This window comes from Hyperolius riggenbachi, chromosome 7, assembly GCF_040937935.1.
Source record: "Hyperolius riggenbachi isolate aHypRig1 chromosome 7, aHypRig1.pri, whole genome shotgun sequence".
Taxonomy (NCBI): domain Eukaryota; kingdom Metazoa; phylum Chordata; class Amphibia; order Anura; family Hyperoliidae; genus Hyperolius; species Hyperolius riggenbachi.
In genome coordinates this window covers 309,995,782-310,067,870 of record NC_090652.1, presented here as the reverse complement: position 1 = coordinate 310,067,870, position 72,089 = coordinate 309,995,782, and the positions used below count along the sequence as shown (strand labels likewise).

General features: G+C 43.3%; 3 protein-coding genes and 1 pseudogene across 3 annotated transcripts in view; all 4 read left to right on the top strand.

Annotated features, from left to right (window-relative positions):
- The window catches only part of LOC137526192 (olfactory receptor 10AG1-like), a 6,879-nt gene extending 5,975 nt beyond the window's left edge, over positions 1-904 (top strand). The window contains exon 3 of the mRNA XM_068247410.1: positions 786-904. Coding sequence (XP_068103511.1) covers positions 786-904 — 119 coding nt within the window. The remainder of the gene's footprint in view (positions 1-785) is intronic.
- A 52-nt stretch (positions 905-956) lies between these two features.
- On the top strand, positions 957-1,925 carry LOC137526191 (olfactory receptor 10AG1-like; annotated as a pseudogene).
- A 35,917-nt stretch (positions 1,926-37,842) lies between these two features.
- Positions 37,843-38,838, top strand: LOC137526190 (olfactory receptor 10AG1-like). Its single transcript, XM_068247409.1, has one exon. It carries the CDS (start codon positions 37,843-37,845, stop codon positions 38,836-38,838), a length of 996 nt encoding a protein of 331 aa, XP_068103510.1.
- Positions 38,839-70,584: 31,746 nt separating this feature from the next.
- LOC137526188 (olfactory receptor 10A7-like) lies at positions 70,585-71,589 on the top strand. Its single transcript, XM_068247408.1, has one exon. It carries the CDS (start codon positions 70,585-70,587, stop codon positions 71,587-71,589), a length of 1,005 nt encoding a protein of 334 aa, XP_068103509.1.
- Positions 71,590-72,089: the final 500 nt, after the last annotated feature.

Genomic DNA, 72,089 nt, shown 5'->3' with positions numbered 1-72,089 from the left:
CATTAATGAATGATACATGATTTATCACAATTAATTGGTCATCTGAGATGTGTGCATGTTTGTATTGTGGCATATTGGTTAGCTCTCAGTGAGTAGGGGTTATTCTCTTTCTTCTGTGCTGGATCCCCAGTTCAAATCCCAGCCAGAGCATGATCTGCACAGAGTTTGTATGTTTTCCCGTATCTATATGGGTTTCCTCCAGTCACTCCGGTTTCTTCACGCATCCCAAAATATACAGATAAGTTAATTGGCTTCCCCCTAAATTGGCCCAGGACGATGATACATAGACTAAACTGATACATAAATAGACATATGCCTATGGTTTCATGTTGGTAAAGTACCTGGTACCCAATTACCCAACTAGACCCTAACTCGGTCTGATAAATATATACAGTACATCAGTGGAAATCCTCTGAGATCTTTCTAACATGTTCCTCCAAAATACTGGATCTTATGCATCTTAAGCAAAAAATGACTAAAATGTAGGTTCAAAAAAGTAATATTAAACTTACATTCTTCAATTTCTTGCTTGGTGGGAACTTTAGAGTTCATTTGTTGATAAGGTTTGAAAATATCACCCTGGAGAAAACTGAAGAAAAATGTGAATAGGATAAAGGCCATTGACCTCTATGCTATTTTGACAAAACAATCATTGCTACAAAAAGTTTAAACACTTTTTCAAATATTTTGTTTAAGTAAAATCATCATATTCATTCCTTGCTATTGCTAATAAACTCATTCAACTTTCCTTTTGATGCCGGTTTAGGTATACCTTATATTTTTAGAAGGCAAAAACACAGACAAGAACAATGGAACTGCTTCATCAAATGTCAACGTCAAACAACAAAATTGCACAGAATACTCAAAGCACATGTGTAATAGCTCACCTAAGAGGAACTTATGATGAAATCTTCTAATAATTAGGTACATAAGTTAACAGTGAAAAATTCCTGGAAATGGAGAAAGTCAGTCAATCTAACATTACAGAATTTGTCCTATTGAATTTCTCAGATTTGCCCTCATCGCTGCAAGCAGCACTGTTTCTGTCCTTTCTTACAGCTTACATTCTAACGTTGGTTGGGAAAGGACTCATAGTGCTAACCATATCTATCTAACCAAATCTTAAAACCCCAATGTACTTGTTCCTCAAAAATGTATCCTTCCAGGAACTCTGTTTAACCACAGTCACTGTCCCCAAGGTACTGGAGAAGTTCTTGTACAAAGAAAGGTCTGTACCTTCCTTGGCTTGTGCCTCTCAGATGTTTAGGTTTTTCACCATTGGTTTATCAGAATGTTTCTTTTTTGGAGTTATGGCATTTGATCGGTACATGGCCATTTGCCACCCTTTCCGTTACACGTCAATTATAACTACAAAATTGTGTTATCAGCTAATTTTGAGTTCATGGATTAGTGGATGTTTAATATGTCTGGGCCAAACCATTTTCATCTTCAGTTTGCCTTATTGTGGCTGCAACCGTATCCCCCACTTTTTCTGTGATATCCCCCCCTTGCTCAAATTGGCTTGCACCAACATTTTTATGAACGAGCTTACCGTTTTTATTGTTAGCATACTTGGAACTATAATTCCATTCTTGCTTATTATCTACTCATATGTGCAGATCCTAACCTCCATTCTGGCCATACACTCATCAGAAGGGCGACATAAGGCTTTGTCAACATGTAGCTCACACCTGGTGTCAGTCATTCTCTTCTACAGTACTGCCCTGTTTACATACTTGCGGTTGGGTACTAATGGTACAGACCGGTATGATAGAATGATATCTCTCTTCTATTGTCTTGTTGTTCCTACCATTAATCCTCTTATCTACAGTTTGATGAACAAGGACATGAAGAATGCTCTTTGGAAAATAATTTCAGACATTTTCTATGCAATATTATCAGTTTCCAATTCAAAAAATAGTTAATCTGTATTTTAGAGTTACAGCTGCTTCACTAGACAAGGAAAGAAACCGAACATGTACATTGCGCTTTCCTAGCAGCAGGGTCAAAATGTTTCAGAGCTGCAGCCACTTGGGGTGCACTCTACTGGTGACCAGGATCATTAGTACTGTTTTACGTACAATATTGAGATGAGTTTCTAACCCTGGTCAAAGGCTCAAATCCCACAGCAACAGCAACAGCTGTATCAGTACGCTATTCAGCTGATGCTATGTAGTAATAAACACATAATGTATACCATACCTTAGTACCAACAATGAATACCTTAATGTTTCTATGTGAAAATATATGGAGTAAAGTTTAATAATGTTTCTCTTTTGCTGTCTTTACCTATGCACTTTTTGATGGTAAACATATAGTTACTGGAAGAAAAAAAACAAAACAAAACAAAACAAAAAAAAAGCAGGCATTTTGGGGGGATTAAAATGGCTGCAACTATGGCAGGTATAACCTGTGTTAGGTGCCATTTGTTATTCAGTTCTTTGTCCATTGTCATGGACATTAACGTTATAATAACCACTCTATGCCGTAAATACACACTACAGACAGTGCTGCTCAGCAAGATTTCGGATATCCGAGTTACCCAGATAATCTAAACTTTTTCCACTATCCGAACTTTGAATAGTAATTCGGGTATTTTTTAAAATCTGAATAGCACTATCCGAGCAGACTCGGATTTCCCATCTGAAATCCGAAATCCGGGCAGATAGTTAGTTCAGATATCCGAGCAGAAGCTAAAATCACCTTCAATGGCAAAAATGCCTTTCAAAGGCATTCAGGGAGAGAGAGAGAGAGAGAGAGAGAGAGAGAGAGATTTTTTGGGGGGATTGTAAGTCCCCACATCATCAATAAGTGTTTCCCTTTAAAAAAAAACTTCATGCTACATGCCTTATTTACCCTAAAAAAAAAACATTTTAAAAGCAATTTAAATCCCACTTCCAGTTTTCTACCCGGATATCCGAATCCAGGCGGATATCTGGGATACTGGGTTCGGATATCCGATTCAGATTCGGATTCCAAAATTTCAAACTCGGATATCCGATTCGGATCAGATATCTGGGTATCCGGATCCGAATTCAATCCAGATTTTGAAAAGGGTATCCGAGCAGCACTGACTACAGACACAGTCACACATCACATGGGCAAAATGCTACAGCGGTTCTGATAAAGAAACCCCAAAAAAAGAGAAATAGATGGCACTATTGAGTCAGTTATTCATCATCAGTAAAGTGCAATGTGCAATCATATGGTATTTGCGATCAACACAATACATATATATATATATATATATATATATATATATATATATATATATATATATATGATGTGAGATAAAATACTTCTCATCCTGGTGGCACTGGGCACAGGGATGCAATAGTTGATTCCGGGAAATGCACTGCCTGACAAACATTTCACAAAGGACATATCTTCCTCTGAGTGTTGATCACAAATACTATATGATTATACATTTCACTTAAAGTGGAATGAAACACTGCATTTCTTCTTTGCTCTAAAAGATTATTTACAGCATTTAATATACTAGCACAATTTTTTTTTTTTTAGTAAAACAGCATTCAAAGGGTTAAATCGCAGGACTGACTTTTTCTCCTGCAGAGAGGCAGCCACATCCAAACTGGTGATAACCTTATCTTGTGTTTACATTCTTCATTTGATACAATTAAGTAAACATTCTCTGACTGTGCAGAAACTTCTGCTAATGAGTCCTGAATACTTGTGCACAAAAGCAAATATCATAATTTTATGGGTTATAAAAAGTAGGAAAACACTTTTTTATTGAATATTTTGTCAGAGTTTAAAACTGCTTTAACTGGGGAATAAATAACTTAATAGTGAAAGCTGTTCTAGGTGTATATGCATGAAAATGGCCACTTTGCTTTGAGCACATTGAGCATTATGGAGACTACTACCAAGTAGAGCCTTAAAGAGACTCTGTAACAACAAAAACCTCCCCTGGGGGGTACTCACCTCGGGTGGGGGAAGCCTCCGGATCCTAATGAGGCTTCCCACGCCGTCCTCTGTCCCACGGGGGTCTTGCTGCAGCCCTCCGAACAGCCGGCGACAGACCCGACTGTAGCTTCAATATTTACCTTTGCTGGCTCCAGCGGGGGCGCTGTGGCTGCTTTCGGCATGGAAATAGACGGAAATACCCGATCTCCGTCGGATCCGCTCTACTGCGCAGGCGCCGGAAACTTGCGCCTGCGCAGTAGAGCAGACCCGACGGCGATCGGGTATTTCCGCCTACTTCGGAGCCGACAGCCGTCAGAGCGCCTGCGCAGGAGCCGAGAAGGTAAATATTGACGTCACCGCTGCACGGAGGGCTGCAGCGAGACCCCTGATGGATGGAGGACGGCGTGGGAAGCCTCATTAGGATCCGGAGGCTTCCCCCACCCGAGGTGAGTACCCCCCAGGGGACGTTTTGTCATTACAGTTCCTCTTTAACTTATTTCATTCCATCACTATTCATTTTATTTGTCTGTATGCTTGCCTATCCTCTAGTGCATCTTTGGACCCAGTAGACCCCTGTTCATAAACATGTGTAACATGTGTAGTCATCCTGCAGACATGGCTATTCAGTACCTGTACAAAGTATGTTCTCTGTGTAATCATATCTGGGATTTGTGGTTGTATGAAATCAGCTCTGAAACAGTTAAAGGAGTACTGTAGGGGCCTAGGGGAAAAACAGTTGAACTTACCCGGGGCTTCCAACGGTCACTTGCAGGCATCTTATGCCCCCGGAGCCACTCACCGATGTTCTGTTTCTTGCCTCCGGTTCACTTCTGAACCGGACTTTAAAGTCGGAAAATCATTGTGCCTGCGCGGCCGCGTCCTTGCTAGTGTTGGGCGAACAGTGTTCGCCACTGTTCGGGTTCTGCAGAACATCACCCTGTTCGGGTGATGTTCGAGTTCGGCCGAACACCTGGTGGTGTTCGGCCAAACTGTTCGGGGTTCGCCGAACTACTGAATGCATGGCCGAACAGGGCCCCTGTTCGGCCGAACAGGGCCCTGTTCGGCCGAATACTGCCCCCCATGGGGTCGCAGGCATAAGGGGGGAGCATGCCCCGATCGCGGGGGGGTCGGAAATTCCCCCCACCCCCTCCGCTAGCGCTCCCCCCTCTGCCCGCTTCCCCATACAAAAAGTTTGAAACAAGTTCAATAGTACCTGGGCTGGTGGCACTGGCTGGCAGTGGAGTGAGGAGGAGGAGGAGTCCGAGTAGCAGAGTGACGTTGAGGCCGGGCAGCGGGCGGTTCAGCGCTAGTACCCTTGTGGTACTTCCGCCCTTTCTCTGACCTCACGTCCTCTGCATACGAGGGTACGCATCACGCGTACCCTCGTATGCGTCATCACGCAGAGGACGTGAGGTCAGAGAAAGGGCGGAAGTACCACAAGGGTACTAGCGCTGAACCGCTCGCTGCCCGGCCTCAACGTCACTCTGCTACTCGGACTCCTCCTCCTCCTCACTCCACTGCCAGCCAGTGCCACCAGCCCAGGTACTATTGAACTTGTTTCAAACTTTTTGTATGGGGAAGCGGGCAGAGGGGGGAGCGCTAGCGGAGGGGGTGGGGGGAATTTCCGACCCCCCCCGCGACCGGGGCATGCTCCCCCCTTATGCCTGCGACCCCATGGGGCCCCCAAAATGGGCATGTTCGGGGGTCCCATTGACTCCCATTGAGTTCGGCGTTCGGGCCGAACATGCCGAACATCTGGCCCATGTTCGGCCTGTTCGGCCCGAACCCGAACATCCAGGTGTTCGCCCAACACTAGTCCTTGCTCCTGCAGATGTCACTGGGAGCATACTGTACAGGTCCAGTACTGTCTTCATCTGTGCAGTACCCTCCCGGTGGTGTCAGCGGGAGCAAGGACGCGGCTGCGCAGGCACAGTGGTTTTCCAACTTTAAAGTTGCAAATTCCACAAGTTAACCCGAGGCAGGGACCGCATCATTGGTGACTGGCTGTGCAGGCAAAGGATGTCTGCGAGGGACCGTTAGAAGCCCCAGGAAAGTTCAACTCTTTTTCCCTCTACCACCCCACAGTACTCCTTTAATTGCTAAGTATGTTTGCATAGTTTGCTGTTTGCAGTTTTCCCTTCTACATCTAGGTGTGGAATCCCTCTCACCAATAGGAGAGAAGGTTTTATACTGTAGAGATTTTGTAGCTTATGAGAGAAATTCTTAGCTTAGAGAACAGAGAATTTGCTAAAAACGGGAAGAGTGAGCCGGCGCTGAGAGATCTGAGGGATTACACAGTGTTCCACAGACAGAACTGAACTGTGTGGGGAGAGAAAGGGAAAAAAAGCCTGATGTAGATCTGCAAAGCTGAGAGGTCAGTGAGGTGGAAATCTTTCCTCCACAGTGTCCTGTGACTGCATCCTTTCTGAAGGAGTGTGACAGACTATTTAACATGGCTGCTTTATTCTGCCTCATCTGAAGGAACTGTAAGCAAGCTACTTTATTACCACAGTGACTGGCTGTTATTGAATCCAGTTTATTGGTATGTTTATCTGCCTGCATAGCAACTTCCTAAAGATTCACAGAGCCAGCTTTAAATAAGTGATTTCTGCTGAATTGTGACTTTCACATGTTTAGGCCTCCTAGGGTCTTATGTACAGTGACCAGATTTTTCTAGTTCCAACCTGGGACTGGGGGGGGGGGCGCACCATGCCAAAAAATGGGCGTGGGGGATCAGGGGGCATTTGTGGCGTGCGTATGGGTGGAGCATAACCGTAACCCCAAAGCAGCAAATACAGCCAACTATGACCATTAAATAATAAATGCAGCAACAGTTGCCCCAGACACCAGAAAATAAATGCAATGTGGGCAACATTTCACCAGAAAACAAACGCAATTTGGGCAACATTTCAGCAGAAAATAAACGCAATTTGGGCAACATTTCAGCAGAAAATAAACGCAATGTGGGCAACATTTCAGCAGAAAATAAACGCAATTTGGGCAACATTTCAGCAGAAAATAACACAATGTGGGCAACATTTCACCAGAAAATAACACAATGTGGGCAACATTTCAGCAGAAAATAACACAATTTGGGTGACATTTCAGCAGAAAATAATGCTGTGGGCAACATTCCAGCAGAAAATAGCACAGTGGGCAACATTCCAGCAGAAAATAGCACAATGTGGGCAAGAAAATAACGCAGCAGAAAATAACGCAGTGGGCAACATTTCAGCAGAAAATAATGCACTGGGCAACATTTCAGCAGAAAATAATGCAGTGGGCAACATTTCACCTGCAAAAAAAGGACTTTACTCACCTGACAGAAGTCTCCTCTCCCTGCCGGCCTCTGGCGCGCAGCTCTCCGGATGATCTTGCTCCTGCATATTTCCGCCCGAAGCCCTGTACTGGAGACAAATAGTCTCTAGTACAGGGCTTCAGGAGCCATCTTCCCGTAGCCCTGCTCTGCCTGCCAGAAGACTATGCAGTCTGGAGAGGGGCTGCGGGTTATGAACTAACTGGTGCGGCGTCTATTAGACGCCGTGGCCAGTTCATGCAATCATACGGTGGCCAGAGTCCTGAGGCCGGGACGTCCCGTGGCTAAAAGCGGGACGTTTCCCGGGACATAGTGCAGCCTGGGACAGGGGACCCCAAATTCGGGACCTGTCCCATGTAAAGCGGGACGCATGGTCACCATATCTTATGCAATGCAGTTCCAGTTAGAACTGGAGACAACAACTGTCATATTGGCCTAACAATCTGCTCTTGGGTGTCTAGGCCTATCAGAAGAGGATTATTCATATACCTAATAATCCATCTTGTGTCATCTTCCTGCTGCTGCTCTACTGATTGAAGCTCCTTGTGGATTACAAATATTGTTTTATATATGAGCTCCAACTGCTGGCCTACTACTTGGATTGGCCAATGTTGGGAAAATTAGCTAATGTTTATCTGAGTTTGCTTATAACAGACCATTTACACATCTGTCATTTAACCACAGCCTTTAGTCATTTTTCACCATATGCATCCGAGCAATTTTCACCTCCCATTCATTCGCCAATAACTTTATCTCTAATTATCAGAAAGAATTGATCTATATCTTGTTTATTCCACCACCAATTAGGCTTTCTTTGGGTGGTACATTTAGCTAAGAATTATTTTTTTCTAAATACATTTTAACAGAATTATTAAGAAAAAAAATGGAAAAAAAATCATGTCTCCGTTTTCAGCCATTATAGTTTTAAAATAATACATGCTGCCATAATTAAAACCTACATATTTTACTTGCCCATTTGTCCCGGTTACTACATGTGATGATTTGCTCAGCTGCCTGTGCAGGCAGGCAGCTTTTTGACCATTGTTTTGATTTGCATGCTGCAGGACTCTGGAAAGAAGAGTTTCTGTCAGTTTTGCAGCTTGTGCTTGCAGAGGAATTTGCATACGTTGTCATGCAAATTGCCTGGCCACATTCATTGGAGGCGTGTACTATAAGTACTATGTCTTTCCCACAATGCTTCGCTGGTCATAAGGATTTCGTCCTATGTAACACTCCTGGTGGGGTGTCAGCCTTACTCTCTGTTTGAAGATCAGCTTAGAGTAATTCCTGGAAACTGAGCTAGGCAGATTCCCTAAGTGCAGTTAGGATTGCTTTATCTGTTTTGCCTGTTCTGTCTGTCTTGTGTTTGGATCGCACAAGCCCTAGCGTTAGCGGCTGTGGATCCTTCTGATTGTGTCTGGAGTGTAGGTTGGAACAGCGGTTGTTTCTGCCTACCTCATCTGTTCTGTCTCCTGGAATCGCACTAGCCACTTTTCGCTAGCGCTGTGGATCCTTCTGTTCTGTCTCCTGGGATCGCGCTAGCCACTTTTCGCTAGCGCTGTGGATCCTTCTGTTCTGTCTCCTGGGATCGTGCTAGCCACTTTTCGCTAGCGCTGTGGATCCTTCTGTTCTGTCTCCTGGGATCGCGCTAGCCACTTTTCGCTAGTGATGTGGATCCTTCTGTTCTGTCTGTCTGAATCGCACTTGCCCTAGCGTTAGTGGCAGTGGATTCCTCTGGTCTGGATCTTGGACCTAACCTCGGCTGCGGTCGCTGCTGGTTACTCCTTCTGTTTGTCGTGTGCTTGGATCACACTGCTCTGACAGCAAGAGCAGTGGATCTTTCTGATACCTGGTTCGCACTGGCTCTGACGGTAAGAGCAGTGGTTCCTGTTTGATCGATTCTCGTTGTCTGTCTGTTTGCGTGCGCTTGCTGGTGCCTGCGGTAAGGCAACCGTGTAGCAAGCGCGTTTGTGTGGTGTCTGTCTTGTGTCGGTTAGTTAGGCGTGCTTGTCTCTATTGTGCTTATCACATGGAGACCGTGCATAACCGCGTGCACTGTTGCGAATGAGTGCGGTGTTCGCGGTTAGCTAGCGTTTGTTATTTTCCATATCTCCTCATTGTATTATTTGCTGTGCCTTTGCTAACCTCGTATTCTGTTCTGATCTGCCTTGTGTCACGTCTGGCGATCGCACCTCTGTGTGTGCGCGGTCGTGGGGTGGCGACTAGATTGGCGCACACACATACAATCTGTCCCTTTGCTCGTTCTCATTCACAATCGCCTCTCTTGCGATTGCGTTCTGCGCTTCGTACAATTCCTGTCTGGCATTTGTGGAGGTACAGAGGATTGGTTCCTCTGCACTCCCCAGCACCATCTGCCGACAGGAATTTTCCCTCTACGGGTGCATAGCACCTTTTGCTGGGTTCCTGCAGTTACACGCTTGTGGAGGATTTCCGCCGTGTCAGCGCACGCGTTGTGCGCTGATCACGGAGAAAGTTCCACAATCGTTACACTACACCATTTAAATTATGTCCCTATCACAATGTGTGGCACCAATGTTTTATTTGGAAATAAAGGTGCATTTTTTTAGTTTTGCGTCCATCTCTATTTACAAGCTTATAATTTTTAAAAAAATATTAGTTGTATACCCTCTTCACATGCATATTAAAAAGTTCAGACCCTTAGGTAACTATTTATGTTTTTTTTTTTTTTTTAATGTTTTATTTATTTATTTTTATTTTAGTTAAACATTTTATTTGGGTATCTTTTGGGTGTGGGAGGTAAACAATTAATTTTACATGTAATTTATTGTGTCTTTTTGTGATAAAAATGTATGTGCATGTAGTTTTACTATTTTCTATCCTGTGAGCAAGCACTAAGAACTATAAGGAGGACATGATGTATTTATTTTTTGTCAGAAAGACAGCAGCCTCTGATCAGAGGCTGTTGTTTTTCCTACCCGGGACTTAGACCAATGAATGGGAACCATGTTCCCTTTCATTGATCTCCGGGCTAATGGGTGCGGCACGGGGGTGCAGGCCCGATCTCGCGGGGGAGCATGCAGCACCACAGCAGCAGCCTTTTGGACGTGAAAGTCACGTCCAAAAGGTTAAAATGGTTAAAGTGCACTTAATGATTTCCAGTGATGTTTGGGATTTTTCTTTGGCCTAAACCCTTTCCATATATTTTAGAGGGGTCCATCTCTATTGCATTCCTTTGCAAGCAACTGTTGGTATTCCATTATTGCCATAACTGTGAGTTCAGATGTTATGACCTATCTGTTAGAATATATTGCTAGAAGTTAAATTGTTCATTTTATCTTTATTACTGGGTCTCTGGCTCCAATAAAATTGCTTAGCATTATTCTGCTGGTTCATGTGTATCACTGGAGGTTGTGGGTGTCACCAGAGTTGGAAAAGAGCAGGTCCCATCTAACACAGCTACACCTATGGATGTGCTACACTTGCACTGCTCGTAATGATTTCTACTTACCATATGCTTGTGCGCCTGCCATGCTGCATTAGAGTGAAGTCTGTAAATCCTTACTGCCCAATGCATCACAACATGCTGATCAAAGTCACAGCCAGACACATGTAATCTGCGTCATGAGATGAGGCCAATCACAGGACTCAACCAGACAGTCCAGTCACCATATCATAGGCAATAGTAAACAAAATTAAGTCTCACAATAAATACATTATAAGCTTAAAACATTAATGGTCTACAATGGTGGTAAGCTCAATAATAAAGAACTATTTTAACCATTTCAGCCTGCGGGTTGTTTTCACCTTATGGACGAGAAAAAATTTCACATTTCAGCACTCCTTTCATTCATTCCCCAATAACTATATTGCTATTTATCCCAACAAAATGATCTATACCAGTGATGGCTAACCTTTGCACTCCAGCTGTGACAAAACTAAAAATCCCATCATGCCTCTGCCTCCCTGAGTTATGCTTAGAGCTGTCAGAGTACTGCAGTGCTTCATGGGACTTGTAGTTTCACCACAGCTGGAATTACAAGGTTAGCCATCACTGCAGGGGCGTAACTAGGCGCCACCGGGCCCCCCTGCAGAATTTCAGAGCTCCCCCCCCCTCCCTGGGGCCCGCTCATGGCCGTTTTGTGGGGGCTGGAGGGGTGGCAGCCTGAGGGGAAAGCCTTGGCCACAGTTGGAGGGGAGAGGGGAAGTTCCCCCCCTCTCCCTCACCTCGGGGCTCTCCCCTCTGCGCTCCCCTCCAGCTAGTTAGAGTGTGAGCAGCGGGCAGCGGCGGGCAGATACATACCACCTTCCGTGCATTCCACCGCATACTCCTCGCTCTAGTGGCTGACGTCACTTCTGGAACTTCCGGAAGTGACGTCAGCCGCTAGAGCGAGGAGTATGCGGTGGAACGCATGGAAGGTATGTATCTGCCCGCCGCTGCCCGCTGCCCACACTGTAACTAGCTGGAGGGGAGCGCATAGGGGAGAGCCCCAAGGTGAGGGGGGGGGAACTTCCCCTCTCCCCGCTGACTGTGGCCAAGGCTTTCCCCTCATGCTGCCACCCCTCCAGCCCCCACAAAACAGCCCCGAGTGGGCCCCCCCGCAGTAGCAGGGGCTGCAGGGCCTATTGTTACGCCAGTGCATCACTGATGTATACCTTGTTTTTTTTCCACCATCAATTAGGCTTTCTTTTGGTGGTACTTTATGCTAAGTATTATTTTATTCTAAATGCATTCTAAATGGGAATAATAAGAAAAAAAAATATTTCTCAGTTTTCGGCCATTATAGTTTTAAAATAAAACATTCTGCTGTAGATAAGAGCCACAGACTTTATTTGCCTATTTGTCCCGGTTATTGCGATGTGATAACACCAAATTGAATGCCCCTTCTCCCCATTCACACCTGAGACTTTGTAACACTAATGAGTAACATACCTAATTGAGTACAATTTTGACATTGTTCACTTAGCGGTGCACTTGTTTTTGTTGCCAGCGGTTTAAATGTTAATGGCTCTGTGTTGAGTTATTTTGAAAAGACAGAAAATTTATACCAGCTTAGTGATGATCGTAATCAACAAATTACAATTTTGCTAAATTTCGATTACATTTTCTCAATTACGCTTATACGTAATTACGATTTGCAAATTCAATTGATTTTGTGTAGTCATTCGTAATTTTGCATAATTTCTTGCCGATTTTAGCAGTGAATAGCAAAGCCACCAAAATTGCTACATATGTTAAGGAGAATAGTGGGTACAAGTATAAAAAATTATTTTCCAAAAATACCTTGTAGTTTTTGAGAAAATCGATTTAAAAAATGCAAGTAAAAAATGGTTTTTAAACTTAGAAAAATGACAGTTTAAAAGGTATTTTTGAAAAAAAATCTTTTTGTGACTTATACCCACTATTCTGTTTAACATATGTAGCAATATTGGTAGCAATAACTAACAAAAATACTACTATTACATACGAAATTAATTACGGTTTTCTCAGAAATTTTGCATTCTGATTTTGATGCATAATTGCGAATTGCGATGCGAAATTTTGCATACGCGAAATTTTGCCCGCCAGTGAACCAGCTGTACACTCGCTACATTAAATTGTATCTAAGCTTCATATCTTAAAGCCTCATCTACACGTGTAGATGAGGCGGCGATCTGGTGGCTCGATTAGCCGCCGGATCGCCTCTTCCGCATTCCCCCGTGTGCCCGCCGCGTCCCCGCTCACCGCGCGTGCACCGGATTGGATTCCCTGCTCGTCCCCGCTGGCGCCGCTTATCTTCCGCTCGATTCCCTGCCATTGTCCCCTCGTGGGGAGTGAGCAGGGAATCGGTGGTGGGGAGATCCGTCCTGTCGGATCTTATCAATCAAGCCGCATCAGCGGCTCGATTGATAAGGAACATCGCCGCCGCATCTACGCGTGTAGATGCGGCTTTAGAGATGTCCCGAACTATACACCCGGCGAATAGTTTGCAGTGAACGATGCATGTTTGCATCTATTAATGAACATATGGCGTTGCCCCCTTATAAATTATAATGTATTGTCAGCTGACATATGGCAGCCATTCAGCTATCCCTCCCACCTAGACCACCCCCCCACCTATCAGAAAGCTAGCACAGCAGCCATTTTATACTCTGACTGTGGGTGCTGTGAAAGAGACTAGGTACAGAGCTGTAGTGCTATTAGGGAAAGTGTTAGTTAGGCCTGTGATCTGTGTGCCCAGTGGAGTTTCTTGCTGCTACAGTACCAATTCACCATTTACGTAATGTAGCCTACTAAAGGCTGTGTTTTGATCTTGTGATATTGCTGTTCAGTGTGCCCACACTGTGCACTGTAGCTGTTGCAGACAGGTGCAGTCAGTGCTTAGTGCTATAGTAGTTGACCCTTCTAAGGGCTGTTTTTCTTTTTCTTACTATTGTTATATTGCATTTCTGTGTGTCCAGTGCACTCATTAGATGTTGGAGACAGGTCTTTTGTTCCTAGTAGTGCACTGACTTGATAAATAAATTGCCCTTGTAAGAGTTTTTTTCTTTTTATTGCTATTGTTATATTGAAATTCTGGGTGTCCAGTGCACATATTGGAGACAGGACTGATGGTCCTAGCAGTGCACCAACCATAACCCAATAATCCTTCACCACCACTACTGGCATCTAGGATCCGCTACTGCACCCTGTATAAGGCCTCAGTGCAGAATTAATTTTTGTTTGGGCCACTTAACTGTCACTGAACTACCTCAGCCTGACCATAGTGGCTGGAAAACCGCGATCGACTGCACCTTCACAAATGTGCGCACAAGCACGGCAACCGCTACACACAACTACACAAATATTGCCACCAAGAGGACTTTTATTTATGTCCTGGAGGTGTCAACTAGCAAAAACAATGATTTACACACCTGAAGTTATTACTAAAGCTCTTTGCGGTTGTTTGCTGTGCGTTAAACGTGGTGTTTCCTCTGTCAGTGTGAACCGGGCCTAGTCCTTACACTACCTTATCATTGTGTATGCCCGCTGCTGGATGTTTTATAGCACTAAATTCCACAAATTTAGGAATGTACTATGATTTCTGCCCTTTAGAGATTAAAATATGTCTCTGCGTCAACTACGCAATTTGTGGTTGGACCTTTGCCATGGACCCCCCTCTGGCATGCCACGGTACAGGTGTTAGGCCCCTTGAAACAATTTTTCCATCATTTTTTTTTGGCCAGAAACAGTCCCTATAGGTTTTAAAGTTCACCTGCCTATTGAAGTCTATGGTGGTTCGCCCGATTTGCTTGCTCGTAAACTTTTGCGGAAAATTCCCATTCGTGTTCGGGAACCAACAATTTAATGTTTACTACATCACTACCTATTTTTTGTGTTGTCCCATAAAAAATATATTATAAAATATTTATGACAATGTGAAAGGTATACTCACTCTGGTGAGATACTGTACCAGAAAAACAACACATTCCTAAAAAAGCACCAGGTGACAGCTGAAAAGACATGTGGCTATCAAGATTCCCTCAGACTGGATATTGTGAAGAAGGCTTATAAAGTTCTTCTCACATAGGCTATCATTCATAAAAGTATGTTCGGTAAAAAAAATCTGGGCGGGAAAATACCACATTCAGTATTTTAGACTTCTGTGTGCTAATTCATAAAAATGTTTACAGTTGCGATAGAAGTTCGGTATTTTCCCAAACTAAGGCTAGCGGTAACATGTGAAGCTGACCGAGTTGATACATTTTCTCCTGCAGAGACAGCAATACAATAAAAGAGGGATCCAGATGTGGATTTTTTTAACTGCCTCTGTTTGCCCGGAATCTGTCTATTAGTCTTTCTAAACAATCTATTTAATTGCCACAACTTAGTAGAACTTCAAGAAATGTTACACATGTAGGCTTTGTGATGTAAAAAATATATGAAAACAGGTACCCAAGAGGTTAAAAAACACAGCCTGGGGTATTCTGGAAATCCTTTTTTGTTCTGCTTTCACCACTGCTGCCTGGGAGATCTGTCTCCATTAACTTTGCTGTTAACTGTACCCTTATCACCTCTTCAAAGCAAGCGGTATTCTTCGTCCCAATACCGCCTGCTCTAATCTTTATGAGTTTACATTTAGTGACATGTGTTGAAATAAACACCGCACAAGGTGGTAATTTACCTCACTGCTCGGTAATTTGAGCTTTTGATGCGGTAACTGCTTTTATGAATTGGCATTTTGCTAAGTGCTTGGTAAAGTCAGCTGTTTTCAGCATTACCACATGCGGGGATGCTTTATGAGTGATAGCCATAGTATTAAGTAGCAACTAGATTAGCTCATCAAGATGATAGCCTTGAAGATAAATGTTTAAGGGGATGTGGAGGAAGAGTGATACATGGACAACTTTAATCTTTGTTTGATGTTTTACCCATCCATAATGATTCTTGGTCTGCACTACTGCATCCTAAACTCCTCTTCTTGTCCAAGTCCCAAGGATGCTGGTCCATCCTTATATTAGTTCTCACCTAGCAAACTATTATTAAACATTTCAACACAGAAGGGTGTGTGCATCAAGCTCCAAGTGAAACCTAATATTTCTAGCCCAGCAAGTTTGGCCTAATTGGCTTAATCATTGCACATGCAAATTTGCATTTGCCTTCACTTGCCAGAATATGCATGGTTTTACAGCAAATTACACCACAAAATTTTGCCCTGCAGGGATTAGTTCATGCTACATTTAGCACTTATCCAGGGGCGCTGCGTGGAGGCCTCCCATGCTCCCAAGAAATGGGGAGCAGCATGAACAGAGCTCCAAGCCCTCTAACCGCTCAGATACCCTCTAGCTGCAGCCCGGGTGGGGGGGAGGGAGGAGACTGAGAAGTGCAGGTGACCCTCCCAAGCATGGCCAGTGCCAGGGAGATCCGCCTCTTAAAGGATAGGTACCTACCTTATTGCGCATTGCATCCATGAGTGTATTATCGAAGCCACAGTCTAATTTAAAAATGTGAAAACCAGTGTTAATTACTTTACGGTACATGAAAAAGCATGGGCAGTCTAGTACTTGGTAAATAAAATAGGTTTGACACATTCTGGGGACCCTGATTAAAATATATGGGAATACATTATGCCCTGCAAGAAATTCCAGAATGAAGGGCAGATAGACCCACTGCGCCACATGGGCCCAATTCTGGTCTATTATAATTAAGACAAGATTAACACCTGGACATTAGCATCTCGGGCCATATGCAATTATCTTTTTCTCCAGTTTTCTTCTTGTTGATATTTTCAAACTTGTTAATAAAATGTCTTTTAAATCACCAGCAAGCAAGAACATACTCAAAATAATTGTTATAGTTCCATTCCACCTACTTTTTGGAGCTTTGTATCTGTATGAAATGCATCTCCTAGGAGAAAGGTCAGAAGAAAAAGGGAATTGCATATGGACCCTTATCCTGTGTTCCTTCCTTTGCTCTCTCCCTAAGTCAAATTCTTCATTTTTTTCCTAACTGCCCCTTTTTCTTTTTCTCCCCTTTTTTTTCTCCAGAAGGTCCAAGTTGAACATGTTTGATTATTCATGACAAACCACTCATAAAAAGATTGAAACGGAAAAAGAAACAAAAATACCAATTTGAAGGAGTTTTTGGAAAAATGTAAATAGAACTTTACTCCAGCTGGATTTCTAAGGATATCATAAAAACATTTACTGGATATAAGCAGCCTTTTCTTAGAGTGGGCCTGATCTCTTGCACATGACAGAAGGAACATAAAGAAATGCACCCTGTATGTATTTAGAGAGTTTAGCCAGTCTAATCCCCCTTCATCTGTGTCTAATCACAAAATTGTAATTTCATCTCTCCCCTGTTTCACCTGATTGCCATGGCAGATAGGGCAAAAAAGCCCTTTTGAAAGCACATGATGTTAACAATATGTCTGCTTCCATAAAAGCAGGAAGTAGAAACAGTGCTGATTTATTGTAGGATCTAAAAGGCAAAAGAACAAGGGAGCGCTTCTATGGTGCATTAACTCTTTATTCTCTATTATCACGCATAAAACAATTGCACTTACAATGAATGTGCAAGTATTGCACATGTAGGGGGCCGCCAGCGAGTCACTCCCACTTCCTGAGCCTGGCCAGGGCTTCCAGGATCTGTGCACGATGTAAGGCAAGTGGACTGGGGACAACCGCCAGCTCCTAATCCTATCGGCAAGCCGTCTTATCGTCACAACGCGTTTCGGTGCTTGGCCGGACCGGAAGAAGGTGTGGCTAAGCGCCAAAATGCGTTGCACATTCATTGTGAGTGCAATTGTTTTATGCGTGATAATAGAGAATAAAGAGTTAATGCACCATAGGAGCGCACCCTTGTTCTTTTGTCTCCATATGCTAGATCTCTGGCACCACCCAGCAGAGGGAGCAGCACCGTGGGCATAATATTCATCTAAAAGGGCCGTACTTAGCCACAGCTAGCGCCGGATTAACACTTTTCTTTTATTGTAGGATCTGTATAATCTGTAACAAATAATTTTTTTAAAAGGTTATTATTATGCTGTTGTGTATCTTTTAGAGCAGAGAGGAAGTTCTGAGTTCAGAACTTGGTACTTATCCGTTAGCCGAGCGCATCCAGCAGGTGGCGACAAAACTCCACGAGAGTTACATCTTTCCCTACTATCCATGGCGGCCTGGAGGGGGGAATAGTAATTAGCGCCACCTGCCGGATGCGCCCGGCTAACGGATAAGTACCCAGAACTTTAAGTAGATGTTTCTCTCAAAAGATTGTCTCAACAATTGGCATTGCTTGACTTATTTTCTTTGGCAACTGCTTGAGATTAGACAATACAAGTCCACATTTAGTTTGAAAACAATACTGTTCCACTCATTATTATATAACAAATGTATTAACTTATTTTTTTATATTCATTTTATTTTCAGTTTGAAGTCAATTGAAGACATAAAAATTAAGTGGGGTTACCCAGAAGAGCTTTGAAGTCTCCAGAGAAATAAACCTTAGAGTAAAGACAAGACTATAAAAGCATGGAACATCGTAACACAGGTGCTGCTTGACACAGTCAGCCAGGTGAGCTGCTGCAGGTGTGTTTATGTTTGATGCTGATACGGGGCAGAGAGGGAAGCAGCCACAAGACATGGCATAAAGTGGTCTGGAAATATGTTTACATGTAGGAAAACAAATGATGTTGTTTGATCTCCAAACTATGTATCTAATACAATTTGAATACTACAGCTACTGTAATATACCATAATGTACCGTCACATAAAAGCTAATGTAAAAGGGTTTTTTTTTTGTTTTATATTATTATTTATTCTTTTTTTTACTTTCTCAAGAATTTATTAAAGTTGTTATTCTTAAATGTCAAATGACTAACTGCTTTGGTTATACTCTGTCTTTAATACTTTGAATTATCCTGTAAATGGCTGGTAGAAATAATAGAACTAAAACATTTGAAATTCTATCAGCTTTGATTGTTAGCAGAGATTTGTAACATGACCAGCCCAGTACTTTTCAACACTTCCAGCAAAGCTCGTGAGCAATAGTGTATGCCAATTGAGATTATATTACACATCCTTTATTCATTCAAGTTAAAAAGATTTTTAATCTTTCTGCAAGTAAAAAGCAGCATGAATATTGTGAATAGGAGGCAGAACACATTTTCCCTTGCTGTTTTTTTATTATTATCCAGTGGAAAGGTTTCCCTTCCTTTTGTATTTCTGGGACCTCCGTGTAATATTATTATTATTATTATTATTATTATTATTATTATTATTATTATTATTATTATTATTATTATTATTATGTATTCGTTTATAAAGCACCAACTTAGTCTGACATTCTGCTTAGATTACAAAACAGATAATAGTGGGGGTGTTGATCTTAAATACATAGGTACATGGAAACTTACCAACATTTCTTACAAGCTTTGCTGTAAGTCTTGAATATAGTATTGCTGTACTTTTATAGCTACTACACTAGCAATTAAATACAGTACAATACATACAATTTCATTTTTGAAACTAAAGTACTACATTGATCTTGTTCAGAGTCAGCAGTATTGTTAGTCCAGATAGTTCATGTTCTTTCTTTCTTTCTTTCTTTCTTTCTTTCTTTCTTTCTTTCTTTCTTTCTTTCTTTCTTTCTTTCTTTCTTTCTTTCTTTCTTTCTTTCTTTCTTTCTTTCTTTCTTTCTTTCTTTCTTTCTTACCTAAGGAGAGAGAAGGCTCTGGGTCCTAATGAGCCTTCAATTCTCCTCTCCTGGTGCCCGTTCCAGCGCAGGTTCCCCTATGGCAGCATTTGACCAATTCGGTCAAATTCTGCTCTCTCTGCTGCTAAAGGGAGGCTTTGGAAGTCTTTGGAAGCCTGAGTGCTCCCAAAGACGGGCCGCTCCAGACTGCGCACGTGCGAGGGCCCTTTATCACGTAATTGTGCATGCGTAGTATGGAGCCGCCTGTCTTCAGGAGGACTCGGCCCCCTAAGACTTCTAAAGTCCCCCGTGGCGGGGGATTTGAACAGAGGAGCTGCCACTGTGACGAGGGCACCGGGAGAGGAGAGGGAAGGCTCACACAGAGCCTTCCCTCTCCTTAGGTAAGTATCTGGCTTTTTTATTTTTAATCGTGTACCATTGACTTTAAGTATTTGAATATTTATCTTTTAAGTGCTGTAATATGTATATAAGTACTACATAAAATACAATATTATTGTAGCTTCAATTCATGCGTATCTCTGTGATAACCACATCACCCCTCTGTTCATTCTCTGTAATCAGATTATTATTTATTAATGAAATGCTTATACAAACACTGGTTTATACAAATGCATCTTCTCAATAATCCATGTACTACACCATTCATATTTCGGTGTTCATCTGTTTTGTACTGTGATCGGGTTTTAACTAAAGACAAAAAATACTAATATCAAAACGTTGCCTATACCATTTTTTGTTAGTGTAAATATTCAGAAACATATTTATTACAATACCACTAGTGGTTAATAATGTTAATGACTAACTGCTGATCATTTTCTTTTCTATCCAGTTATGAATCATGCCAAAAGAAGAAATTTAGACTTGAAACACTTGCCAGAATCATATTAAGATTTAATCATTAAAGATATTGCCTAAAGCAGGTTTTGTCACTTTGTTAAATATTATGGCGTTGGATCTTTTTTTACAACTAACATTGGACTACTCTAAACTTAGCACATTTAAAGGGGTATCACAGTTTTTACCTTTATCACACTAGTGTAATTCATATTTTTAGGCTGACTTTATTTTTAAACATTAATCATTCCTGCAACATGTTTTTCTACTAATGGTCACGTGGACCACGCTATGTGTGGAGCGTCTAGCATGCTTCCCTCCGCCCTTAATCGATTGCTGCCTTTGATTGCTTATCACAGATCCTGCTCTGGGATATTGTAAGGAAGCGGGGAAGAGCCGCCGCCATGAGCCAGCGGTCGGCGGCTCTTCCCGCATACAGTGGCCGCACACACGGGGAGGCAGCCGCCTCCTCCCAGCGTGAGGCGGCTGTCCCCGTGGAGAGGCAAGCGGAACGCGGAGAAGCCGCGTTAGACGCGGCGGCTGATGCACGCTTCCCCGCTGCGGAGATGCCGCAGAGCGGGGCTGAGACTCGTAGTCCCTCAGTATTCAGAGTGACGCGCGCGCGCGCACTCAAGGGAGATTTATGACAGGTTGAGGGGAGTCAGCTGACCAGGCTGGTCAGCTGACCCGGATTCTGCACCTCATTGGCCCATCACTGAGGGAGGTGCTGGGGGAACATTTGAGTATATATACTGCCGGCTGTTCACTTCTCTGGTGTCTGGCGTTGCGTTCACATACGTGGGAGCACCCAGATCCGTTAGTCAGATCCGTTAGTGTGCCGGGACCAGCTGGAGCTGTAATCCTACACTAAGCTAGATTCTGTTGATAGCTTAAAGTACTAGTTTGATTGTGATTATCTGTTATGACCTTTGCCTGCCTCGACTATCCTTCTGAACTCTGACCTTGTACCTCGTTATATCTGATACTCCGTTGCTGAACCCTGCCTGTACCCAGACTCCGCCTCTGCCTCTTGATTTTGTACCCCGATATTTCTGATACCTGTTGCCGAACCCTGCCTGTACCTAGACTCCGCCTCTGCCTACTGTATCTGTACTTTATCTGTCCGTGTGTTTACGACCTGGCTTGTCCGACCTTGAGAACCGACCTCACGATTGGAGGCGATTCCTCGTCCAGTTAGTGACACTTACGTCTGAGTGTCACTTTCGGACTTTCCTTCCCACAGTCAGCCTGACTCCTCCCGTCTTGGAGAGCCCAGGCCTGTGGAAGGAATCTGTGCAGTTCTCCTTGCTGCACTGAGGCTTGTCCTCTGTATTACTGTTGCACCAATCACATCACTCTACTCAGGTGACCAGAGGTTAGCTACTATATTGGATTATCGGTGATACTGCAGATCACATATAATCCGGTATACGTCTGCATTTCCTGTGATACTGCAGATCACCGGTAATCAGACCTCTCTGTGCTTCACCGAGCGTTATAGAACGCCAGACCACAAAACAGATGGAATCACGCGCTGATCCTCTGACTGTGCTTGCCACTTCGGTGGATAACATTCATCAAGCACTGGGCCAGCACAAAGCCTTAATCGATGCCTTATCAGGCTCTGTGAAAACCCTTCAGACGTCAGTGGATTCAGTACGTTCCCCTCCTAGTGATGACATACGCATGCCTGTGCCTGATAAGTTTTCCGGCCACAAGTCTGACTTCCGGAATTTCAGGAGTAGAGTGTTGTCGTATTTTGAATTGAGACCCCGATCCTCGGGGACTGAGACCCAACGGGTCATCTTTATTAAAACCTTGTTGACTGGGGACTCCCAGTCCTGGGCATATAACCTGCGTCCTACCGATACCGCTCTGACCTCGGTAGACGAGTTCTTTAAGGCCATGGCCATAATCTACGACGACCCTGACCTTGCTGCGACCTCTGAGAGCGGAAGCTCAAACTTTTGCGGCAAGGCAGAGGTTCGGTCGAGGATTATGCGGCGGAGTTCCGCAGGTGGTCAGTCACTTCTAGGTTTGACAACTTTGCCTTAATGGATTACTTCTTGTCTGGGTTGTCGGAGGAGGTCTCTGACTTAATGTTAACCGTGCCTGAGCCCAAGACGGTTGATGAGGCCATATCATCGGCCATTCGAGTGGATCGCAGGTTGCGCCACCAGAGGCAGGCTAGGGGCAGTCACCGTGTCAGGGTGACATCGTACGCGGCACCATCCGCTACACCCCTAGTGACACCGTCTCCGCCTATCACACCCTCCCCGGCCTTGCCGCCGCCCGAACCAATGCAGATTGGGCGGTCAAGGCTGACCCAGGTGGAACGAAGGCGGCGAATGACAGAACAGCTGTGCCTGTATTGTGCAGCAGCAGGGCATAGAGTGCGAAACTGCCCTAACAAGTCGGGAAACGAGTTTGCCTAGGAGTAGTGGGGGGTGACACCCTGGGCACGCAAATTGCACCCCTTAAAGAGAAGAAATTACTTCTCCCTTGTACGGTTACATGGGAGAATAAATCTGTATCCACTGAAGCCTTTATTGACTCTGGCTCAGCGGCCAATTTTATGAACTTCGAATTTGCTCAGGAGTTGGGCCTCCCACTCACTCCTGTGAGACCCCCCATTCAGGTTACGGCAGTGGACGATTCCCCTCTGCAACGGAATCGTCCCCTGTCACAGACTCCGATGGTGAGACTTACCATAGGGGTTCTGCATGGGGAAGAATTAAAATTTTTTGTGCTGCACATGTCAACCTCCACTATTATCTTAGGCATACCGTGGTTGCAAGTCCATTCACCACACATCGACTGGGCCACGGGTCAGTTAACCTCCTGGTCTCCCCATTGTTTTCATCAGTGTTTGGGGAAGCTAACATTGGGGCAAACCAGAATTCAGGTGGAGGGGGTACCAGACCAGTATGCTGAATATTCGGATGTTTTCTGCCCTAAAGCTGCCGATAAATTGCCTCCACATCGCCCTTTCGACTGTCCCATTGATCTCCGTTCTGGTTGTGTACCCCCCCGGGGTCGTTTGTACAATTTGTCGGGGCCCGAAAAATTGGCGATGCAGGAGTACATTAGGGAGAATCTGGCCAAAGGCTTTATTCGGCCGTCCCGGTCGCCTGCTGGGGCAGGCTTCTTCTTTGTAAAAAAGAAAGACGGAGGTCTGCGGCCTTGCATTGACTACCGCGGTCTCAACAAGATTACGGTAAAGAATCGCTATCCGCTACCCTTGATAGACGATCTTTTTACACAAATCACTGGCGCCCAGATCTTTTCTAAACTGGATTTGCGGGGTGCGTACAACCTGGTACGCATAAGAAAGAGCGATGAATGGAAGACGGCCTTTAATACACCAGACGGGCATTACGAGTACCTGGTAATGCCCTTCGGGTTATGTAATGCCCCGGCCGTCTTCCAGGAACTCATCAACGAGGTCTTCAGAGAGGTGTTGGGAAGATTTGTTCTAGTTTATCTAGACGATATCCTTATCTTCTCCAACAGTCTCTCTGAACATAGAACCCATGTGAGGTTCGTTTTGAACAGACTAAGGCAGAATCTATTGTATGCAAAATTAGAAAAATGTATCTTCGAGGTAACATCTGTCGCTTTCCTGGGATACATAATCTCTACTACAGGCCTGTCCATGGATCCGGCCAAGGTCTCCGCTGTGTTAGAATGGCCTCAGCCGGTAGGCTTGAAATCGCTTCAGCGGTTTCTTGGCTTTGCCAACTATTATAGGAGGTTCATAAAGGGGTACTCTTCGGTGGTGTCTCCACTTACCAGCCTCACTAAGAAGGGTGCAGATACTACTCACTGGTCTCCCGAGGCGTTACAGGCTTTTGCCACCCTGAAGGGCTTATTTTGTTCTGCACCCATCCTCAGACATGTGGATACGTCTTTTCCTTTTATTGTTGAGGTGGATGCCTCAGAGGTTGGGGTGGGGGCTGTGCTGTCTCAACGATCTGGCTTGCAGGGTAGAATGCACCCGTGTGCCTACTTCTCCTGTAGATTCTCCCCTGCGGAAAAAAACTACGATATTGGCAACAGAGAGCTCTTAGCCATTAAGTTAGCCTTCGAGGAATGGCGACACTGGTTAGAGGGAGCGGAGCATACGGTCACGGTTTACACTGACCATAAAAATCTAGAATACATCGAGGGAGCTAAGAGGTTGAGCCCTCGCCAGGCTCGTTGGTCATTATTTTTTTCTCGATTCTCTTTCATTATTACGTATACACCGGGTAGCAAGAACACTAAGGCGGATGCCTTGTCCAGGTGCTTTGAGTCAGAGACAGCACAGTCCTCCATTCCAGAGACTATTATTCCCCAGAGGTTGGTACTGGCCGCAACAGAGACTTGGGAGGATTGGAAGGGAACTTTAATTCCCTTCCAACAAGACATTCCAGAAGGAAAGCCCGCAGGGGTGCTGTTCATTCCGCTACCGTTCCGTCTCCAGGTTCTAGAGATGTTCCATACGCATAAAAATGCTGGGCATCCTGGAGCATCTAGAACTCAGGATCTGGTAGCTAGATGTGCTTGGTGGCCTTCCTTGGCAGCTGATTGCAAGGAATTCGTGAGGGAATGTGCGGTTTGTGCCAAGAGTAAACCCTCCCGGCTGGCACCTGTGGGTACCTTGCAGCCTTTACCCACCCCGAGTGAGCCATGGACCCATTTGTCCATGGATTTTGTAGGTGAACTTCCCAAGTCAGAAGGCATGTCGGTCATTTGGGTGGTAGTCGACCGCTTCAGTAAAATGGCCCATTTCGTGCCCTTGAAAGGACTCCCCTCGGCCCAGGAATTGGCTGACCTGTTTATCACACATGTGTTCCGGCTGCATGGTATTCCGGAAAACATAGTGTCGGATCGGGGAGTCCAGTTCATTTCTAAATTCTGGAGGGCATTCTGCCCACAGATGGGCATGAAGCTGTCATTTTCATCGGGCTACCACCCACAGACCAATGGGCAAATGGAGAGAATCAATCAGTCTTTGGAGCAATTCTTGAGGTGCTATGTTGCGGAGACACAGAACGACTGGATCAAATTTCTGCCTTTCGTGGAGTTCGCACAAAACAATTTAAAAAGCTCCTCCACCGGATTCTCTCCGTTCCAGGTGGTGTCTGGAAGATTGCCCAAGTTCTCACCATTGCCTGTGGTCTCCTCTCCGTTTCCAGCTTTGGAAGCCTGGCAGAGATCTTTCAAAGATATTTGGCGCACAGTGGGAGATAATTTACGAAAAGCTTTTGTTAATCAAAAGGGTCAAGCTGATAAGAGACGTTCAGTAGAGTGGCACTTCAAACCTGGAGACTTGGTTTGGGTGTCTACACGTCATTTGGCTCTGAAACAACCCTCTGACAAACTTGGTCCCAGGTTCGTAGGCCCATTCCCTGTGATTAGAAAGATCAACGATGTCACATATACCGTTGATCTTCCCACCAGCATGCGGGGAGTGAGGTCTTTCCATGTATCACTTCTCAAACCCGCAGTCCAGCTGGGTCCCACTCCTCCTCCTCCTGTCTTAGTCAATGCCCAACCCGAGTATGAGATCGAGAAAATCATAGATTCACGTACTGTACAGAGCTCAGTGCAGTATCTTGTACATTGGAAGGGGTACGGCATTGAGGAGAGGCAATGGGTACCGGGGAACCGCATGCATGCGGATGAGTTAGTGAGGGAATTTCATTCGGTACATCCAGAAAAGCCTGGAGGGAGTTGTCCGGAGTCCACTCCTCGGAGGGGGGGGTACTGTAAGGAAGCGGGGAAGAGCCGCCGCCATGAGCCAGCGGTCGGCGGCTCTTCCCGCATACAGTGGCCGCACACACGGGGAGGCAGCCGCCTCCTCCCAGCGTGAGGCGGCTGTCCCCGTGGAGAGGCAAGCGGAACGCGGAGATGCCGCCGCGTTAGACGCGGCGGCTGATGCACGCTTCCCCGCTGCGGAGATGCCGCAGAGCGGGGCTGGGACTCGTAGTCCCTCAGTATTCAGAGTGACGCGCGCGCGCGCACTCAAGGGAGATTTATGACAGGTTGAGGGGAGTCAGCTGACCAGGCTGGTCAGCTGACCCGGATTCTGCACCTCATTGGCCCATCACTGAGGGAGGTGCTGGGGGAACATTTGAGTATATATACTGCCGGCTGTTCACTTCTCTGGTGTCTGGCGTTGCGTTCACATACGTGGGAGCACCCAGATCCGTTAGTCAGATCCGTTAGTGTGCCGGGACCAGCTGGAGCTGTAATCCTACACTAAGCTAGATTCTGTTGCTTGCTTAAAGTACTAGTTTGATTGTGATTATCTGTTATGACCTTTGCCTGCCTCGACTATCCTTCTGAACTCTGACCTTGTACCTCGTTATATCTGATACTCCGTTGCTGAACCCTGCCTGTACCTAGACTCCGCCTCTGCCTCTTGATTTTGTACCCCGATATTTCTGATACCTGTTGCCGAACCCTGCCTGTACCTAGACTCCGCCTCTGCCTACTGTATCTGTACTTTATCTGTCCGTGTGTTTACGACCTGGCTTGTCCGACCTTGAGAACCGACCTCACGATTGGAGGCGATTCCTCGTCCAGTTAGTGACACTTACGTCTGAGTGTCACTTTCGGACTTTCCTTCCCACAGTCAGCCTGACTCCTCCCGTCTTGGAGAGCCCAGGCCTGTGGAAGGAATCTGTGCAGTTCTCCTTGCTGCACTGAGGCTTGTCCTCTGTATTACTGTTGCACCAATCACATCACTCTACTCAGGTGACCAGAGGTTAGCTACTATATTGGATTATCGGTGATACTGCAGATCACATATAATCCGGTATACGTCTGCATTTCCTGTGATACTGCAGATCACCGGTAATCAGACCTCTCTGTGCTTCACCGAGCGTTACAGATATGTATGTATACCATATAATTCATTGCATTCCCTGATTCATACATGCACTGTCCATCATATGCACTTTATATTTAATTGTTTATGAGCATATCTGAACTTTCATCATCACCCTTTTTGCACTTTCCTGCATTTGCACCTATCACTGTGAGACAACATTAGCACTTTATTCTTATCACCCCATCCTGGATCCATTACCACACTGGGCTCGCTTGTTGAACCCAGGTGGTTTATTATGCAGTTTACAGGTTCATATATACGATTACTAGGTGAGGTACTTGTATTGATTGTCCCACACAATATTGTGTTGTGGAGTGTTGCTTTTAGTGTGCATGGCATACCAATTTTAGATGATTTTAACTTCTGTTTGTCTAAGTGGTTGATCAATAAAACTTTTTTTGTATCTTCATATGGTGGTGTGGCCTTCTTCTTGCCAGGATATCTTTTGCTTTTTCCATTGATTTCATATTTTCCTACTAATAATAATTCAAATTTTTGAAACAAAATAATGTGAAACGAGTGATGCAGATCAATATGTAAAATATAGATAAATACAGCATCAGTGCTATCCAAGTTTATTTATTTTTTTTGTTTACATTCCTTTAATTAAAATCATTCTTCTATTTTAATTTGCAGTCAGTGATGAAAATCAGAAAATTGCTCTGAAACTTTTGCCTACTCTCCAAAGTACAAACTAATCAATAGACCTACCTTTTTTGTCTGCATAAGTAATGATGATTGCAGCTCTCTACACACCTGTAGAAATCAGCAACCGTAGCCTCATGTATCAAACCTTGTTCTGTTAGTAACTCTAGAATCCTGTGGAATGACTGTAACTGTTTCTGCCAATACAGACAAGGTAATAAATAGGGATGAGGGCCCTGCTTAGGAGAACTCATGGAGAAGCATGTGATCGGTTTGATCAGCTGATAGATTTGTAAGGCTTTGATTTACTGGTCCTAATCAAGAGTTAGGCCTGGGGCACCCCAAAACCGCTAGCAGATCCACAAAACGCTAGCGGTTTTGGGTGTGGATGAAAGAGTTTAGTCCCAGAGCACACCGGGCGGATCTTGATGCGATCCGCCGGCAGCATCCGCATCAGCATCCGCATGGCTAATGTATCTCTATGGGCTGGTGCACACCGGCGGTTTGAGGTTTTAAGCAAACCGCAAACGTGCAGCAAGAGGCACGTTTGCGGCTTGCTAAAAACCTCAAACCGCCGTTGTGCACCAGCCCATAGAGATACATTAGCCATGCGGATTTTCAGGCGGATGCGGCTGGCAGATCCGCCCAGTGTGCACTGGGCCTTAAAGTGGATCATTTTACTCATTGCATAATTGTGTTCCTTTCCTATTGTTTATAGGGAATTCCTCAAGCCAAATACTTTTTTGTTTTTGTTTTAATACTCTAATTCCCTATAAACTAAATAAACCATGCCCATAGGTTTTCAGAGAGCCTTGGCAGTAGCAAGGGCTCATGGGAGCTCAGTCTGGGCAGGAGGAGGAGGAGGTGTTACTAGCCATTGATTTCAGAGGTAGAGGGGAGGAGGCAGGAGGGGGATTAGGTTTTTTTTCGCAGGCTGAGTGCTGAAGATGCAGATAAGCCTGCCTCTGTGTAATGTTTACAAACAACATGGCTGCTGTCATTGTATCACAGGAATAAATAATCATATTCTATTAAAGCTGTTTGCAGCTATATTTGCTGTGTAAACTATCTAAACTTTAGATAAGATATATAGACAAGTTACTTGTTATAGTTAGTTTTTCATCTTGGATCCGCTTTAAACCAGGAAGTCATCACTGCAAATTAGGACCTTTCAAATCTATCAGCTGACCAAACTGATCACATGCTTCTCCATGAGTTCTCCTAAGCAGGACTATCCCTAGTAATAAATGTGAAGTAATGTTTGTAAAAACGCTAGTGATATACTTGTGCTTTCTCAATCACCAATTGCAGGAACTCTTGCTACTTGAATTTTCTCTTTCACGGTTGCTTTTTCTCACTGGCTATAAGATTTGTCAGCACTACTCATCCATTTGTATTCTGATTGACATGATATCTGTGATCTGTGCCTCATACCTTATGCTGGATCCACACCATACAATTTTTTGGCCGATCGATTATTTCCAGCATGTCCGATCTGAAGATCGATCGATTTTTTGAGCAATTTTCTGACCGGTTTCCTTAGAAACGAATGGGAATTGGTCAGAAAATTGCTCAAAAAATTTGATCGATCTTCAGATTGGACATGCTGAAAGTAATCGATCGGCCAGGTCGATCGGCCAACAAATTGTATGGTGTGAATCCAGCATTAGAAGACACAGGTCCATGTACAATTCATTTTTTCTCCTGAACTTATTCCTAAGAGAATATTTTTCATATTCTCTTAAGCAATTTGCAATTGAAAAAAAAGTAACAAAAAGAAGGTAGAAAACGAATGTCAAAATCAGTCTGAGTATCGTCTGGCTTTTATTGACAAGTTATGAAAATATCCCCTAGGAAAAAAATTAGGAGAAACAGTGAATTGCATACATGCCACCCCTACTTGGAACTAAAATGTTGCGCTCTGGAGTATAAATGGGTAGAAATGGGTATCAACAACAACCAATGAAATGTAAAAGAGGTGTCATTGGACATAACAGTTTTTTTTTCTTCTTAGAACAGCTTAACCACTTCAGGACCACGGTCTTTTCGCCCCTTAAGGACCAGAGCCTTTTTCTCCATTCAGACCACTGCAGCTTTCACGGTTTATTGCTCGGTCATACAACCTACCACCTAAATGAATTTTACCTCCTTTTCTTGTCACTAATACAGCTTTCTTTTGCTGCTATTTGAATGCTGCTGCGAGTTTTAGTTTTTATTATATTCATCAAAAAAGACATGAATTTTGGCAGAAAAATGACTTTTTTTAAATTGCTGTGCTGACATTTTTCAAATAAAGTAAAATTTCCTATACATTTGAGCACGAAAGTTATTCTGCTACATGTCTTTGATAAAAAAAAAACCATTCAGTGTATATTTATTGGATTGGGTAAAAGTTATAGCGTTTACAAACTATGGTGCCAAAAGTGAATTTTCCCATTTTCAAGCATCTCTGACTTTTCTGCGCACCTGTCAGGTTTCATGAGGGGCTAAAATTCCAGGATAGTACAAATACCCCCCAAATGACCCCATTTTGGAAAGAAGACATCCCAAAGTATTCAGTGAGAGGCATGGTGAGTTCATAGAAGATTTTATTTTTTGTCACAAGTTAGCGGAAAATGACACTTTCTGACAAAAAAAAGAAAAAAAAAAAGTTTCCATTTCTTCTAACTTGCGACAAAAAAAAATGAAATCTGCCACAGACTCACTATGCTCCTCTCTGAATACCTTGAAGTGTCTACTTTCCAAAATGGGGTCATTTGTGGGGTGTGTTCACTGTCCTGGCATTTTGGGGGGTGCCTAATTGCCGTACTCAGGAGAAGTAGTATAATGTGTTTTGGGGTGTATTTTTACACATACCCATGCTGGGTGGGAGAAATATCTCCGTAAATGACAATTGTTTAATTTTTTTTACACACAATTGTCTATTTATAGAGATATTTCTCCCACTCAGCATGGGTACGGCGATACCACATGTGTGGCACTTTTTTGCACCCTAACTGCGCTAAGGGGCCCAAAGTTCAATGAGTACCTTTAGGATTTCACAGGTCATTTTGAGAAATTTCGTTTCAAGACTACTCCTCACGGTTTAGGGCCCCTAAAATGCCAGGACAGTATAGGAACCCCACAAATTACCCCATTTTAGAAAGAAGACACCCCAAGGTATTCCGTTAGGAGGATGGTGAGTTCATAGAAGATTTTTTTTTTTTGTCACAAGTTAGCGGAAATTGATTTTAATTGTTTTTTTTCACAAAGTGTCATTTTCCGCTAACTTGTGACAAAAATAAAATCTTCTATGAACTCACCATACTCCTAACGGAATACCTTGGGGTGTCTTCTTTCTAAAATGGGGTCATTTGTGGGGTTCCTATACTGCCCTGGCATTTTAGGGGCCCTAAACCGTGAGGAGTAGTCTTGAAACCAAATGTTGCAAAATGACCTGTGAAATCCTAAAGGTACTCATTGGACTTTGGGCCTCTTAGCGCACTTAGGGTGCAAAAAAGTGCCACACATGTGGTACCGCCGTACTCAGGAGAAGTAGTATAATGTGTTTTGGGGTGTATTTTTACACATACCCATGCTGGGTGGGAGAAATATCTCTGTAAATGACAATTGTTTGATTTTTTTTACACACACTTGTCCATTTACAGAGAGATTTCTCCCACCCAGCATGGGTATGTGTAAAAATACACCCCAAAACACAATATACTACTTCTTCTGAGTACGGCGATACCACATGTGTGACACTTTTTTGCAACCTAGGTGCGCTAAGGGGCCTAACGTCCTATTCACAGGTCATTTTGAGGCATTTGGATTCTAGACTACTGCTCACGGTTTAGGGCCCCTAAAATGCCAGGGCAGTATAGGAACCCCACAAGTGACCCCATTTTAGAAAGAAGACACCCCAAGGTATTCTGTTAGGAGTATGGTGAGTTCATAGAATATTTTTTTTTTGTCACAAGTTAGCGGAAAATGACACTTTGTGAAAAAAAAAACAATACATATCAATTTCCGCTAACTTGTGACAAAAAATAAAATCTTCTATGAACTCATCATACACCTAACAGAATACCTTGGGTGTCTTCTTTCTAAAATGGGGTCACTTGTGGGGTTCCTATACTGCCCTGGCATTTTAGGGGCCCTAAACCGTGAGGAGTAGTCTTGAACCCAAATGTCTCAAAATGACCTGTGAAATCCTAAAGGTACTCATTGGACTTTGGGCCCCTTAGCACAGTTAGGCTGCAAAAAAGTGTCACACATGTGGTATCGCCGTACTCAGAAGAAGTAGTATAATGTGTTTTGTGGTGTATTTTTACATATAACCATGCTGGGTGGGAGAAATATCTCTGTAAATGACACATTTTTGATTTTTTTTTACACACAATTGTCCATTTACAGAGAGATTTCTCCCACCCAGCATGGGTATGTGTAAAAATACACCACAAAACACATTATACTACTTCTCCTGAGTATGGCGATACCACATGTGTGACACTTTTTTGCAGCCTAGGTACGCTAAGGGGCCCAACGTCCTATTCACAGGTCATTTTGAGGCATTTGTTTTCTAGACTACTCCTCACGGTTTAGGGCCCCTAAAATGCCAGGGCAGTATAGGAACCCCACAAGTGACCCCATTTTAGAAAGAAGACACCCCAAGGTATTCCGTTAGGGGTATGGTGAGTTCATAGAAGATTTTATTTTTTGTCACAAGTTAGTGAAAAATGACACTTTGTGAAAAAAACAATAAAAATCCAATTTCCGCTAACTTTTGACAAAAAATAAAATCTTCTATGAACTCATCATACACCTAACAGAATACCTTGGGGTGTCTTCTTTCTAAAATGGGGTCACTTGTGGGGTTCCTATACTGCCCTGGCATTTTACGGGCCCAAAACTGTGAGTAGTCTGGAAACCAAATTTCTCAAAATGACTGTTCAGGGGTATAAGCATCTGCAAATTTTGATGACAGGTGGTCTATGAGGGGGCAAATTTTGTGGAACCTTTCATAAGCAGGGTGGCCTCTTAGATGACAGGATGTTTTGGGCCTGATCTGATGGATAGGAGTGCTAGGGGGGTGACAGGAGGTGATTGATGGGTGTCTCAGGGGGCGGTTAGAGCAGAAAATAGATGCAATCAATGCACTGGGGAGGTGATCGGAAGGGGGTCTGAGGGGGATCTGAGGGTTTGGCCGAGTGATCAGGAGCCCACACAGGGCAAATTAGGGCCTGATCTGATGGGTAGGTGTGCTAGGGGGTGACAGGAGGTGATTGATGGGTGTCTCAAGGTGTGATTAGAGGGGGGAAATAGATGCAAGCAATGCACTAGCGAGGTGATCAGGGCTGGGGTCTGAGGACGTTCTGAGGTGTGGGCGGGTGATTGGGTGCCCGCAAGGGGCAGATTAGGGTCTAATCTGATGGGTAACCGTGACAGGTGGTGATAGGGGGTGATTGATGGGTAATTAGTGGGTGTTTAGAGGAGAGAAGAGATGTAAACACTGCACTTGGGAGGTGATCTGATGTCGGATCTGCGGGCGATCTATTGGTGTGGTTGGGTGATCAGATTGCCCGCAAGGGGCAGGTTAGGGGCTGATTGATGGGTGGCAGTGACAGGGGGTGATTGATGGGTGGCAGTGACAGGGGGTGATTGATGGGTGGCAGTGACAGGGGGTGATTGATAGGTGATTGACAGGTGATCAGTGGGTTATTACAGGGAATAACAGATGTAAATATTGCACTGGCGAATTGATAAGGGGGGGGTCTGAGGGCAATCTGAGCGTGTGGGCGGGTGATTGGGTGCCCGCAAGGGGCAGATTAGGGTCTAATCTGATGGGTAACAGTGACAGGTGGTGATAGGGGGTGATTGATGGGTAATTAGTGGGTGTTTAGAGGAGAGAAGAGAGGTAAACACTGCACTTGGGAGGTGATCTGATGTCGGATCTGCGGGCGATCTATTGGTGTGGGTGGGTGATCAGATTGCCCGCAAGGGGCAGGTTAGGGGCTGATTGATGGGTGGCAGTGACAGGGGGTGATTGATGGGTGGCAGTGACAGGGGGTGATTGATAGGTGATTGACAGGTGATCAGTGGGTTATTACAGGGAATAACAGATGTAAATATTGCACTGGCGAATTGATAAGGGGGGGGGTCTGAGGGCAATCTGAGTGTGTGGGCGGGTGATTGGGTGCCCACAAGGGGCAGATTAGGGTCTAATCTGATGGGTAACAGTGACAGGTGGTGATAGGGGGTGTTTGATGGGTAATTAGTGGGTGTTTAGAGGAGAGAAGAGATGTATACACTGCACTTGGGAGGTGATCTGATGTCGGATCTGCGGGCGATCTATTGGTGTGGGTGGGTGATCAGATTGCCCGCAAGGGGCAGGTTAGGGGCTGATTGATGGGTGGCAGTGACAGGGGGTGATTGATGGGTGGCAGTGACAGGGGGTGATTGATAGGTGATTGACAGGTGATCAGTGGGTTATTACAGGGAATAACAGATGTTAATATTGCACTGGCGAATTGATAAGGGGGGGTCTGAGGGCAATCTGAGCGTGTGGGCGGGTGATTGGGTGCCCGCAAGGGGTAGATTAGGGTCTAATCTGATGGGTAACAGTGACAGGTGGTGATAGGGGGTGATTGATGGGTGATTGATGGGTAATTAGTGGGTGTTTAGAGGAGAGAATAGATGTAAACAATGGATTTGGGAGGTGATCTGATGTCGGATCTGCGGGCGATCTATTGGTGTGGGGGGGTGATCAGATTGCCCGCAAGGGGCAGGTTAGGGGCTGATTGATGGGTGGCAGTGACAGGGGGTGATTGACGGGTGATTGATGGGTGATTGACAGGTGATTGACAGGTGATTGACAGGTGATCAGGGGGGATAGATGCATATAGTACACGGGGGGGGGTCTGGGGAGAATTTGAGGGGTGGGGGGTGATCAGGAGGGGGCAGTGGGCAGGGGGGGGGGGATAAAAAAAAAATAGCGTTGACAGATAGTGACAGGGAGTGATTGATGGGTGATTAGGGGGGTGACTGGGTGCAAACAGTGGTCTGGGGGGTGGGCAGGGGGGGGTCTGAGGGGTGCTGTGGGCGATCAGGGGGCAGGGGGGGGGGAAATCAGTGTGCTTGGGTGCAGACTAGGGTGGCTGCAGCCTGCCCTGGTGGTCCCTCGGACACTGGGACCACCAGGGCAGGAGGCAGCCAGTATAATAGGCTTTGTATACATTACAAAGCCTATTATACATATGTGCAGCGGCGATCCGGGTGCTAGTAACCCGCCGGCGCTTCCGAACGGCCGGCGGGTTACTACGAGCGGTGGGCGGAGCCAGTCCCCGGCGGCTGATCGCGTCACGAATGACGCGATCGCCGCATAGCCACTCCCGCAGCCGCCCCCGCCGATGGGCGTATTGCGGTCGTTTGGGCCCGGACTTTGCCGCCGCCCATCGGCTGGGGGCGGTCGTGAAGTGGTTAAAGGGACACTTAAGTCAAAAAAAAAAAATGAGTTTTACTCACCTGGGGCTTCCAATAGCCCCCTGCAGCTGTCCGGTGCCCTCGCCGTCTCCCTCCGATCCTCCTAGCCCCGCCGGCAGCCACTTCCTGTTTCGGTGACAGGAGCTGACAGGCTGGGGACGTGAGTGATTCTTCGCGTTCCTGGCCACAATAGCGCTATCTATGCTGCCATAGCATATATCATATACCATATAGCAGCATAGAGGGTGCTAATGTGTCTGGGAACTCGAAGAATCTCTCGCGTCCCCAGCCTGTCAGCTCCTGTCACCGAAACAGGAAGTGGCTGCCGGCGGGGCCAGGAGGATCGGAGGGAGACGGCGAGGGCAGCGGAGAGCTTCAAGGGGCTATTGGAAGCCCTAGGTGAGTAAAACTCATTTTTTGTTTGACTTAAGTGTCCCTTTAAAATTGGGAGTTAAGGGTTTATGCATACATTTAAAAAAAGTGGGTGTTGGGTAATCCTGATAATAGAATATCGGGTAATGTTACAGATATTCTACTATTACCTTAACTAACCTAATTTTTTTACACCAACCTCCCTACACTTACTCCTAATGCTAACCTCCTACCTACCTACCTACCTCACACTACCCTCTCCCCTACAAATGCCTAACACTAACACCCCCTCACCTTGCCGAGTCTGGGGAATGCAGTAATTTTCCCCAGTTACTTAATTTCCAACACTTGTCTGAAGCACCAAAGCAGAATGGCACTCAACTATACTTTAGCAAAGTGGCAATACCACAACACTGACACTATGCCTCAGTAATCACTGTGCTCATCCCAAGGATTGGATGCAAATTATGCTTTACTTCACTATAGCAGGGCACCAACACCATTATAATACCACTATGCTGTTATGTCTCAGACGGTCACCACCACATTACCTAGTTATACAATATATTATATATAATATATATCTAGTTATATAGTTATATTCAGTTGTATAATAGGCCAAATCTTGCACCTATTTATATATAGCCAAAATCTGGATTCCCACGCTCAAATCACCCTGCTGGCCCCGCCAAGGTTGCGAAGTAAATTGTGAGCTATTGCGGCTCCCAGATTACCAGGCAAGCTATGCACCCAAATTCACTGCTTTGAGAGTGAAATTACCCCTCCAGAATAAATTCACTTATAAAGAGAATTGATATCCAACAATATGCACATATTTCATGGGCTCACCCCACTACAACAGGCAAAATACAGTACAGGGAGTATCTCCAGGGAGTGCCTCCAACATGCTGCCATTAATGGATCAGGCTCAATGCACATTGGAGATATTTCCTGTATACTCTTTTTTGCTTGATGAAGTGGGGTCAGTTCATGAAATGCATTGCAAACGGTTGATTATCATTTTTTTTTCTGCACAAAACTTGTAAGCAAACCACTGACATCGGCTTTATTCTTGAGAGGTAAGTCTACCCTCGCCTTCCATTTTTAAACTGTATAGAATACACTTTAAACTGATATAATAAGTTGTATGTGTAGTATGGATAATGAATAGAACATGAGCAGCAAAGAAAAGAGTCATGTTTTTATTTTCAGTTATATAGCCTTTTTATTGTAACATTGCATCGTTCTGTCACAGTTGCAGTTTTAAACTATAAAACAAAACAGAAATAATGACCCTTTGAACTTTTACTACAGGGAAACCTTATCTCAAGCTGTCTCATGGTTTCTTGACTGTTTAAGTGCTTCAGAAAACAGGACTGTATTCAACCTAAATTGATTGAATGGCTCAGAGATGCTATTTTGCACAGATAACAACTGAAAGCGGACCCAAACCAAACATTTTTTTTAATTCAAAATATTTAGTTGCAGCACTCTGACACATACAAAGATAAATAAACACTCCTTCAAGCCTATGAGCATTTCAGTGCATGCTTTTCACCCTTCTCTTTACATAACTAGGGTTATACAGGTGGCAGCCATTAGCAATTCCTCCATTGCCGGACACCAGCTACTCCACCAGTTTGCCGGATTCTGTCCCGGCAATTTGAAAGGAAGGGAGGGGTTCCTCCAATAAATGTAAAATATTTTATATTTGACATCATGCAGCTGAAAAAGGCTGCTATTTATCATAATTTAGAAAATAGATTTTATTTCTGAAATCTTGTATTTTTAATTTGGGTCCACTTTAAGTTTTTTTTAACTCTTTCTGTATTAGAATAAAAAATATGAGATTCTTTTCTTGCCCACTAATGTTCTATTTCTTAGCTGTACTACACATATAATGTATTATCTTATACGGCTATTTTCACTTCAGATTTGCTTTAAGAATTGTAATTCTTTTGGCACCTCTGTTACTTTTAATCTTTTACATTTATCTGTCTCAACTTATATGAACTTGCTATTATTATGACTATCATTATAACTATTATTTCTCTGTATCTTTCAGATTGTGGAAGAAGGCTACAGATAAATGGTCTGAGAGTTCTCATGAATTTTACATTTGAAAATATTCTCTTAAGTTTATTATCATATGTTTGTATTCAGTAATTTCCTATACTAAAGCTGTAATGCATACAAAACACTGTGACTGTCCGTTATAGCTACAGTGAAATATCCATTGTGATAGGGAAGGTAATGCACACCAACATTACGCACTTTTTCCTGCTGGGCTTCTCTGATTTGTCTCCTTCACTGCAGGGTGTGCTGTTCATGTTTTTTCTGCTAGCTTATGTCCTCACCGTGATTGGAAATGGACTCATAATTCTGGCTGTGTCTTTTGAACCAGTTCTCAACACCCCCATGTATTTTTTTCTGAGAAACCTGTCCTTCCATGAACTCTGTTCTATCACAATCACTGTCCCCAAGGTCCTGGAAAACTTCTTGTCTGACGAAAAGTCTGTTTCTGTCTTGAGCTGTGTTTTTCAGATGTTCATATTCTTTGCCAATGGTGTATCAGAATGTGTTTTTCTTGCCGTCATGGCGCTAGATCGGTATTTGGCTATTTGCCACCCTTTACGGTACACATCAGTTATGAGCAAAACATTGTGTTATCAGTTGACTGTTAGCTCATTGGTTATTGGGTTGTTTGTGTCATTAGTGGACACCAGCATTGTCTTCAGTTTACCTTATTGTGGACCTAATCACATTGCCCACTTTTTCTGTGATGTCCCACCTCTACTCAGCTTAGCGTGTTCAAACACCTTCAAACATGAACTTTCCATCTTTATATCCTGTCTGTGTGGAGCAGCTCTACCATTTCTTCTCATTGTGTGCTCTTACATTAAAATCCTGATTTCCATCCTGGCCATGCGTTCATCAGAGGGTCGGCAAAAGGCTTTGTCAACCTGCAGCTCACATCTGGTGTCCGTCATTCTCTTCTATGGCACTGCAATGTCCATGTACCTGAGGCTGGGTACTTCTAGATCTGACAAGAATGACAGAATGATATCGCTCTTCTATTGCCTTGTTATACCTGTTATTAATCCTCTCGTCTACAGCCTGAGGAACAAGGAGATGAAGGCGGCTTTGAGGAAACTGATTTTAAAAATGAAAAACAATTTAAGTGAAGTTGCCAACTCAAGTGATGCTGCTAATATTAAAACTATACACCATTCTGGAAAATACTACTGAACTAATGTAGTTTTGACTTATTCTATGCCTACTAAACCTGACATATTAAAAGGACAACTGAAGTGAGAAGAATATGGAAGTTGCCTTATGTATTTCCTTTTAACCACTTAATGACAAGCAGGCATATTAAATTGTCCTGCTAGAGCCTCTTAACGGCTTCAGGATGTTTTTATAAGTCAAACAGCGCTGCTGCCACTGTGCAATTGCACATGCACGCTCCCGCACTCTTGTGCGCTCTCCAGGGCATGCACATGCATGCTCCCTTGTGTGCATGTGCAATTCCGCACACGTGCATGTGAGTTCAATGAAATGAACACCCAAAAAAAAATACACCTTTATTTTTAAATAATATATTGTCACCATACTTTGTACTAGGGACATCATTAAAATCTTGGGATAACCAGGACAATTAGGCAGATAAAATGTGTGGGTTTTATGTACAGTAGCAGTGTTTTATTAAAACTACAGGGGATGAAATTGAAGAAATAGTGTATTTTTTCATTTTTTTCCCTTGTTTTTCCCCTTAAAATGCATAGAAATTAAAGTAATTACTGAAAACAAATATCAACACCAAAAAGCCTAATTGGTGTTGAAAAAAACAAGATATAGATAATTTCATTGTGATTAGTAGTGATTAAGCTATTGGCAAATGAAAGGGAAGAGCACTGAAAGGTGAAAATCGCTCTTGTTTGGTAGGGTGTAAACCCCTTTGGGATGAAGTGGTTAAACAATAGTCATAGCCTGGCAGACCTGCTGATCTATTTGGCTACAGTCGTCTCTGAATCTCACCAGGAACAAGCATGCAGCTAATCTCATCTGATCTGACAATAATGTCAGAAACACCTGATCTGCTGCATGCTCGTTTAGGGGCTATGGCTAAAAGTAGTAGACACAGAGGATCAGCAGGATGTCAGGCAACTAGTATTGTTTAAAAGGAAATAATTATGGCATCTTCCCTATTCCTCCTTTTACAGTTGTCCTTTAAATAAGCTGTTACTCATCAGACCTTCCTGGTACATTTCCTCATGTTTCCCTATGTAGTGTGATAAATATTTTAGTTGTACGATGTTAGAACAAAATCTTTCCATACATTTACACAATTTTTGAAATCCATGTACTAAATACTGACCTCCACCCCCAGGAGATAACAATAGTCCAGTGGTTGGTAACAATCTCAGAAATGAATATTTCAGGCGTGGTAGAAGATATGTGATACTGTCTTTGAGAGGTGATGAGATAGCAGTTCTGAAAGGGAAGTTTTACTTTTATTATAAATCTGCCATGCATTAATATGTAAAAAAATATAAACTGGGCTTGCTGAACAAGGGAAGGTGAGAAGCAATGGGGGTATGATGTGTGTTATATGAGTATGCATGCAATGAGTAGAAACTAGGGTGGTTGGAAATGACAATGCCGATTACCGATTCTGCAGATTTCTGTTTTTCGTTTTCAGAGTCTTTCAGTTTTCAGTTTTTTGGGTCATTTTCTTGCATTCTGTAATAGGCAAAATGCAGTTGACTCTGCACTCTCTGATTGGTCCATTGCTGTGCTTGGGTGAAAATTACCGAGTTGCAGCAATGCAGTGTTTTAGCGGAAATTCTATTTCTGATTGATAAATGCTGATTTTCCTCTAGATTGTAAGCCTTTGGGCAGGGTCCTCCTCCTTATGTCTCCTACCTGATCAAGCACCTCCATCAACGTACAGCCATCCGATGGATCTGAGTGAACTCTACTTGCCTAATCTTCATGCACCCATCCAGTGACTATGCATTACCTTGTACTCATATACTCATACTGTGTAGAGATGGCCCAAACAGTTCGCCTGGCAAACAGTTCACGACGAACTTGGGCTGTTCAATGTTCGTGTTTAATGCAAATTTTTAAAAAAAATGCATTCACATTTTACATTAAAGTCAATGGCCGCTGACTTGGTTAATAGCAAAGCTATACTCTGTATAGCTAGAGCCAAAATTGAAAAATGTTTTAGCTCTAGCTATACTTAGTATAGTTGAAGCAGCTCCGTCTTCCTCTTGCATGGCTCCGCTCTCCTCGCCGCATACCGCACTTATAACGCACACCCACGCTGCCACCCTGGAGCACCCATAGCACCCTGATAAAGTTGTCAGCCGTTCTCCTGCCATTTAAGTCTATGGAGGCCTCTGCAAATAGCCTGTTCGTGAACATTTGCGGTAAATTTGTGTTAAAAAATCTGATGTTCGCTACATCACTAATACAGTGATTTGTGATCTGCAGTGATGAGTGGAAATGCAAATATTCTTTTTGCAGAATTTTCACCAAAATAAGTACAATGTTTGCTTCGACAAGTGAAAATTCACCAAAATATTTTAGCGTTTATTTTCGCCTAATTTCAGTAAATTGCAAAGCCCCCTTCCTAGCTACAATTACCAAATTGGCAGAGTATGTTAAGGAGAACAGTGGGCATAAGGGGAAAATTTTTTCTTTTTTTTTGTTAAACGCTTCAAAATACATAGGGATTTGAAAAAAAAAAAACATTTTATGAAGTGCACGTGTCAATATTATTACAGTGGCAGCGGGAAGGAGTGGCTCAGTCAGAGTGACCATCACCCCCATAAGTCAGGAGAAGCAGGCAGTGTACATATCCCATAGAATGACAGTGGCGGGGGGAGCAGCGGCTCGGTCAGAGTGACCATCACCCCCATAAGGCAGGAGAAGCAGGAAGTGTACATATCCCATAAAATGACAGTGGCGGGAAAGCAGCGACTCAGTCAAAGTGACCATCACCCCCATAAGTCAGGAGAAGCAGGCAGTGTACATATCCCATAAAATGACAGTGGCGGGGAAGCAGCGACTCAGTCAAAGTGACCATCACCCCCATAAGTCAGGAGAAGCAGGCAGTGTACATATCCCATAAAATGACAGTGGCGGGGGGAGCAGCGACTCGGTCAGAGCGACCATCACCCCCATAAGGTAGGTCCAGGAGAAGCAAGCAATATACATCCTATACTGTATAGTAAAATAAATGCCTGTGTCCCTGCGTGTGCCTCCTGTCTCTGTGTAGCTAGGTCCATGCATTTTGCTACTGTGCATGTGCGCAGCATGGACCCAGCCTCACAGAGACAGGAGGATAGGGCCAGGGAGCCTGGCGGGCGTGTGAGCGGGCGCCCGCGTATGCACACGTATATATGTGCGGCGGGTGTGCATGCGTGCGCACTAACATGCGGCAGGGGCGTGCGTGCGCACTAACATGCCATGGGAGCAGCGAGAAACACAGACCTAGAGCCCGATTTTAAACAGGTTTGGGTCTGCTAATATCCCATAAAATGACAGTGGCGGGGGAAGCAGTGGCTCGGTCAGAGTGACCATCACCCCCATAAGTCAGGCGAAGCAGGCAGTGTACATATCCCATAAAATGACAGTGGTGGGGGAGCAGCGGCTTGGTCAGAGTGACCATCACCCCCATAAGTCAGGCGAAGCAGGCAGTGTACATATCCCATAAAATGACAGTGGCGGGGGGAGCAGCGGCTCGGTCAGAGTGACCATCACCCCCATAAGGCAGGAGAAGCAGGCAGTGTACATATCCCATAAAATGACAGTGGCGGGGGGAGCAGCGGCTCGGTCAGAGTGACCATCACCCCCATAAGGCAGGAGAAGCAGGCAGTGTACATATCCCATAAAATTACAGTGGTGGGGGAGCAGCGGCTCGGTCAGAGTGACCATCACCACCATAAGTCAGGTCCTGGAGAAGCAGGCAGTGTACATATCCCAATATGGCAGCCTCCATATACCTCTCAATACAGTTCTCCTTTAAAAAATACTTTTGTTTTAGAATACAAGTACAATCCAGCCTGCTGTAGCTTGTATTTGTGGAGATTTTCAAACCACAAACACACAGTAGACTGCAAATAAATTAGCAGCAGCGAGCTTAGCTCTCTCTACTCCTATCACATCCACTAACTCTTCCCAACAGAGGCTGGTGTGTTAGAGAGCTAGTCTTTTCAGGGGGCTGTCTGTTGTCTGATTGGTTGTAGTTATATGGCTCCTGGGTCAATTCTGCTGCTAAGAATCATGGGAGGCCTAATATGGGGAGAGAAGACATTACTTCCTATCAATCTTCGAATGTTCATGCTAAGCACCTGTCGAATATACCGGTAGCAGTTATTTTCTAAATTTGCTATTTGGGCAAAAATATGACACGTTTCCTTTAATTTTGCTATTTGGGCGAAAACGCGAAAATTCAAGCTTATTTTCACAAAAATTTTGGCAAAACCGAAAATGGTATTTTCGATGCGAAAATGACTTTGGCAAAAATTTACAAGCAACGCTGGTGATCTGGTTTGCATGTATTCCTGTATTGTCTTATTGCTGTATGTCACCCCTAAATATTGTCTGTACTATAATGTCCAGTGCTGCATAATATGTGGGTGCTTTAAAAATAAATAAATACAGTAAATACATTTTCAATCGCAAATCTGAATGAGCATTTCTAGTAGACACCATAAACACAATTTTACTATTAATGTCAAGCATGCTATATTTGGGTAAATGTGCCCAAAATTAAACTAATATACCATATTTAAGGTAATGGTAATTAACCACTTTGCCTCCAGACCTTCTTTCCCCCTTATGGACCAGAGCAGTTTTGACATTTTAGCTATTTCTTGATTAAATCAGCAATAACTTTGTTCCTACTTTTTTTGGTACTTGTGTATTATCCCGTCTAGCAGAACGGGCTCGGCAGTTAGACAGGCTGGAAAAGTGTGCACTGTGCTTCTTGAGCAGCTTGGAAAGATGTGTGGAATAATACACACTGTTGCATTATTTCAGAACCAAATTTTGAAAAACACAAACGAGACCGGGAGCTCAATATGGTGCAGTATGTCAGATGAAATTGGAAAATGTAAATCAATAGTAAATATAGTCACAAAATTGGGTTACCACAAAGGCAACCACTGGAACGGCAAGTGGGGAGAATTATAACCTGACCCCACTCAGGTATTTAAAATGTTGCTCTCTGTAGACAGGAAAAAAGACGGAGATACACCCCTCCACCCATGGTGGACTAGATCAACAAAGTAATCAAACACAACAGAGGCGCCAACAAGAATAAAATATTAAAAAAACGCTTAAAAGGAGGGATGTAGGTGGACTCACCTCCCTCAGGTAAGGACCAGACAATGAGCCGTCAAAAAAACAACAATAGTATTGATTGGTGATTCTCCAAGTATATGCAAAGCGTTTCACGGGCAAAACTCCCGCTTCATCAGGCAATCAAAAAAGGAGAAAACATTAGAAGGTCAAGTTCTGGTAAGAATGCCTCTGTAGAGCTTACCAGAACTTGAACTGAGAAAATAAAAGTATTTTTAATGGTGAAAATCAATCATTTTTTTGCTCATCGAACATATATTCCCTTTCACCAATTAGTGCTAGAAGCTTGCACAGGGACGAGCCCAATTATGCAAGGCCATGCTTCAGCTACAAGAAATATATGGATGTCCTCCTGGCTTAGGTGAAGTCACAGTGGACACAGACATACTGTAGCGGTGAATAAAATGGTTCATATTTCAGCTAGCTAAGTTGAATGATCACTATCAATGCAAGAAGACCTTAGTGATGTCATGAACCAGACTGCATAATATTGTAGTTAAGTGCCAAAGATTTTCATATTCACCCACTACCCTGAAAGAATGCATTATGGGGACAATGTCTTCCTCATGTGAAGCCAAATATGTAAGGACAGTTTTTGACAGAGTACAAAATATGAATGCCTTTAATTATCTACTATTTAAAATTGTATTAACTCTGGTCTTTGAAACCCTATATTACAGTATTTTGATACACACCTACAGTTTATTTGATGTTTTTGGACCCTGAACACTGACATAAGTAGCTTGGTAAGGAAAGGAAGGAAGTGAGATGGGGTTGTGATAAGCAGTCCCTTTCCACTGAGAAGGGTCAAGATGAAGAGATCAGCTTTTACTTCAAGCAGATCCTATGGTGTAATCACATGCACAGCAGTTTAGTAGCCAAAGTATTAAACAGAAGCAATTAGAATGCGCAAGCAAGAAGTTGAATTAAATGTAGAACAATTGTTTTTCTTAGAACTAACTGAGCTACATCTACATGTATGTATCAAACGCAGATAGAACAGAGGCGCCAAAAAGAGTAAAAACACTATTATTTAAAAACAGTAAAAAGAGGGAAGGTAAGGTGGACTTACCTCCCTCTAGCAGTGGACAACAAAACTCTGAGGTAGAGTAGAATGCATTTATTAAACAGTGTAACTCCTAAAGATGCAACGCGTTTCGTGGGCCACAGCACCGCTTCCTCAGGCTATACAGGAGTTCAAAAAAGCTGTAAATGGGACATATACATAAATCAACAAAAAAGCATCAAACACTGACAGAGGCATACAGCTGTAACACTGGAACATAAATTTCATTATAACCAGCATCTGCTGGTCTGTGAAGGTCAGATAAGTTTATCGTATCTAAGCAAAAAACACACACAAAAAAAAAAAAAAAAAAAACACACACACAAAAAAAAAAAAAAAAAGTTGTGTGACAGATTTCCGGAATTTTTAATTACACTACTCATAAACTGGAAATCTGTTATGGTGCCGGCTGCAGCAACCTGACCGAATGTTTTATGTACTTTTCTAGTCGCTCTCTTTTTAAGATGTGTTAGAATTTTTAGTCCTTTTTAAGGTTTATTTAATAACATGCATTTATACCCATATTGTCTATTACATCTATATTTATATTTATTTTTATATTATCAATTCGATATTGTATGGTCTTTTTAGATACCTTGTAGAATGTTTTTCATACATTCTTTTTATACATCCTTTTTTATACATCTCATTTAATCTGATATCTTATGGAGTCTTTTATATATCATGTCTAAGTTTCAGCATAACACCAGATTGATACCTATTAACAACACGTTTTTTTTTTTGTTTTTTTTTTCTTCCCGTTGCACGTTTATTTTTTTCCAGTTGCACGTTTATTTATATTTGATTATTGATCATATGCTATTTATAATTATTGTCTCTGCAAATAGCTTCCCGAATTGTCTATCACAATCAGCACTCTGCTTCATATAGTTGTTCCTGGTTCCCCACCAAAAAAATGGCAGCCACCATCGAAGCATCAATACACAAAAGTACCTTTCTAACCCACAAGATGGCGGCCGCCCTCCCATGCGACATTATTATGTCTGCCCCACATACAAACCAACAAAATGGCGACTGCCATACAGGAGACATTCCTATTCCAACCCACAAGATGGCGACCGCCACATAGGCGTCATTTTGTTGGAATTCCACCGGATCTCCCCATTGGCCAGGCCGATGGTGGGCGTACTTCTCCCGGCGCGTGGCGCACACTGATTGGCCCCCACCTCTCCTAGCTAAGTACAAATAGAGGCTTTATGGAGCACGCCCGCACAGAGGCGCTCATTCAATACTTGGATTGGATACAGGTATGTCACCCACTGGCTAACAGCCAGCTCCTCGCTTTTTTGTTCCACTGGTAGTAGACATTACCACCTTATTACACATCGTTCTTTCACTGCCATTAATTTTAGAGCAAGCACTTGGTAAATGTCTTGTTGTTACTTATAAGCATTTAGTGTTATATAGCACATATCCTAGGTGATCCTACTCTGCCTAAGCCTGATTTCAATGCAGCTAATCGGGCTGAGAGGGTTACTTTATTCTAGTTAATGCAAGACTCTGTACACATGTATATTCGGACTGAAACAGTCACAATGATATAACCGCCAAGACTATGCAAGTGTAAAAACAGTTTAGAGAGCATGCACTCTCCCCACTGTCACACAACTTTTTCTTTTTTTTTTTTTTTTTGTGTGTGTGTTTTTTTTTTTTTTTTGTGTGTGTGTTTTTTGCTTAGATAAGATAGACTAATCTGACCTTCACAGACCAGCAGATGCTGGTTATAATGAAATTTATGTTCCTCCAGTGTTACAGCTGTATGCCTCTGTCAGTGTTTGATGCTTTTTTGTTGATTTATGTATATGTCCCATTTACAGCTTTTTTGAACTCCTGTATAGCCCGAGGAAGCGGTGCTGTGGCCCGCGAAACGCGTTGCATCTTTAGGAGTTACACTGTTTAATAAATGCATTCTACTCTACCTCAGAGTTTTGTTGTCCACTGCTAGAGGGAGGTAAGTCCACCTTACCTTCCCTCTTTTTACTGTTTTTAAATAATAGTGTTTTTACTCTTTTTGGCGCCTCTGTTCTATCTGCGTTTGATACATATTACTTATCCGCCCTTGGTGGAGGGGTACGCCCCCTTTTTTCTCCTGTCTACAGAGAGCGACTTTTATACCCGAGTGGGGTCGGGTACCAATTCTCCCCACCTGCCTTTCAAGTGGTTGCCTGTTGGTGACCCTTTTTTGTGAGTATAATTCTGCACGAACTATCTAGACAGATTTTCTCTGTTAAAACTATATTGCACTATTGGGCTCTCGGTGCCCTGTTTTTTCTTTTGTTTTACATCTACATGTATCTCACTACTAATCAGCACTGATCTATATCCCCCTGCCCTGTACTTGTTTTAGAGATTTTATTTTAATTTAGGGTGTTTCCATCAAATGAACAATTTCTGATAGTTCCTGGTGTTTAGATTTCTGAAAGTTCCCATACATTTGTTGATATTTCGGGTCGATTCCAGGCAGATCCCATCACCCTTATCTCTAGACATGTAATTCAGATTGCTATTACCTTCTTCACTGTGTCCGTAACCAGACACCATAAGGACACTAGCCTGTGTGTGAATCTAAGGAATGTCTTCAGAGGGCTGGCTGAAAGGGATAGTCTGCAAAGTCTACTGCTTTGCCTGTACCTTTGTACATGAAGTCATCAGAACATTGCTGCAGAATGACACAGGTTTTTTTATGAATCCTGGAGAGCAACAACATATTCCAAAGTTTGTATAATTATTAACCTGTGTGTTGGGCTCATGCAGCCATTAGAACAATGGCACAGAAAGCGTTACTTTTTCCAGGGCCCATATCAGTTTGCAACCTCTGGAAAGTGCCAAATATTTGCCTCAGGTCGCATCATGGCAGGTCTGGCAGTGGCAATGCAAATAAAGCAGGAGTGAAGCCTCAAACAAGGGGTGTGAATGAGAGCTGATGTGTTTCAATAGCATTATAAACTGCTAACAAATCTACATTACAAACTCTGACATTTGTATACTGTATTTAAAATGCAGCATTACTATATATTTTGATTGTAATCTCTTTCCCTTTTGTGTCTTAGAATTGCTATACATTTTTGATCATCACAATTGTCATTAACCTTCCTGTCGGTAAGCCCGAGCTGAGTTCGGGCTAAGCCGCCGGAAGGCACTGCTCAGGCCCCGCTGGGCCGATTTGCATAATTTTTTTTTGCTACACGCAGCTAGCACTTTGCTAGCTGCGTGTGCAGTCCGATCACCGCCGCTACCCGCCGATCCGCCGCTATCTGTGGCGCCACAGCCGCCCCCCCCCCCCAGACCCCGTGCGCTGCCTGGCCAATCAGTGCCAGGCAGCGCTGAGCGGTGGATCGGAGTCCCCTTTGACGTCACAACGTCGAGGACATGGGTGACGTCATCCCACCCCGTCGCCATGGCGACGGGGGAAGCCCTCCAGGAGATCCCGTTCTTTGAACGGGATCTCCTGATCTCCGATCGCCGGAGGCGATTGGAGGGGCTGGGGGGATGCCGCTGAGCAGTGGCTATCATGTAGCGAGACCTTGTATCGCTACATGAAAAAAAAAATTTAAAAAAAAAAACGGCTTTGCTGCCCCCTGGCGGATTTTTACAAACCGCCAGGAGGGTTAATTACTATATCTACCAATTCTGTATTATGTATTAGTGTCTATATTTTCTGTACACCATTGTCTGTATTATTACGTACCCCATGTTTGGTTTTATTAGAAAGCTCCCGAACATTGAAACTGATTGGATCTTTCATGGATGCCTCCTCTTACTCCCATTCCAGGTAATGATTTTGGCTAGCGACTTTGACTTTCTTTGCACAGTTCGAGTCTTTTTTTTTCCAATCTTGGAAATCTCAGCAACTGATGTTTTGAAAATAGATAAAAGCCATAGCAGTTGAGATCTGATGTAATCAATGTATATGCAGAACTGACAAAAATACTAATACCCTTAAATGTTTATGCTTTTACTGTTTCTGGTAAGAATCTGACCTCAATGTGACTTCAAAACAGTTTTGGCTGATTGCTTTTTCACTTGTATTTAACCTCCCTGGCTCAGTTTATGAGGCGGCGTCCGTGGGAGGGATTTTTAGAATAAAACTTGTTTGAAACTTCGTAGCTAGCACTAGGCTAGCTACCTGTTTCCCCCAAGTCCCCCGGCACCTATCTGCTCCCCCCGATCGCCGTCGGCAACACTCACCCATCCGCGATCCCGCAAGAGCCACAGCTTCCCAATTAGCTTCAGTCGTTGCTATGGCGACGATCGGACATGACGTCATGACGTCATCGACGTCATGCACAGTCCCGATCCTCCCCATAGCGAAGCCTGGAGCTGATCGGGAGGCTGCGCCATCGCGGGATCCCTGGGGGGTATAAATTGTGGCGGGGATCTGGGGGAGAGCGGAGGCACTTTGGGGGCACAGGTCGCTAGCCTAGTGCTAGCTGAAGACTATGTAACAAATTTTATTTTAAAAAATCCTCCCGGGGCAATGCGATCCCCTGCGGCGGTTAGCCCGACACTGTGTCAGGCTTACCGCCAGGGAGGCGGAAGAGGAACTTTAACCAAAAATTGAACTTCATCCCAATCAGTAGCTGATACCTCCTTTCCCATGAGAAATCTTTACCTTTTCTCAAATAGATAATCAGGGGGGTCTGTGTGGCTGATATTGTGGTGAAACCCCTCCCACAGTGTGATGTCAGGACCATGGTCCTGACAGTTTGCTGTCTGTTAACCTCATTGCATTGTGGGAAATAACATTTGTTTCCAACTGCCAAGCAAGCAGCATCTCCCTCTGTGTGCAGAATTCTCAGTAACGAACATTTCGAATAGATCACCTGGCAGGACTAAAGATGTCACCACCAGTGATAAATTTCAGAATGTAAATGAGAGACAGGAAAGATTTTATAATGGACAAACACTGACTAAATATTTTTAAGTGAATATTGTAAAAAGTAAGCAATTGTATTTTTTATGTTATTTTCACTATTGTTCCTCCTTAAACATTGTATATTTGTATATTATCAATTTGTTTGGTTAATCATTTCTTGACAAAAGGGACCATTTTTTTAACCCCAAAAAAATTGTTTGCAATTCAGTTGACTCTACATGTAATAGAATATACCTTTTGGAAAAGGAGACAATTGATGTGTGGTATGGGAGTTAATAAAGCAACTTATTAGTGTTTTTTTATAGTTAAAAAGTCAGCACAGATCTCAAGAAGTTAAATTGGTGCAGCATGCACTCTTTAAAACTTTGATGATGTTCAAACTTTATATACTCCTTATATACTACTATAATTTGTGTTTTTGTCCACATTTTTATTAAAGTATTTTTTTCAAGCATCTGGTGCTTTGTGTTTTTTATTATTATTATATCTTATTGATAATGCCATATGAGAAAGGGTACTTAAAATGATACTTAAGCCACCTAAAAAAAAAAAAAAGTTTCACTTACCTGGGGCTTCTACCAGCCCCCTGCATCTGTCCTGTGCCCGTGCCGGTCCTCAACGATCCTCCATTCCCCCGCCGCAGCTTAGTTTCATTTTTGCTGACTGGGAGTTGGCTGGCCACACTGCACCTACGTGGCTCTGGCCACGCATATCCTTGCTTGCATTCCCGTCCACAATATTGTCCTGACGCCTATGGCAGTATCTTTTCCCTTGCAAGTGATGATGCTCCTGGTAGCATGTGGAGCCCACTACAGGCTACTTTTACTTGTAGTGCAGATCAGAGCTGCAAAACTAAGGAGGGTGAAGGAGAAAGTGCTAGGTCCTACCCGCAGAGATATCGGAGCCACTTGCATTACAGATGCAAGTGGCTTATCATAATTGGCTGAATTTTAAAGAGAGACTTCATAATTGGCTCAAGTGCGAGCAGAACGTTTGCAGGACATGTGCTGCAAGTAAAGCCCCTGCAGGTATCAGAGCCCCTCACAGGAAGTGAGTGGCTACCTCTATTCAGTGACAGCATAGCATTTTTTTTAAGATCCATGGATACTGTGCCAGCAGTTTGTCCAGGCTGACTATGCAGCCCTGGGTATACGTAACCTTGTAGTCCACCAAATGTGCTTGTTTTTGGACCTCCAATGAGAGGACAGAGTTGGCATTTTGTAGAGGAGAATGTACCAGGGCATGCCGGGCCATTTCTAGGACAATTTCTGATATAGTAAACTTTTGATATAGCAAATCACTTTTCCTGGTCCCTTGGAGCGTACTATAAAAGGATATATATATATATATATATATATATATATATATATATATATATATATATATATATATATATATATATATATATATATATATATATATATAAAACAGCTCAACAATTGAACATTGGGTGAAATTTAATTTGGATGATTTTGCATTTGAGAAACAATTAATCAACAACATTTGGTAGTATCCTAATCTTTTCCCCTCATTATTGTATTTCAGTTTATTGTATCTTCTCTCTCTGTTTAAAAAATGGAACCAGAGTGCTTTTGCATTATCTGTTGTTTACAGTGCCTAAAAAAAAACTAAAGTGTGGACACCCAGAAGAGCACTGGCAATGTATCAAGAGGGATACACCTTAGGGGAGAGACAAGACTATATTAGGAGTTCACATTGTCACACAGGGGCTGCTTGACTCAGTCATCGAGGTGAGTTTCTGCAGGTATTTTTCTGTGTGCTGCTGACACCGGGACAGAGGATGTAAAGCAGCCATAAGTCACTTCTGAAAATGTCCTTGTATGTAGGAACTCAACGGTTGTTGCTTGACACATACACTGTACACTATATGTGTATTACAAAGTAAATATGACAGTTACCATACATTCTTTAAACTAGATATCCTGATATATATATATTACACAGTGATATCTATCTATCTATCTATCTATCTATCTATATACACATTTTTTTTTAACTACCACTGCAGAGCTTATTCTAAATATAAATTATTGTGATTGTGTTCATTTAAACTAAACAGGTCCTAGATATATCCAGATATAGATCCTCGATAGACTAGGTTTTGAAGGACAAAAAAATTTCAGGTAAACATAGAGGCAGCCTTTTGTGTTGAATAAGGTTAGGTTCTGAGTTCAAAGGTGTGTATTTCTTTTCCTTTGTGTGCAGTTCTTAACAACGTCTAAAGAGAGAACACTGCTCTGTACAACTGATACCTCAAACTGGAATGGATAATTGTATATCTGGCAGTTTTTATTATTTTCTTTAAATTCCAAATTAATTCACAAGCTGAATTTTAAAAGTATTATCAGACATGCACTTTGCAACCTTTTACAAGCATGTAACATTTGTACAGTTCTGTAAACACTTTTACTTGGCTCGGCATTTTGTCAGCAATTTGATAACCGAGACACTGTTAACTCTGCGGGATTCCATTGGTGTGATGTTCATTTCCTGGAAACTGTTGTTGACCGTCTTTTTGTTGCAGTCTGTTGATATCCATTTCCAGTCCTTTGCTGAATCATGTCTGAGGGCAGATTGTACTGGAAAGGTGTGTGTGAAATCCAAAGAGAATTGAAAAGAGATTAAGCAATGTCATTTAATATGTAAAGAGCCAATATAGTGTAGTAAGTTTGTGAGAAAGGGATTAAGATAATGTACATTACATTTAGGCCTTGTGCACACTGCATTCCAATCGTGCTAGCGTTTGCGTTACGCGTTTTTGCCGTAGTTTTTCTTTCCGATTGCCGGCGATTACCTGCTTTTTCTGTAAAGCACTTTTCTAAGCGCTTTTGCAGAGCGGTTGCGTTTTTTCACTCCCTGGCGCAATTCAGGAAGTGAACTCTTTGATCTATAAAATAATAAATACAATGTATTTATTCTAAAAACATGAATGCACTTGATGCACAAAGCAATTTTGTGAGCGTTTTGCATTTTTCCTATACCTTCTATTGAGGCAAAATCGCCTCAAAATTGGCCCATGCAGCGGAGGCGTGGCTGGCGCGCTAGGAAGATGGACGCTTCTTAGAGTTGCTCAGCGTGACCGACTGCCTTTGCCCTGTATAGCCGCCATCCCAACAGCCTAATTTGGCATTTCTTACCTTGCTCTGACATCGGCTCTGCTCCGTGCACATATGAGGCGATCTTCAAGAGGATCCAGAGAGTCTTCTCCCTCCACTCCGGTGGCATCCACTCGGAGGCGCCGAGGCCCGCCAAGCATGGCGTCTTCTGCCTCTTCCCTCTCAGATGCCACGATCACTTCTCACCTGCGCTCTAAGACTGGCAAGTCAGGGAACTCTACACCGCGCTCTTCTCGCTCAGCCGAGGCAGCCCTAGAATGGACACCCAAAGATGCCCTCATGCTGGATAAATTCAAGGCACTTTTACATCGTGAGCTAGATACAGTAGCTCATAAAGTCGCAGCTCAGCTGAAGAGAGAGATCAGGGATCTAACGGCACGCATGGGAGAACTGGATGACAAAGTAGATAAAGTGAACACGGTGGTGGACACCCATGAGAAAGAGATGGGGGAGATGAAAGCGGAGCTAGCAGAGGCGAAATTACGTTTGGAGGACTCCGAGAACCGCTCCCGCCGTGGCAACCTTAGAATTCGCGGGCTTCCAGAGTCCATTTTGGATCTCACCTCCACCGCTACAGCCCTGCTGCAAGAACTGGTCCCTTCTCTACCAATCGACCGCCTAGAATTTGATAGAATTCATAGAGCTCTGGGACCGCAGAAGCCAGGAGGTCCTCCTCGGGATATTTTAATTAAATTTACTTTTTACCGTACCAAAGAAACAATACTGCAAGCAGCGCGGGAAAAGGAGCCGCTCACCTTCCAGGACAATTCATATCAGATATACGTGGACCTTGCTCCGGCCACTATTCAGAAGAGGAAGGACATGAAGCCCTTTACATCGGCCCTCCGTTCCCGCAATATTAAGTACAAATGGGGATTTCCCTTCAAATTGATTTTCACTTACTCCGGGAAGACTTATGCGGTACCTTCTCCAGAGGATGCTAAACAGCTCTTCGAGCAGCTTCGTCTCCTCCTCCCGGCTGACAACAACTCCAGGTCCCCATCAAGGCGCCTTTCCCAGAAGTCACCATCACTTCATGATGTCCAGCGTCAGAGCCCCCGAGCCCGAAGCTCACCTAAATCTGCCACAGGCTCCCAGGAGAGAGCCTCTCCCCACCGGGATGATCTACGGCCAGACTGATCTACTTTCCGCATCTGTGCTTCCCACCCAGGCTCCCTGCCTTGTCTTTAGATATTACCTCTGCATCTAAATCACTCGGATCTTATCATCTGCCTAGACGGTTGGGTAAGACTATAACTCTCTTTATCCCTTGGCTACTTTTACTTTTGTACATCAAAAGAATGGAGCTAACAGAAGTACTCCCCTGCCTGGCTTGAAAGCCGTCGCTTATGAAACACTAGAGCATTTCTCCTCATGCGTTTCCTTGGAGTGTTACTTTGAGTGCTTTTTACTTTTTACTCTTTCTTTATTTTCTTTTTATTCTTTGGTCGCCAACCGCTGGAACTGGACTACTGTTGTTTTAGACCAGAAAACGCTGTAGGGTTAATTTACCCCCCACCCTCTCCTTCCCTCCCCCTGCACCCATCCCAGACCTGTTCATACCCCAAGGTATCTATATGGAGCCTTCTACCACTGTGCACCCCTTTCCCTCTTCCCCTTATCCTTCCCAGACACCCATTATAATATAGTAGACCTAATCCAAGGGTCTTGTTTAAAACTCGTTCATGTTCTGCCTTACTGTTATGCAAGAAAAGGTTTGTTTGTTTTTATATATATATTTATATATACGTTATACGCTCGTGATGTTTACTTTTTGCTTTACAAAATGACTCATCCTTTCTGAGCTGTGTGCCCTTTGGTCGTAAGGCAGCTGCTTTGTTACCCTCCCCATCGACATATTTTAGAAGATATACATAGCAGTTCTGCTTCACAGCCCTCCGTTAATTTAAGCAGCTTGCTTGCTTCCACTAGATGGTGCTGTTGTGCCATCTCTGTCACATTAGCTCTATGGCAGCTACGTTACTAGGAGATGGTGTCTTGTGAGTGTAATTCTCTCCTATCCCCAGGAGCTCCTATAGGCCATTGCGACCGGGGGGCAGCCGGCTCTTTATCTGCACGTAATTTTATTGCGTCACTTTACTGAGAGGGACCCCTCCTAACATTACGGGCATATGGTGCGACTATGTAATGCACCGATATAACAAGAGCGATTACTTTAATCTTATCATAATGTTACAATCATCTAATCATTCGCTGCATTACCCATATGCTTTTCCCAAATGTATGTACCCTTAAACCCTGGTCATCTGCCCACTGGTCACGTATACAGCTCACATACCCACTGGTACATAGATCAACACTTCTCTATAAATATAGATTGTCCTTTATACGGGAATACAACATGTGATTAATTTACTATGCTGTTACTAGCTCTTCATATGTCTGAACGTAAGCTACCTATGGGCAAGATGTGTTGGTGTTACCTATGCTCTAGGCACCATTTACTATCTCTGTTTACGTGACTCTACTACTGTTCCCTCACACCCGCCCTCCCCCTTACCTTCCCCCTAAGCCTGGCCAACATCTGCTTATGCCCCAGGATCACCAGGTGTGCTCCCTTGTCACCCAGCATTCCTTTCCCCTGTCCCCGACTTCCCTAAACCCTCCCACGGTTTACATAAGGGCAATGACATAATGTGTGGTCAATTTTAATATGCTGTTACCAGTCCTTAATATGTTTAAACGTGAGCTACCTGTGTGCTAGATATGTTGTTGTCACCTATGCATTAGACACCATCCACTGTCTCTATAATTATGTGGCTTTGCTAATGCTCCCCGATACCCTCCCTCCCTCTCACCCCCTCCCTTATGCCTGTCCAATATCTGCTTATACCCCAGGGTCACCATGTGTGCCCCTCCGTCACTGAGCACTCCTCTCCCTCTTCCCTTGGCTTCCCAATATATTCTCATGTTATGCACGATGATATCATTATAACATGTGGTTAATTTATTACACTACTATTAGTTTCTAGCCAGCCCAGCAGAAATTACCTACATTCTCGTTTGGTCCTCACTTCCCATAACAAAACCTTCTTTGAGCATACCCACTTTTGTGCTGGCTAATGGAGAAAGGCTATATAATAACCCTAAACCTATTGGAAATTTCTGACCATTAAACACCTCCTTCTTACCCCCCCCCCTCCCCTTTTTTTTTTTTTTGTTTCTCTTTCTTTATTCCTCTCCCCTCTCCTTTCCCTTTTTCCCTTTCGATTATAGCCGTTGGGACCCCCCAGTCACTTCAGATTCTCACTTAGCCAGCAGGGCAGTCGGTCTACACATGCTCTCCCTATGTATCAGTTAGAGCTTGCCTCCATCTGGTACTCTGCTCTTCTTGAGCTTATCCTGCTACTGACCTACCTTAGGTCAACCTCTCTAATATCTGCTCTCACCCTCTTCACTCTTTTCTTCTCTCTTCTTTGTTTTTCTCTTCTCTGGGCCTCCCGCCTCGTGGTCTCACATCTTTGGCTTTATCTCCATACTGAGCCTCCATGACTTCTGATACTTTTAAAAAAATTTCACACAATGTCCAGGGTTTTGGCTCCCCCAACAAACGCTCTAAAGCATTTTCATACTACAAAACATGTCAAGCGGACGTAGTCTGCCTACAAGAAACCAGATTAGACCAGTCATCCTGTCCCAGATATCTAAACCGCCACTTCCCCATAGCCTATTTTGCTTGTGCCCGTACTAAAGTTCGGGGCGTCATCATTGCCTTTAGGAAAAACTTCCCGTTCATTTGCACAAAACAAATCGCTGACCCTACGGGCCGATACCTCATTTTAATTGGTTCAATATATGACAGAGAAATTACTCTCGCCTCTTACTACGCACCTAACGCACACCAGTCCAACTTCTACTCTCACTTCCTCCAAGTCCTAACGCAGCACGGAGCTGGTCAGATTATAATTGCGGGCGACACTAATGTCACCCTTAACCCAAGAATAGATAGACAAAAAAATACTGCCCCTAACCCCTCTCCTGAAGCCACTGATCTCCAGGGTATCAAAATCAAAGCAATGCTTGACAAACATGGCTATGTAGATACATGGAGAGAACTTCACCCTACCACTAAGGACTTTACCTTTTACTCAAACGCCCACGACAGCTTTAGTCGCATTGACCATATATTTATTCAGCAGAAATACCTACATCTTGTCCCAGCCGCCAAAATACACTCCACCACCTGGTCTGACCATTCCCCAATCTCAATCTGTTGCTCACTATCGCTCCCACTTAAAAGAGAATTTCTCTGGCGTTTGAATGACTCCATGCTTTCCAGAGAGGAAATACTTAACCAATTAAAAGACAAAGTTACAGAGTATTTTGCTGAGAACACAGGCTCCGTATCTTCTTCATTGACCTTGTGGGAAGCTCATAAAGCTACCATTCGAGGTTTTCTGATTGGCATGGCAAGCTCACTTAAACGCCAACGCATCCAAAAGATCGCAGACCTAACTAGTAAATTTGAAGCGGCTGAACACACCTGGAAACAGCGACCTACCCGGATCAATAGAATCATTAAAGACCGACTCCGCACCGAACTAGACATGCTTCTAATGGATAAAGTAGAACAACAACTGCGTTGGAGGAGGCAATTATATTATTATAATGCCAATAAGCCCTTGGCTCTTTTAGCCAAGTGTCTAAAAAATAGGCCTCTCCACCCTACTACCCTGAAAGTGCGCGACTTTTCTGGTCAGGCAACCGCCAATCCTCGCAAAATAGTGGACATCTTTGCCACATTCCTCACAGACTTATACACCAACGCTACTACTGCTTCAGACAAAGCCATCCATGACTTTTTAGACCAAGTATGCCTACCTAAACTTGCCCAAGACACTGCGACTAGCCTTAGTGCACCTATCACCTCTTTAGAAGTCCTTTCCGCCATAAAAACCCTTAAGATCAATAAAACACCAGGTCCAGATGGCTTCACAGCACAATATTACAAAAAATTAGCAAACTCATTAGCCCCAACCTTAGCCGACTGCTTTAACGAATTACGAGAAGGCAAACTTCCCCCTAGCTCCCTGCTATCTGCTCATATCTCTATGATCCCCAAAATTGAACAAGACTGTCATGCTCCTCACCAGTTTCGCCCTATTTCCCTCATTAATGTCGATCTTAAGCTACTAGGGAAAATATTAGCTTCGCGTTTAAATAGAGTTCTGCCAGATCTCATTCACCGTGATCAGGTAGGTTTTGTTCCAGGCCGCCAAGCGGAAGACAACACTAGACGTGCAATCCTCCTGTCCCATTACCTGCACTCCCATAAAATCCCAAGTGTAGCCCTGTCCCTAGACATCTTTAAGGCCTTCGATACCCTCTCATGGGACTACCTCAAACATACTTTAAGCAAATGGGGGCTAGACCCCTACTTCCTGAATTGGGTTGGAGGACTGTATTCCACTCCCACAGCTTCAGTGAGATTCTCAGGCCACACCTCACAACCTTTTTCAATAAAGAGAGGCACACGTCAGGGCTGCCCCCTTTCCCCTCTACTTTTCATCTTAGCTCTGGAGCCACTTGCCTGTTTATTACGGGACAAGATTAATATTAAAGGGGTAGATAGAGCCGGTTTTGCCCACAAATTATTAATGTTCGCGGATGACACCTTGTTGTATCTCACACAACCTCACATCTCCATCCCAAACGCCCTCAAAGCCCTCGAACAATTTGCCCAGGTCTCTGGGTTAAAAATTAACATGGCAAAATCTAAAGCCCTAGGTATCGCCCTAACACCACATCTTACCACTCAACTTCAGGAATTTTGCCCCTTTCAGTGGGTTCAATCTATACCCTACCTTGGAGTTACATTAACCCCCAACTATGACTCCCTTTTCACGGCTAACTATCCGCCATTACTTAAATCCCTATCTGCACTAACGGACAGATGGTCTTCGCTCCCACTCTCCTGGCTAGGGAAGATCAATTCAATTAAGATGACATTTTTACCTAAGCTCCTCTATTACTTCCGAACCCTTCCTGTCAAAGTGCCCCCCCACTACCTGCGCACTTTTCAACATAGAATACAATCGTTCATTTGGGGTCGTAAGCACCCTAGAGTCAATAAATCTACCCTTTTCGCCCACAAACTAGACGGTGGCCTAGGAGTCCCTCAGGTTAGCTCTTATTACCGAGCAGCGACTATCACTCAGCTAACACGGGTGTTTCAAACCCGTGACACTCCTCTCTGGGTGTTTCTCGAAATGCCAGACAGTGCTCCTCTGCTCCCAAGCACCCTTCTTTGGGTACCCCAAAAGTTGCGGCCCCCCACCCTCAGCCCCCCCATGCTCCATAGCCTCCAAGTTTGGGACTCAGTCCGATACTCTTCTCATCTTCTATCCCCCCACCTTCCCATGCTACCTTTAGTTAACAACCCACTTTTCCTTCCAGGGAATGAAAATCCGTCAGCCTTTAGATGGTGGGTTGACAATGGTCTTACTAAAGTAATGCACTTCCTTACCCCCAGGGGGGTGTACAGTTGGCCAGCCCTACAAGAAAACTTTCAAGTCCCGCCGAGAGAATATTTTCGCTTTCTGCAGATAAAGCATTGGGTGCAGTCTCTCATCCAGAATAGGGATCCCCCTTATGATACCACCCCATATGAGAACATATGCCTTCACCGTCCCAACTCTAAAGGGCTGATCTCTACAATTTACGCCCTTCTGACCTGCCCAGAGCGACCACTAACCCATGCCTACACTATCAGATGGGAATCGGATCTGTCGGGCACGAGAGACAGAGAGGACTGGCTAAATATATGAAGCAGGATTTCCTGCTGCTCAACGAATCTACATACAGTAGAAGCGGCCTCCAAGGTTATGACCCGCTGGTACCTTGTCCCGGCAAGAATAGCTAAGGTGTTTCCTTCTGCCAGTCCTTTCTGCTTCCGCGGCTGCAGGTCACATGGAGACATGCTACATATTTGGTGGACCTGTCCCAGACTCACTAGGTTTTGGTGCCAAGTTTATAGGCTACTCTCATCCCTCTTCCATGTCACTATCCCCAAAAACCCATGGCAAGCTCTCCTGCATGAAAAAATAGACCTACTCAACTCATCTCAGAACAAACTAGCCTCATTTGTTTTCTCGGCAGCTACCATGACAATTGCCAGCAACTGGAAAAAACCTTCTGTTAACATTGGTGAGGTAAAATCAAGAATCAACTCCTTTATGATCAACGAGAAATTGACCGGTATCTTGAGGGATACCCATAGAAAATTTGAGAAGATTTGGGACCCCTGGATCCAATTAGAACATCCTCTCATGGAGAGCTCCTTGATCACGAGGCTATGAGTCGGGATGGCCCTCCTCCTCTTCTTCCTCTCTCTCTCTTTTTTCCTTCTTTCCTTCATTCTCTCTCTTCTGGTTCTTTCTTCCTCGTTTGAACTCCCCAGTTGAGCTCATCATAGCGACCTCTTGGTTGCTCGTCTATCGCTGGACGACGGGTACCGGAGATCACAGTCTTCCCCAGCCTCAGGCTGGGACTACCCTCCCCTTACTCATATGCATGCCCCAGATAGTTGGACGTGATCCTCTGGGGCACACCTTTATAAAGCTTTCTACTGTGCATGTCCCCTTTGTTTACATTGTGATTATGTTATCATCCGTTTTATTGAAGGATAACTGTCCAATGTTACGTTGACTGTTATGTTATTATTTGGCTCTGTTGTTAGCCTTAATGTATTCTTTTCTTTTTTGAAAACTGAAAACTTAATAAAATCTTTGAAAACAAAATTGGCCCATGCAGCGTTTTTATGAGCAGATCGGAAACAAACCGCTCAGATGTAAACTGTCTCATAGAGATTCATGGTGCAAGCACTTTCAGGGTGATTTTTCAAAATCGCCAGCGCTTAAAAAAATGAGAAAAACGGCTCTAGTGGGAACGAGCCCTGATTCACACAACACTGTTGCTTGGGAATTTTTGCCAAAGTCTTTTTGGCATTGAAAATGCTATCTTTGATTTTGAGAAATACAGTATTTGTGAAAATCCTACTAATATAATAAATGGTAAAGTTCGGATGTTTGGATGTTTGGATGTTTGTTACTCGATCACGCAAAAACGGCTGAACGGATTTGAATGAAATTTGGCACACACATAGTACATTACCTGGAATAAAGTATAGGGTACTTTTTATTCCCATAACCAAAAAGAGACAAATACAAATTTCACTGGAAAATGTAAACTGCAGCCATTCTTACACTGTTACACTGGAGATATGTTTAGCTTCTAAGGGCAACAATGGTTAATTTGCAAATATTCAGCAGTGATGCACTGGGAGACATCTCAAGCTCACTCCAACTTAAATTATCGCAAATTCTTTCTGTTTTAAGAAAGCAAACTTTTGTTTTTCTTACACTGTTAAGGGTAGGGTTCTCAAACTTTGCACAGTTGGTCACTGGGTGACTGGGATTATTATTCAGAAAAGTGGTTGGAGCCTATAAAAGCCAATCAAAATTCAACTATTGATTTTCAAGGGGAATATTTACTTTTCTGCCATTCTTGCACTGTTAATGGCACAACCCTCAAACCTGGTATAGTTGATCATTGGGTGACTGGGGTTCAATTTCAGAAAGGGGGTGGAGCCACAAATAGCCAATCAGATTTGTTTCATTCCAATGCAAATTATTGTTGCCAAACACCGCAAAGCTCACAAACTTGGTAATTGAGTAATTGATTAATCATGTGTTAGGGTTAGGAAAGTGGGCACAGCCAACACCAGCCAAACACATAAGCAGGCAACGCAGGGTCATAAGTGGGTGGAGACAAATACAAATTTTACTGAAAAATGTAAACAGCAGCCATTCTTACACTGTTAATGGTAGGGTTCTCAAACTTTGCACAGTTGGTCACTGGGTGACTGGGATTAATATTCAGAAAAGTGGGTGGAGCCTACAAAAAACAATCAAAAATTACCTATTGATTTTTCAGGGGAATATTTCATTGCTGCCATTCTTGCACTGTTAATGGCACAAGCCTCAAACCTGGTACAGTTGATCATTGCATGACTGGGGTTTAAATTTATATAAGGGGGTGGATCCCCAAACAGCCAATCTGATTTGTTTCATTTTAATGCAGGTTATTGATGCCAAAGACCGCAAAGCTCACAAACTTGGTCATTGAGTAATTGAGTAATTGTGTGTTAGGGTTAGGAAAAGTGGGCGCAGCCAACACCAGCCAAATACATAATCGGGCAATGCTGGGTCATCAGTAGGTGGAGACAAATACAAATCTCACTGTGAAAATGTAAACTGCAGCAATTCTTACACTATTAATGGTAGGGTTCTCCAACTTTGCACAGTTGGTCACTGGGTGACTGAGATTAATATTCAGAAAAGTGCGTGGAACCTACAAAAGCCAATCAAAATCCACATATTAATATTTAAGGGGAATATTTAATTGATGCCATTCTTGCACTGTTAATGGCACAAGCCTCTGGCACTGTTAATCACCTGTACCTGGTACAGTTGGCCATTGGGTGATTGGGGTTCAAATTCAGAAAAGAGGTGGAGCCACATCCAATCAGATTTATTTTATTTCAATGCAAATTATTGATGTCAAAGACCGCAAAGCTCACAAACTTGGTCATTAAGTAATTTTGTGTTAGGGTTAGAAAAAGTGGGCGGAGCCAACACCAGCCAAATACATACCTGGGCAATGGCGAGTCATCAGTGGGTGGAGACAAACACAAATTTCACTGGGAAAATGTAAACTGCAGCCATTCTTACACTATTAATTGTAGGGTTCTAAAACTTTGCACAGTTGGTCACTGGGTGACTGGGATTAATATTCAGGAAGTGGGTGGAGCCTAAAAAACAATCACAATTCACCTATTGATTTTCAAGGCAAATATTTAATTGCTGCCATTTTTGCACTGTTAATGGCACAAGCCTCAAACCTGGTACAGTTGATCATTGGGTGACTGGGGTTAAATATTTAGAAAAGGGGTGGGGCCACAAACAGCGAATCAGATGTGTTTCATTTCAATGAAAATTATTCATGCCAAAGACCACAAATCTCACAAACTAGGTCATTGACTATTGACAATTGTGTGTTAGGGTTAGAAAAAGTGGCCACAGCCAACAGCAGCCAAATACATACCCGGGAAACATTAGGACATCAGTGGGTGGAGAAAAATACAAATTTCACTGCCAGAATGTAAACTGCAGCCATTCTTACACTGTCTGTCAATGGCAGGGTTCTTAAACTTTGCACAGTTGGTCACTGGGTGACTGGGATTAATATTCAGAAAAGTGGGTGGAGCCTAAAAAAGCTAATCAAAATTCACCTATTGATTTTCAAAGGAGTGGAGCCACAGCCAATTAGATTTATTTCATTTCAATGCCAATTATTGATGCCAAAGACCGCAACACTCATAAACTAGGTCATCATTGAGTGTGAGTGTGTTAGGATTAGAAAAAGTGGGCAGAACTAACACTAGCCAATTACATACCCGGGCAATGCTGGGCGACCAGCTAGTATATAATAGTTTTGCAATAAGGTAAAAAAAAAGTGAAAAAAATATATTTTACCCATTTCAGCCAGCGGGGATTTTTCACCTTATGCATCAGAGCAATTTTCACCTCCCATTCATTCGCTAAAAACGTTATCACTACTTATCACAATTTATTGATCCTTATCTTGTTTTTTTCCGCCAATAATTAGGCTTTCTTTGTGTGGTACATTTTGCTAAGAATTATTTGTTTTATAAATGCATTTTAACAGGATTAATAAGAAAAATGTGGAAAAATTTCATTATTTCTCAGATTTTGGCCATTATAGCTTTAAAATAATCCACGCTACCATAGTTAAAACCTATGTATTTTATTTACCCGTTTGTCTCAGTTATTACACCATTTACATTTTGTCCCTATCACAATGTATGGCGCCAATATTTTATTTAGAAATAAAGGTGCATTTTTTCAGTTTTGCGTACATCACTATTTACAAGCTTATAATTTAAAAATGTTCGTAGTATACCCCCTTCACACGCATATTTAAAAAGTTCAGACCCTTAGGTAACTATTAATGTTTTTGTTTTTTTTATTGTAATTTCTTTTCATTAAAAATGTTATTTGAGTAACTTTTTGGTGTTGGGAAATAAACAGTTAATTTTTAATGTTATAATATGTGTAAATTGGCATGAAAAATGTATGTAGATGTATATTTACTATTTGGCGACAAGATGGCCACCTTGAGTTTTTTCTTCTCTTGTGCTTCTCGCTTATCGGAATCACAAGGAGGATGTGAATTTTTTTTTTTTTTTAGAAAAACTGTGGTCTCTGATTAGAGACCGTCGGTTTTTCTGCTGGCAACTTAGATCGGTGAACGGGAACCATGTTCCTGTTCACTGTTACCAGGGCTACCGGGGGACAGCACAGGGAAACGGGGGCACGATCGCGCGCGGGAGCACCCTGAAGCGCGCCGCTGCAGCAGAGCAGCCGCCTGGACGTGAGGATCACATCCGGGCGGCTGAAATCGTTACAGTGAAAATGAGTAAAAAAAGCATGAAAATTGTTTTTTCTTTGCGTAAAAATTCACAAACTTATTACAAAAGTATTTTTGATGCCATTTTCCCTTGAAAGACAAATTTTTCATTATTCGTGGAAATTAAAGCATACCCAAACTGACATGTGACATGATAAGATAGACATGTGTATGTACAGTGCCTAGCACACAAATAAGTAGGCTGTGTTCCTTTTTTCTTTCTCTGCCTAAAAGAGTTAAATATCAGGTATGAAAGTGGATGACTCAGTCCTGACTCAGACGGGAAGTGACTACAGTGTGACCATCACTGATAAGAAATTGCCCTTTTTATCTCTTTCTTGCTCTCAGAAGACATTTTCTGCTAGGAAAGCGTTTTATAATTGGAATTTCTTATCAGTGAGGGTCACACTGTAGTCACTTCCTGTCTGAGTCAGGACTGAATCAGCCACTTACATACCTGATATTTAACTCTTTCAGGCAGAGAAAGAAAAAAAGGAACGCAGCATAGTTATTTGTGTGCTAGGCACTGTACATAATCATGTCTATCTCATCATGCCACATGTCACTTCGGGTATCCTTTAATGCAAAAAAAATATCAGTATTTTTGCTCATCACTGTCACAAGGTAGTGGGACAACGTTAGTCTATTGGGGAGAACAAAAACAACCCCACATAGATTAAAAAGTCAGTCTCTGTAATTATGGACAGAACATGGACTCTTTGGAAAAAAAAACTCAATGGTGAGGTTAAGAACAGCAATTTTATTGATTCAAATGAATAAAACTCTCATAGATTGCAATGCATTTCTAAGGACTGGGCTTCTGCTTCTTCAGGTATATAAAGATAGTAAGATCTCCAATGAGCTGTAGTAAAGCCAAACGCCTCAGTCAGGTGCTCCACTACAGCTCATTGGAGATTTTACCTTCAATCTGAAAGGAATGGTTAAAAAATGCATATGACATTGACATTCATATGGCTTTTATAGCACACATATTTCTTACATGATTACTAATTACATGAACATAAGTACAGTATATCAGTTTCACCCCACTCCTCCCAAAAGTAAATAAATACAAAGTAAACAACATTGGAGGGGAGCAAATTATCACCGGCCAAATTAATTTAACATTTTCTCCACCCAAGGCCCACTGTCATCAAATCGCCCCCCACCCACCACCACCTACATCCTGAATGTAGAAAATAGTTCAGGTTACCCTCTTTTACATTAATTATGTGGGTTTCTATATATTGCAGTATATTGATATGATGGCGCATGCTCTGTCCCCACCATGGTGTCACATCAGTGTTATGATTGTGTTATGATTGGTACCTCTGTTCTGAATGCTTTAAAGGACAACTGAAGTGAGAAGAATATGGAGGCTGACATATTTATTTCATTTTAAATAATACTGGTTACCTGGCAGCCTTGCTGATCTATTTGGCTGAAGTAGTGTCTGAATCACACCAGAAACAAGCATGCAGCTAATCTTGTCAGATCTGACAATAATGTCAGAAACACCTGATCTTCTGCATGCTTGTTCAGGGTCTATGGCTAAAAGTATTAGAAGCAGAGGATCAGCAGGGCTGATAGGGAACTGGTATTGTTTTAAAGGAAATAATAGATATGGCAGCCTCTGTATACCTCTCACTACAGTTGTCCTTTAAAACAGAACTCAAATTTAAACTGATGTGCACTGTGACGAGGGGGGTTAACACACCATTGTCACCACATCTGTGTGCTGCCCTCCACATAGCATTTCAGGTCTCCAGCTACTTCATCATTCAAAGTTGGAAGTAGATGGAGAGCAGAGGCATGCAGCATGGAGGGCAGCACTCAGAGGCAGCGACAAAGGTGAGTTAACTGACCTTCTGCAGTGAGCATCAGGTTAAATTTGAGTTCTGCTCAAAAAAAGAAAAAAAAAAAAAGCAGCACCTCTTTTAACTAGTGTGATTTTAAAGTAAACTTGAGAGGGAAGAACAAGTTCTATTTACTTAGGAATTCTTTCAGACACTCATAGCCTTGTAAGGTGGCCACTAACGGTCCAATTTCTAGCGAAAAATTGTTTGAGCGATCAGAAATTCTGATCGGATTGGTTGTAAATAATCTCCATTGGTGGACACAATCGATTATGAATGAGTGAAAAAAATGTCGCCCGAATGAATTTTCAGCGAACCAAAATTTGGATTTTCTTGTTGGTTGTGATAGGAAGTAAAGATTGGTTCGTTGATGGTGTAGTGAATGATTTATTACAATATTTCACTTCCGATCAGAATTTCTGATCGCTCGAATGATTTTTTGTTGGAAATTGGACCATTAGTGGCTACCTTAAGTCCCTTGGTTCCCACCCAGTCAATTCAATTGTGTCGCTATTCCCTCCTAAAAGATCCCAAGTCACAGGCTACTGCGCATGTGCGTCCCAGGTCGCACATTTCCTATGGCTGGGAGCGTTCTACTCATGCGTAGAACGCTCCCAGCAGCAGAAGCTTGACTGAGGAGTCGCACGGCGTGGGCCATGCATGTGCAGTAGCCCACGACTGGTCTAGTGGGCAAGCGACACAACATAACAGACCGTGAGGAAACCAAGGGACCTGTAAGGCTACAAGGGGCTGGAGGAAGCCCTCAGGTAAATAAAATAGAACTTTTTTGTCTGTCTCAGGGACCACACATGCACAGTAAAGTGCGACTGAGAAAGTGCAACTGAGAAAGTGTGACTGAGAAAGTGCGACTGAGCATGCGCTGGACAGAAGCAGAGCATTAAGGGGCCACAGCAAAGACAGAGGATGGGGAACAGTAACCCTAACCCTGCATATAAATACCTTTAAAATAACCTATATACCTAAAAATAACATTTGGTTTGAAGGGTTGGGCGAGTGGACACATTAAAGGGGAACTGAAGAGAGAGGTATATGGAGGCTGTCATGTTTATTTCCTTTTAATCAATACCAGTTGCCTGGCAGCCCTGCTGGTCTATTTCTCTGCAGTAGTATCTGATTAAAACCAGAAACAAGCATGCAGCTAGTCTTGTCAGATCAGACTTATAAGTCTGAACCACTGAAACACCTGATCTGCTGCATGCTTGTTTAGGGGCTATGGCTAATAGTATTAGAGGCAGAGGATCAGCAGGGCTGCCAGGCAACTGGTATTGTCTAAAAGGAAATAAACATGACAGCCTCCATATACCTCTCTCTTCAGTTCCCCTTTAAACATCAATAGTACTGTAATTTTACATCACATCATGTCACATAGAGAATAGTTCTGTTCACTTACAGCAGCCTGAGGGAGCGGGTCCCCTGAAGGCTGGAGGGCAGCAGACTTTACAGTAGGGAAGGGAGTTCCGATGTCCTCGGCACCTGCGCACTGGGGATCTTATCCAACCATCAGCCCCAGCGGCACCACGAGACCTCCTATCCACTACACCCACTCCTGCATCCTGGCTCCGGCGGCTGACATCACGCACCATTACTTGATTGACAGCGGGGCGTGCGCCGTGTTGAGAGAAGCGCCCGCTGCCACTAGAAGCTTCACTACCCTGGGATTCGGGAGTGAGAGTCTGCCTGCTGGCTGATGCAGGCTCGCTCGCTCCCGTCCTGCTTCACTCTACCGCCGCATGTGCTCCGGAGTCCTCTCTTCTCCTCATAGTTGGTAACTGCGCCCGCCCCCACCTGCTGCTCTGCTCACACAGTCAGTAACAGAGCAAAGCTGGGCGAGCGGCTGTGGACTTGTGGAGCCAGAGGAATGCATTTATGGATGGTGACAGGTGCAGTTAACCTGTCACCCACCCCTCGGACAACAGCTATTTTTGCCGCCCTAGTCCTGGGTCTTGGGTGCCTTCCCAGAACCAGAAAACCGGACCTGTATATATATATATATGTATATACTGTATATACAAGATACAAGATACAAGATGGATTTATTCGCCAAGTTCGGGGGTACCGTACTCGGAATTGCTTGTGGTATACATGGCAAAGGCAAAATACACGTCAACAGTTGTCTATCTTACATATATGGCTACAAGTACAAATACACAGACTAAACTAAATGGATTAACAGTACATTTTACATTCTACGTCTGCAGTCGCTACCATTTTACATGCTGCTGCGTTGGTAAGATAACCTTGATGGAGTCCAAGCAGCTTTAACAGGTACGATGTCATGGATCATTGTGCTAGTGAGAGTTGGATGCAGACATTAAGGCTGAAGAGAAGCACCTGGGGCAAGCCTGCTGATTGGGGGCTAGGAGGGAATAGTCAGTGTTGTTGAGCAGTAGAACAGCCTGGGGAAAGAAAGAGTTCCTGCGCCTGGTGGTCTTGGATTGGATGGTTCGGAAGCGCCGGCCGGATGGGAGAGGCTCAAAGAAGCGGCTGCCAGGGTGGGAGGGGTCGCAGGAGATCCTGGTGGCCCTCTTCCTCATCCTGGCCGTGTGGAGGAGATCCAGAGGTGGTAGGGGTGATCCAATGATCCTCTCTGCCTCACTAATGACTCTTTGCAGTCTATTTCTGTCACTGGCCGTTGCGCTGGCATACCAGACGATTACTGAAGAGCAAAGTATAGACTCCATGGTGGTGGTGTAGAAACAGGTCAGCAGCTCCCGAGGCATTCCAAATTTTTTAAGTTGGCGCAGGAAAAATAGCCTTTGTTGTGCCTTCCTCTGAATTTTGGTGGTGTTCTGCCCCCATCTTAGGTCTGCGGATAGGGTTGTGCCAAGGAACTGGACTGATGGTACTCTGGAGACTTCGGTGTCGCCTATGTAGACTGGTGGGAGAGTGGGGGGGTTCCTCCTGAAATCAACAGTCAGCTCAACAGTCTTTGCAGCATGGAGGACAAGGTTGTTATTCTTGCACCAGTTGCAGATTCTCTCGATCTCACTGCGGTAGTCTTGCTCTCCGTTACCACCAATGAGACCGATGATTGTTGTGTCATCTGCAAATTTGATAACCTTGACGGAGTCAAGGTGCAGTTGTTGGTGTACATGGAGAATATATATGTATATGTATATATGTATATGTATGTATAAATGTATATTATATATATATATATATATATATAATATATATATATATACATATATAGTATATATATATATATATATATATATATATATATATATATATATATATATATATATATATATATATATATATATATAGACATGTCACTGGAAGGCAATATCACCAGACTCAGACTCACATATTTTGTTCACGTGATGCGATAAAATTCCTTAGAGAAAGACCTAATGCTGGGACTTATCAGTGGCAAGAGGTGACAAGGCCAACAGAGATCACGTTGGATTGACACCATCAAAGCTGACACAGGATTGAGCTTAAGGCAACTGGCAGAAATTGTACAAGATCAGACAGCATGGAGAGAGCTAACCCATAGAATCACCAAGAGTTGGACATGACTGAATGGATAACATTATATATATATATATATATATATATATATATATAAAACACAGGGTATTTTTCTTGAATCTTTAATGATAAGCCCATACAAATGGGACAATCTACTTGCACTGATGCACTAGTAAATAATAATATTAATAATAATAATAATAATAATAATAATAATAATAATAATAATAATAATAATAAATACAACAAACCAACTAATGGGCAACAATGAATTGATTAACTTAATTTATCCCTAGGAGTCAAATTATGTAACATGAGTGACATTAAGATGACAAGACCTAAATATTAAAATCACATCACTGTATTAAAATGTAAATACCATCCAAATCTGCCTCTTATAAACTGAAAAAGGAAAGTGGAATTATTTTTTGCAATTTTTTTTGTTTGTCTCTTCATTTGGTAATATATCTGCAAAGTGCAAAGAAATGTGTGAGAGTTTGTTGTTTTCTACCTCTTTTATTTTTACTTCTGCAAAACGTCTCATTACACTCGAAGTATGTATGCAGTAATTTCGTTTTTTGGAATTGTAATTTATGTAAAACACCATGACTGTATTTGTAGCTAAAGAAAATATCCATTGTGATAGGAAAGGTAATGCACACCAACTTTACAGACTTTCTCCTGCTTGGCTTCTCTGATGTGTCACCTTCACTGCAGGTTGTGCTGTTCATATTATTTCTGCTAGCTTATATCCTCACCATGGTTGGAAATGGACTCATAATGCTGACTGTATCCCTTGAACCTGTTCTCAACACCCCCATGTACTTTTTTCTGAGAAACCTATCTTGCCATGAAATTTGTTCCATCACAATTACTGTCCCCAAGGTCCTGGAAAATTTCTTGTCCAAAGACAAGTCTATTTCCTTCTTTTCTTGTGGCTTTCAGAACTTCATATTCTTTGCCAATGGTGTATCAGAATGCATTTTCCTTGCCATTATGGCACTTGATCGATATTTGGCCATTTGCAACCCATTACGTTACTCATCAATTATGACCAAACAGCTGTGTTATCAGTTGACTGTCAGTTCGCTGGTTATTGGGTCTACTGTATCTTTATTGGATAACAGCATGATTTTCAGTTTGCCTTTTTGTGGATCTAATCATATTGCACACTTTTTTTGTGATGATCCTCCTGTACTCAGCTTAGCATGTGCCAACACCTTTCTATATGAACTTTCTGTCTTTATTTCCTGTCTGTGTGGTGCACTACTACCATTTCTGCTCATTTTGTGCTCTTACATTAAAATCCTTATTTCCATCCTAGCCATGCATTCATCAGAGGGTCGGCAAAAGGCTTTGTCAACCTGTAGCTCACACTTGGTGTCCGTCATTCTCTTTTATGGCACCGCAATGTCCATGTACCTTAGGCTGGGTACTTCTAGATCTGACAAGAATGACAGAATGATATCTCTCTTCTATTGCCTTGTTATACCTGTTATTAATCCTCTTGTCTACAGCCTGAGGAACAAGGAGATAAAGGTTGCTTTGAGGAAACTGATTTCAAAAGTTACACACAAAATAATCTTCTGCCAGCCTTTTTTTATTTTTTACATGCACTGTGGCACTACATTCTTTTGTGCCTCCCACAGCCTAATGTAGAGTGGTGTGGGGGGGGATTGATATTTACCTGATCTGAATGCAGAGTGGCTGGATGGTGTAATGGTTAAGGGCTCTGACGAAGGAGACCAGAGTTCGAATCTTGGCTCTGCCTGTTCAGTAAGCCAACACCTATTCAGTAGAAGACCTTAGGCAAGTCTCCCTAAGGCCTCTTGCACACTGCACGCGATTCCGATTCAGATTCCGCTTTTTAATCAGTTTTTACATCCGATTCAGATTCCGATTTGCAGTGTGCAGGGAGCAAACTGCAAATCAGAATCTGAATCGGATGTAAAAACTGATTAAAAAGCGGAATCTGAATCGGAATCGCGTGCAGTGTGCAAGAGGCCTAACACTGCTACTGCCTATAGGGCGCGTCTTAGTGGCTGCAGCTCTGGCGCTTTGAGTCTGCCAGGAGAAAAACGCAATATAAATGTTATTTGTCTTGTCAGGGTCGGCTCTACTCTTAGCTGGGTATAGCCGGCTGCAGCAGCCCTGCCCCA

Coding starts and splice junctions, on each gene's coding strand:
- LOC137526188 (XM_068247408.1), top strand. CDS start 70,585: ATGCACACCAACTTTACAGACTTTCTCCTGCTTGGCTTCTCTGATGTG.
- LOC137526190 (XM_068247409.1), top strand. CDS start 37,843: ATGCACACCAACATTACGCACTTTTTCCTGCTGGGCTTCTCTGATTTG.